The sequence below is a fragment of the Ambystoma mexicanum genome, chromosome 1p (assembly GCF_040938575.1).
Source record: "Ambystoma mexicanum isolate Mex_15411 chromosome 1p, UKY_AmexF1_1, whole genome shotgun sequence".
Taxonomy (NCBI): Eukaryota; Metazoa; Chordata; class Amphibia; order Caudata; family Ambystomatidae; genus Ambystoma; species Ambystoma mexicanum.
The window spans coordinates 1100668996-1100741084 of record NC_090921.1 but is presented as its reverse complement, the minus strand read 5'-3'; the positions used below and the strand labels follow the sequence as shown (position 1 = coordinate 1100741084).

The window sequence follows — 72089 nt, the reverse complement described above, 5'->3', positions numbered from 1 at the left end:
TGTTGCTGGACATGAGTTCAGGAAAGTCGTAGATAGTTATTACACATTAAATTATTATAAGTTAGAAATCATATGGGAAACAAAGGAGCCTTCTCTGGGAAGTATTACGTGGAATGTTTTAAATGCTCACCTCCATTGATATGACCTTGAAGTGCTGAAGATAGGGAGGTCTGAATTCTCCTTGAACATCAGGAGAAGCAGGCAGTTAGTCCAGGCACTAAGTCTTTTCATCTGAACGGATGGCGATTGCTAGACGTCCCGGATTGCCTAGTACAGTTCCAGTTTTGGGATTTCTGTCCCACATCTCAATACATTTGACTGATTTTAAGACATAGCCCTGATTTTATCGAGGGTCCGGTCAGCATACTGGTTTTGATAGCATCCACCCGCCTCATCTTTACCTTTGGGCTGGTCCAGTGTCTTAGCTATAAAAACAACCTCATGTTTCCCAGCATTTTGTGTTCTGTTCTCAATGACTCAGACTAGAAAGACATGGGACCTGGGGAATAGCAGGGAGGAAACAGCTGACTGTGTACATAGCTTCTGCAAAGGACTATCATGAGCAGACGCTATCAGAATCCTCATGTTCCAGATAGTACACAAAGGTCCGATCGGCGGCGGTGCGGGAATTCAGGCGCCGGATTTCGTAACTCCCCATAGGACTCTATGGGAGTGGGTAGACTGAAGCACGGGCGCCGTTGCTAACGGTGCCGGCGCTTCCGTGAAGAGTCTGCCTACCGTGGCTGCTGCGCCCGGCAGGGTCAGAGCTGTCAGGCTTATCAGTTCCGGCAGGCAAACTTGTAATTTGCCAGTCGGAAACAAGGGTGCCGATGTGCTTACCGGTACCCTTGTTTCCGGACCGGCAAGATCATAATGAAGCCCAATGTATTCACTTCAGAAGAATAATAATCTGAGTTTAATCACTCTGGGAATGTACCCTGTATGAAATGCGCAGATCCCTGCAGCCGGCATTCAACTGTGTGCACCTCCAGCACTTGTCTGTTGCTCCTAACCCTGTAGAAAGTAGTATGTGCCAAAATGACTGCGAGACAACTGTTGGCTCCCAGAGTGAGAAAACCAACTTCGCCAACACCTCAGGCTTATGCTAAGAAGAATTCATGGCACTCCCATATTTGAGCCATAGTTGCTATATTGCAAGTTGCTACTTCTACATTTTGGAAATATAGGAGTCACCTTAACACGTGATCATTACTCATACTTATGGCATGAGAAAGCATGAGAAAGATTCACTTATGTGATATTAATCATGCATCCAAATGCTCTGACCACAAATCAGTCTTCTTTAACCGGGACATCCGATCTAGCCCTTTAAGACGAGGTAGCAATTCTTTGAGATGAATGGGAATGCAGAAGTTACTCAAACATCAATAATCAAACGACTCAGGAGGTTGGCAAAAGTTAACTGTTTTAATATCAACTATCTAAAACAGTACAACGGACATCAATGGATGTCTCATAGCATGGTTTCTCTCAATTTGCTTCAGAAAAACATCATACTTATAGTAAAAACTCATCATTGATGACGTAAACCTACGCACTTACTAACGTCATCCTACATGGCAAACTACAGAAACCTAGTGGCAAATGTAATAGGTTTAGAAGGAACATCTAAGTATATGGTCCATACTAGTCTAAGAAAGTGATAGGCTCCTTAACGTCAGCCCTCCCCTCAAGCAGGTCACTATGAACATCACTAAATACACAACATCCTATTGGTTACACAAACTATACGGCTCTTCATCATGCGGCCCCCTACAATTGGTTGGCACTCTTACATCCGTCAGTACTTTTCCACTGACGTTAGCAGCACGCAGGCTGAACTTCCAGGTGCTGGTGAGCTGGTCATAACCATAGCTTCCCACCAATTAGCATATCATCTATCATCACCTCAGTGGTCTCCACGTCAATTAAGAACTTGGCCTTGGAAATGTTCCTTGCCCTGGAGAATACAGGGGCATAGAGGCACGCTCTGCCTCTCTGTGTAGGTGTGGTTCATCCTGTTTGTCCAGTTCCATCCATTCACGTGACTGAAGACCACAGATTTAAGCTCTAGTGCATTTATAATACTATTTTTTTATAGACCTCTGACTTCGTCCTTGTTTTCGTCCATGCCTTCTGAACAGGAGTTTCATTCTTTCACATGATTGTAATGAATGTATGCTCATTCCAGTCCGATAAGACCTTGGCTTCTTAGGGGCTCATCCAACCTCGCCTTTCTGAGAATCACTTCTGCAATTTTGTTGTTTTTCAACTGCGACACACTGGAAGAAAGGCCTTCCTTCTTTGGTCCAGCTCTGCTATAACACATTGTGGAAACATCCATTATTCATTATATTCCTATATATGTATACGTTGACGCATGCCACAATCTATTAACTACATGGCTAACCTCAGGAATACTGCTAATGTTTCTTTGCATCTGTACACGTGTAAAATGACTTGATATCTTCATTGTTTCTGTAGCATAAGTTTCCTCATCTTTAGCCCGAGGTGTCACTTATCTTGATACTGTCTTGATGCTTTAGAGACTTATTTAATTCTCTTGTCTCTGCATCTCTTCTATGTACATCAATCTGGCTTCGTGTGACATCACCAATCTGCTTTTTCACTTATTGGTCCTGCTTCTTCTGTAATTTCAGTCAAATGGCCATCATACTGTCTCATATACAGGTATGGCTTTCTCAATGGGAACCTTGCCTCCAGGATTCTCCTTGGTATCAGTATTTTCACTGGTACTGCACATGTCTCACACTCTGGCTCCCAACATGTAGGCAATATGGGCAAGATGGTTGAGGTGGGGGTACTTGGCTCCTTCTCTGCACTCCCCCCTCTGGGCGATTCATCAACCTCTCTCCCATCATTCTTCACATCTAGTCATCCTCATCTGAAGAAATGCTTCTTTGCGACCCATATCTTGATTACTTCTTTCAGGCACCCTGCTGATTTCACATGCTCATCCTTGTTCCAAGTCATGAGCATGCACTGGCCACTTGGACTACAATAGATCCATCTTCCCACATACTTCTTATGATTCTTTGGATACAGGAATTTCGTTCTCTCAGGTGCATGGATACTGGCCTTCACTAAATCTCTGATTTCTTCATCTGTTAACTCTTTGGTCATCCATCCTGATTCAACATCAATCATGATCTTCACCCCTATGACTTTCTTTGCTGTCTTCTTGCATTGTGAAATTATTATCCTAATCACACAGAATCCAATTAATACCATTACTATCAGGGCTGCAAGAAACTTGAAAATATCTGCCATCCATTGTGGAACCCAAGAAAAGAGCGCTCCAAACCAGCTATCATCAGCAATATCTTCCACTTCGTCCACCATTTGGACATGCAGCTTTGTTAGCATCTCTATAGCCTCTATCAGGGTGCCATTCACATCATCATAAGAAGGTATAAATGTGCAACATGATTGTCCAATTTTGCACAAACCTCCATCCATAGCTGTGATCATATCCAAGACATATCTATTCTGAAGAGTCATCAGTCGTATGGCTCTCAGCTCTTCCCTGATAGCATCGAACCACTTTATGGTAGTGTTGATTGTCTGCAACAGTTCCCATATGGTAATATGTAACCATTTAGTATTTAATCCAACCTGCATACTCGGCATAAAGATCAACGTGAAAATCGATGAAGTCTAGCTGAACAGTCTGTTTTCATATGGAATGGCATCAAAGGCTTCTATTGACTTGGCTAAGAAATAGTTATCTCTCTTCATTCTACTTATCAGCTCGACAGATCTCTTCCTCCTTAGGTGAGTATCTGCTTTTGGAAAGTTACCAATATTCAGGTCATTTTTAGGAATCATCGACGCTGGAACATGAACATTTACTATGGAACATCGTCCTCCCCAGTCCTTGGGCAGCTTCATATAAGCTCTGGATCCACACGTCCAGTACTGATCCAATATCACTGCTGTTCCAATGCTCATTCCTGGTACATCAAAGATTCGACCACAGTTCTAGTTCTCTCCAACTTTTCTTTTGCCATTATTTCTAAAGCACAGTTTTGCACTTTCCAAAGGCACTATCTGCAAGGGTCCACCTTTATATTCGACCCTTGTCAGCAATTTGGCAAGTCTCGGCCATAGAGGTTTACATCCATTCTGCACTATGTCAATGGTCTGCTGATAGAAACCAATGACCACCCAGGCTCTGCAAATTACCACTCCTTCTTCCCAGCCATCTGGTGAAAGCACCGATCCCCAGATATGCATCTGTCCTCTGTTCTTCCATCTTTGAATTTCTTCTCCAGATTTTCCTTGACCCTCCAGTCTTCTGTTTACTTTCCATCTGATTCCATCTCCCTTTCCTGCAGGCTTTTCATATCTGATCACGTGATTCTTGGTGTAAGCTCTTAACCTTGTCTTTGTATCTTGGACATAATCATCTTCTTCTGGGTCTGCCCATTCAGTTGCCCATTTGAGATAGGCTGTTCGGCTCATCGACTGACCCCTTGTACGGCAGAGTGCTATGTGTGATAGACAATGTGCTGTCTAGACATCTATTTCAATAGCTATGAAGTTACGTAACTCCTTGCCTAACAATTCTTCTGTCGTCTGGGCATCACTTCTAGTTCTAGACGGATGTGTGAGATTGTCCTCATCTGCCTCCCTGTCACTATTTCATGGGGCGTAAAATGGTGCTCAGAACCTGGTTGATTTCTCAACGCATACAATGCCAGTGGTAGGCAACACAACCATCCATTCTTCAAGGTAAGCTTCAATTTGGCTATTCTTTCTTTAAGCAAGCCATTGAGTCTCTGAGTCCGTTCACTTGCAGGTGATAAGCCGATGAAAACTTGTGCTTTATACTGAGCAACAAGCTTATCTGTTCAAAGACTTCATTGACAAAATGAGTGCCATTATCTGATCTTAAAACTTCACATATTCCCCATCTAGGAAATACTTCTTGTACTAAAGATTTCGCAGCACAGGTGGAATCTGGATGTGTACATGGACCAGCTTCAATCCACCTTGAAAAGGGACATACTAATACAACCATATATCTGTATCCATTACAGACTTGCAGCATATTGACATAGTTGATATGCAAATGCTGAAAGGGACCATTAGGACTTGGGATAACTCCTTTGACTGTATGCAGTATGTGCCCAGCAGTAAACATTTGACATACAATGCAGTTCACTATATAAAATGGAACGTGTTCTAATAAATTCAGAACAAACCATTTCTCTGCAATTGTTACAGCGAGGCTCTCTCTAGTGACATGCACAGGGTAGTGTAGCTGTTCCAACGTCACCCTTAATAAGGCTACAGGCATCACTGGTTTACCAGTGCTCTCCTGTCCCCACAATGATTTGGAAGGAGTTAAAGAACACCCCCTCAGCATCCACAGGTCTTTCTCATTCTGAGGCGCTTCCCTTGAATTTCCATTGACTGAATTGTAGACAAGTTGTTATAACCAGGCACACTCATCATCACCACCATACTTTCATTCACATCAGGTGTATCAAACTTCATGATACTGTCTGAGCATGCAATATGCTTTACTTCCTCGTCTGCAGCTGTATTTCCATGTGAGATAAAGTCTGCCATTTTAGTGTCAGCTGTATATTGAACAACGGCGATGGCTACTGGGAGTTGTAGTGCTTTAATGAGTCTGTCCAATAAGGCAGCATGCTGCACTGGAGTGTCGTCTGCTTGGAGGTAGCCCCTCCTTTTCCAACATGCTAGCCCTACGTTTACCATTGACATTACGTAGGTGTCATGATGCCTACCCCTGGGCATCCGGATTGAGTCCATCAGCCCTGGGAGCAGGCATCCAGATACTTGTTAAAACCCCAGCAGCCCCGGCTGGGGGCTGTTTGGGTTCAGTCCTGGCGCCTTAGGCGCCAGGCTGATTTTAGAAACCAGTCCTGGCGCCATAGGCGACAGGCTCATAGACATTACTTACCTCATGCAGACCATGCTGCAAATGAATCCAAGCCAATGTGAGGCCTGGATGGGACTATTTTATTATAGGGACTAATTTTTACTCGGGTGTGGATCTGGGGAATTTCTTACCTGGAACTACTTTGGAGGCTATTTAAACCACGCCCGAACAGCAGCACAGGCTTCGCGTTATTCAGCATCCTGCAGCGTAACGCTCACCATGCTTGCAAGTCAGCATCCAGTCTTCTGCCACGCCCGCCTCGAATCCGGAGCTCCTAGAAAAAGGGGAAAGAAGGAGAAAAGGTTAGATCACGGACATTATTTTAATTCCTTACCTGATTCCAGATCCAGCATGTCTCCAAGCCTGGAAAGGACATTATTCCAGCACATGTCGCATCGCCAGCAGCAGTGCTGCGCCATATTCACCAGTCCACAGCATCTTTCGACTTGGCGCTGCCTCCATCATTTTCTTCGTCGAACTCCAGCACCTGGGAGAAAACAAAAGAAATAACAAGGTGAGCCAAGAGAGCCGACAAATACAATCTCTTCCCACCATAGGCTTACCTGATTTACCACCGGAGGCATTACCCTTTAATACGCCTCCTCTTCATATGCCGCACCTATAAAGGGAGAGAAAAAAACAAGTTAAACTCATGCAACTTTTACTGGACAGTGTTGGGTAATACAGACTCTTACCTGAACGCCATCGGCTGCCTCCAGGCAATATTCTTTTGGACCAGCTGCAATTCAACAAGGGAATGGAACAAGAGTGAACATCGGACATATTGAACTCTTTGAACTTTATAAACCCCGGAGTCAATATTCCTCCGGAACTCCTCCAGTACCTTCAAACCAGTGATGTAACTGATATCTACGCGCCCCTGCATGCGACGCAGGATGGAGAGCTCATCATTTAAAAACATAAGGTGAGGTTACTAAAAGGGGATATCGAAGGTGACAAGTGGGGAGAACGAGAACAGTGGGAGGGGGCCATCACTAAAATTCACGGGTGGCTAAATCCCTTTCTCCACTTGCAGGAGAATACTTCTATGGGTCAAGCAGACGAGATTAGGCGGGCCAGTCCAGACAGTCATCTCGGCACTACGCATCACATTGGTAGAGACCGCAGCTGTCTGGGTCCGATCGACGCCCCTGTGGGAACCAGCTGAGCATAACAGAATGCGAAGCCTATCTACAAATCCCCACCCGGGCGTAATGGAAACCTCAGAAACCGACCAACTATGCACTCAGTGCGCCAGGAAACTAATGCCCTCAGGAGAGAACTGATTGTGTCAAAGGAGCGCACTGATGATCTTGCTAGACAACTGCTGCAAAACCAAGCTGGGCAAACACCACTACCTGGACTCGGGGGGAATCCAACTCCCGTTTCATCGAGCAATCCTATGCAAGTGGTTCTACCTGGGAGCATTCCTTTAGCTCCACCCCAATGTTTTGCTGGGGACCCGAAAAAGTTTGCCGTGGTCATGAACCAATGCCGCTTGCACTTTTTATGCAGACCTGGAGCTTTTCCAAACGACCAAGCCAAAGTAGCCTTTGTAGTATCATACCTTAGTGGCAGCGCAGCGGATTGGTCAATTCCACTAGTCAACCAGGATGACCCTCTTCTTCGGGATTTTCAGGGTTTTCAATTGAGCATGGAAAGACTATTCGCCAGATATTCACAGGGACAGGCCCTGGATGACGAACTTTTATCCTTACGACAAGGTAACCAGGATCTACTAACCTATATTGCAACCTTCAATAGGTTGGTGGTGGAAACCGGATGGCCAGAGGTAAAACGAATTACATTATTTCATTGTGGACTTCTGGGTGAACTCAAAGATGTTTTGGCCCAAGATGTGAACCCACCTCAGGATTGCGCAGAATATATAGACTTAGTGGTCCAGTTAGACCACCGACTTCAGAATAGAAAGGCTGATCGAACTAAGTTCGAGAATCGGGTATTGGTTAAACCCAATGTTACCCCCAAAGGAACAGATGCATCAGAACCTATGCAGATCGGTGGTGTTAAGGGACCCTTAACTCAAAAGGAAAGAGAAAGGAGACGTCAGATGCAATTGTGTCTGTACTGTGGGGCCTCAGGACATTTTCTACGGGATTGCCCTATAAAACCATCCAAGAAAGTAGTCGAAGTTGCTGATAGAAATCAAACAGAGCCTGATTCGGGAAATGACCATGCCCGACAAGCGTAGAGGTCCGCTTGCCGAGCTTGAAGAAGGACACTGAGACCTCGCACCTAATCATACCAATCGTCCTTATTGATCCAAGGCAGCCATCACGTATGCACGCAGTAAGGGCATACATTGATAGCTGGGCCGTAGGAAACTATATGGACCACGAATTGGCTTCCAGGATGACTCTACCTCTCTGCAAAAAGACCTCTTTCGGATGTCATCACCACAGTCGATGGAACTGAAATTGCCCCTGGGCCTGTAACTCATTCCACCACAGAGATGACACTGTTGGGTCAAGATGGGCATCGAGAGACTACTGTGTTTGAATAAATCAAAGCCCCGCAGTTCCAAATAATACTGGGGATACCTTGGTTGGAAACACATAATCCTTGTATTGATTGGCGAGAGAAGAGAATAACCTTCCCGGATTGTGCACACACCTGTTACCCAGAAAAAACCTTGAACAAAGGCCTGGCCACAGTCGCTAATCCAGTCGTGCAGTTACCTCAGGAATATCAAGAATTCCAGGATGTTTTCCAAAAAGAACAGGCAAACACCTTACCACCTCACAGATCATACGATTGTCAAATCGACCTCATACCCGGTGCACAACCTCCATATAGTAGGATCTACGCCCTTACGGAACCCGAAAACCTTCACCTACGACAATACAGACGTCATACCTTGCCAATGGCTTCATTCGTCCATCCAAGTCCCCTGCATCATCAGCTTTGTTCTTCGTGCCTAAAAAGGAAGGTGACCTCAGAACGTGCATATACTACCGCGCATTAAATCAGATCACAGTGAAGAACCGATACCCATTGCCTCTGATCCCCGAATTACTAGACTAAGTAAAGGACGCTTGCATCTACACTAAATTAGATCTCCGAGGGGCATATCATCTGATACGTGTAAAGAAAGGCGACAAATGGAAGACTGCCTTTCGCATCAAGTACGGATTATTCGAATATCAGGTGATGCCCTTCGGGTTGTGCAATGCACCAGCAGCCTTCCAGTATTTTATGAACGATGTCCTTCGTGAACTCTTTGACGTCTATGTTGTCGTATACATAGACGATATTCTAGTGTACTCCTCCTCAGAATCAGACCATGTTAAGCACGTTCGTGCAGTGCTCGAGAAACTACGTCAACACAAGTTATATGCAAAATTGGAAAAATGTGTTTTTCATGCTACAGAAGTTGAATTCCTTGGATTTATCCTGACTCCAAAAGGAGTCCGAATGGACTCTCGAAAGGTAAACGCAATTCTCAAGTGGCCCTCACCCAGTTCAGTTAAGGGGGTACAAAGCATGCTTGGATTTGCTAATTTCTACCGCAGATTTATCCCTGACTTCTCACATGTTGTACACCCCATCACAGCACTTTTGCGAAAAAACAAACGCTTCTTGTGGACCGAAGAGGCTGAAAAGGCCATCCAAGAGCTGAAATTGAAATTCACGTCGGCACCTGTCTTAAAGCATCCACGCCCCGAGTTCCCATACATAGTTGAAACCGATGCATCCAGTTTAGCCATGGGCGCTGTCCTGTCCCAAAAGGATCCTGAAACAGGTCAACTTCACCCAGTAGCTTTTTTGTCCAGAAAGTTCTCGGCCCCCGAGTTAAACTATGCGGTTACCGATAAAGAGTTGTTAGCCATCTAATCCGCCTTCAAGGCTTGGGTGCATTATCTTCTCGGTGCCAGGCACACCATTACTGTAATCACCGATCACAGGAACTTGCAGTATTTAAAAACAGCAAAGGCCCAATCATCGCGTCAACTTCGATGGGCATTATTCCTTGCCGAATTCGATTTCGTGATCACTTATCGACCAGGTTGTAAGAATGGTAAGGCAGATGCCTTATCCCGAATAGGGATGGGAGAAGCATATTCGAACCCAGAACCGGTGCCTATAATTCCAGAACAAAGAATTCTTGGCATAACTATTCTACAGACTTTAGAAGATATTCATTTAAAAATACAACAACTTTTCGATTCCGCATCCTTGCAGGACTGGATAAAAAAGGGCCAAGATTATTCAGTCATCAATGATTTACCTTACTATCAAGGGCGTCTATTTCTACCACACAAGGAACTACAAGAACTAGTCATATCCAATTACCATGATGCTCTGATGGAAGGGCACACAGGTATTGAAAAGACTGAAGCTAAAATTAAAAGACAATTCTGGTGGCCCACCTGGCGAAAAGACTTAAAGTCATTTGTACTGTCTTGTGGCATCTGCGCCCAAAACAAAAGTCAGAAGATAAAACCGGCTGGTCTTTTACAACCTTTAGATTTTCCACTCACACCATGGCACACTTTGTCTTTAGACTTTATTACAGATCTACCGCCATGTAATGGATTCAACACCATTCTAGTTATTGTGGATCTTTTTTCCAAGATGGCCCACTTTATTCCTTTGAAAGGATTACCTTCCGCTTCAATTTTGGCCAAGGAATTTCATGAAAACATTGTTCGAATACATGGATTTCCTTCCCTATTAATTTCAGACCGAGGTAGTCAGTTCATTTTGCAATTTTGGAAGAAATGTTGTCAATTGGCGCAAATTGACGTAAGGTTATCAACTAGTCACCATCCCCAAACTGATGGTCAGACGGAGAGGACCAACCAGACTCTTGAACAATACCTACGTTGTATGCTTCACCAAACCGAAGGTAATTGGAAAGATATTTTATGGATTTCTCAATACGCATACAATAACTCTGTACATTCAGGAACCGGACAAAGCCCCTTTTATACCATTTATGGACATCATCCTCGAACCTCAGAACTCGATTCACCCAGCACTTAGAAATGACAGAAGTGACCCATCTGCACTCTACTATTACACAAGCCTTTAAAGAGGCAACAGAACATTTGAAACTAGCAAAAGAAAAATACAAGAAAAATGTTGATCAACATAGAAGTGAGACTCCACCATATCAGATTGGAGACCAAGTTTGGCTGGCTACAAGACACATACCTCTGAAAGGAACTCAGACTTTTAATCCTAGATATTTGGGACCTTACACCATTAAGGTCATTATCAACCCGGTGGCCGTCAAATTAGAATTACCCTCTAATATGCGAATTCCTCCTGTCTTTCATGTTTCACTTCTAAAACCAGTTCAACCCGGGACAAGATTAACCAAACCACCTGACCCCATTCTGATAGATGGAGAACCTGAATTTGAAGTAAAAAACATCCTGGACTCTAAAATGGTTAAATCAAGACTTTTTTATTTAATCGACTGGAAGGGTTACGGACCACAAGAAAGGTCATGGGAACCTAGTGACCACGTTCATGCTCCTCGGTTGGTGAAAAAATTCCATCGGAACTTCCCAGAGAAGCAAGGACCAAGGGGAAGAACAACTTTAAGAGGGGCCTTGGGGGGGAGTGCTGTCATGATGCCTACCCCCGGCATCTGGATCGAGTCTATCAGCCCCGGGAGCAGGCATCCAGATACTTGTTAAAACCCCAGCAGCCACAGCTGGGGGCTGTTTGGGTTCAGTCCTGGCACCTTAGGCGCCAGGCTCATCTTAGAAACCAGTCCTGGTGCCATAGGCGCCAGGCTCATAGACATTACTTACCTCATGCAGACCATGCTGCAAATGAATCCAAGCCAACGTGAGGCCTGGATGGGACTATTTTATTACAGGGACTATTTTTTACTCGGGTGTGGTTCTGGGGAACTTCTTACCTGGAACTACTGTGGAGGCTATTCAAACCACGCCCGAAGAGCACCACACGCTTCGCGTTATTCTGCATCCTGCAGCGTAACGCTCACCATGCCTGCAAGTCAGCATCCAGTCTTCTGCCACGCCCGCCTCAAATCCGGAGCTCCTAGAAAAAGGGGAAGAAGGAGAAAAGGTTAGATCACGGACATTATTTTAATTCCTTACCTGATTCCAGATCCAGCACGTCTCCGAGCCTGGAAAGGACATTATTCCAGCACGCGTCGCATCGCCAGCAGCAGCGCCGCGCCATATTCACCAGTCCACAGCATCTTTCGACTCAGCGCTGCCTCCATCATTTTCTTTGTCGAACTGCAGCACCTGGGGGAAAACAAAAGAAATAACAAGGTGAGCCAAGAGAGCCGACAAATACAATCTCTTACCACCATAGGCTTACCTGATTTACCACCGGAGGCATTACCCTTTAAGACGCCTCATCTTCATATGCTGCATCTATAAAGGGAGAGAAAACAACAAGTTAAACTCATGCAACTTTTACCGGACAGTGTTGGGTAATACAGACTCTTACCTGAACTCCGTGGCTGCCTCCAGGCAATATTCTTTTGGACCAGCTGCAATTCAACAAGGGAATGGAACAAGAGTGAACATCAGACATATTGAACTCTTTGAACTTTATTAACCCCGGAGTCAATATTCCTCCGGAACTCCTCCAGTACCTTCAAACCAGTGAAGTAACTGATATCTACGCGCCCCTGCATGCGACACAGGATGGAGAGCTCATCATTTAAAAACATAAGGTGAGGTTACTAAAAGGGGATATCGGAGGTGACAAGTGGGGAGAATGAGAACAGTGGGAGGGGGCCATCACTAAAATCCATGGGTGGCTAAATCCCTTTCTCCACTTGCAGGAGAATACTTCTACGGGTCAAGCAGACGAGATTAGGGGGGCCAGTCCAGACAGTCATCTCGGCACTACGCATCACGTTGGTGGATACCGCAGCTGTCCGGGTCCGATCGACGCCCCTGTGGGAACCAGGTGAGCGTAACAGTAGGCGGAGTCACTGTACATGGTTACTTCCTGGTCTGCATGATTTTCGAGCGTGACAATCTGCGCCACTAATTCTGCAACCTGTGCCGAAAAGTGAGATGGTAGTCATGCACTTATCAATACTACAAACTCCCCATTTGCCTTGTGCTTTACCACAGCAGCACTTGTATATATCTGTCCATTATCTTGATCGATTCTGGAAGAACCGTCAATAAAGAGAATCTCTCCAGCTGCCAAAGCATTTTCCTTTACCCTCAGGATTTCATCACAGAATTCCTCCTAATTTGAGCAATTATGTGCATGCTCGCCTTCTGCCAATGGTTCTGCTATGAACATGGCAGGGTTCACTATTCTGCATCTGACTATTTTAATCGCTGGATTCGATATAACTACCTCGTAGGCAGAAGCCCTTTGAGAAGTTAACGTACCTTTTGATTTTTCCAAAATGGCAAACAAGGCATGTTCCAACAAATAACATCATGGAATATCCCATTACTATACTAGCAGCCTTCTCAATGGTGAACGTGGCGGCTGCCAAAGATTGTTCACAGGGGAAGTGAACCCTCATTATTGGGTCCAGAATCCCACTATAATATGCTAGAGGCTTGTACCCCAACATAGTTCTCTGCGTGAGTACTGCTGTCATAACTGTGCCATTTGTATGTGTAAATGAAAAGAATTGCACATCATAATTGGGTATCCCTAAAACTGGCGCTGTGCAAATTGCCTTTTTCAACTCATCAAACCCTTCTTCCATTTCCTCAGTCCAGACAGTTTTTTCCTAGGTTGCCCTTGCCTTTTTCAGAGCCTGCAAAAAGGCCCTAACTGTAATCAAAGACCCATGCTCTCACATAATTGCATAGTCCCAAAAATCTTTGCATGTGCTTTATCATGTGAGGCTTTTCTGTTTTCAAAATAGCCTCTGCTCTCTCAGGAGTAACTTTCTTTCCTTCATGTGAAATTAACTGACCTATGTTTAGCACTTCCTCTTGGCTATACTGCAATTTCTCCTTATCCACTTTTTATCCTTTAACTGCTAGAATAATCATCAGTTGAACTGAATCACGTCTGCACTCTTCCTCTGAGGTGCTACAGACCAATATGTCATCTATGTATCGCCAAACACTGAGGGGGTACTGATTTGAAGATAAACAGCTCCTCAAGAGAGATATGTAGACCTTCCTGTCACATACATTCACAGTATCACACAAAACAGGAGCAGGACTACATTTGTTGCGGTCATTTCTTTTAGTTGCCAATATTGCTATAGTGTTACCTATTTTGACCCTGGCCAGAAGAACACCCTGACCCTGTGGGGTGCTCTGTTCCTAGTTAGAGAGTGGTGCACTGCCTATCTAAGAGGGATAGACAAGAGGGAAGCTGACCCTGACTCTACAATGAGTAATGGATCTGCATAGCCAACAGTATTTTGGAAAGATGTCCCCAAGGGGGCATAACAAGTCGGTGTTGTAGGTAGAACAGTCCACGAGGGATTTTTTGTTTTTATTCCCTCTCCGTGGAGTGTGCTGTACCCACCCACCTGTAGTCTTGCCTATAGCAAGTTGTATTATCAAAAACTTTTTAAAAAAAGGAAAAACTGTAAAAGGAGAAGAAGAAACCTATGTGATGTATCGCATACTTATATCACTTTTCTTGCATGATATCATGTGCCAAGAGACATCTTACATACTGTCTACTATCAATTTTATTTAGATTTCAATCTGCCTGATTAAAAAGCCATTCGTTTATCAAATAGATGCTTGGCATTAAAAAGAAGTTATTCTTGACATGTGTCTCTTGTAGTTTAGAGGCATCCGTGGAGTATTATGTCGACCGGTTTCGATGATGCATTTGTTCTGATCATTTTCCTCAGGACCAATTTCTTTTTGTGTAGGCATCAGTCTTCCATCCGTCCGACATGACAGTGCCCCAAATCCCACCTAGGAAATTCCAAATGAGCCTATTTAGGGGCCCTTTTTTGGGGCTATCTGAAATGCTTTAGTGCCAAATCCATTAAATCCAAAACACCAGTTATATTGTGCATAAACGTTTGGGGGTTATTACCTTGTCCCAACATGCGAGGCACACACGAACTGTGGGGTGTCATAGAATATCATTCTTTGGTATTTATAGCCAATTACTGTGCAAACTCTCAATTAGAGGCACAATGTAGTACTAAGAAGAATAGGGTTGTTTTCTTTTTATTCTATTGAAAATCGATGGAGACTCACAGCACCTCTAAGGCAATCTTGTGCTTTTTAACTTAGTCTGACGAAACGTAAATGATGTCAGATCTTGAGAATCCTTGTGCAATGGGATTGAGAAAAACGTCAATCACTGTGAAATATCGTGCCTCAACAGGGATACTAAATAAGATTGTTGCAGGATTAGGAGCTAGAGGAAACTCGGCCTCTACAATCTGACAAAGGTCTTGCACTAAACGCCATGAACCCCCCTTTACTTTTTTTCACAGGATACACTGACGTATTACACAGTGACTCTGACATCACAAAAATACCTTGTTACATCATGGCGTATATCGCGTATATCGTCTTGAAAATACCTTTGTCTGTCTCTCGAGACATACGATACTGTCATGCTCGAGGTAAAATTGCACCTGGTTTCAATTTAAGCTCAACTTCTCCAGCCCCCTTCAATAGGCCTATGTCATAGGGGCCTGTTGTCCACAATTAAATTGGCACCTTTGCCATATCTTCATAAAATAACTCAGGACATCATTTTCTAGGAACCCAATAAGTAATACTCATTTCAAATACAACTTTGTCATCTGACGGATGGTCTTTGAACATATCCCCGTCAGTGACGTCAGTCAATACATAACCGTCCCCAATGGCAATTACTGTACACCATTGTCTTCCTTCATAATATGTTCCATCAAGCAAAACCATTTCTCCCTGCACTATGGCTGCTTGGAATTCTAAGGGAAAGACTCATCCTCCCTCTTCATCCATAGGTATGCTTGGCCTGAATAAAAATGTATCAGGTATTCTCACAGTTTTACCCACTAAACCTGGCAGCCATGTTAACAAAATGCGTATCCCATAATGAAAAACCTCTGGCTCTAAAGGTGCTCCTCGTATGGCCATTTGTCCCATAAATGCCATAATAAATTCACTCACATTTAAATAATGCATTCCTGGAGTTGAACATTCTGTGCCTTCATCAGTAAATGAAATCGTCATGTTAAATTTTGTCATTAAACCTCGACCTAATATATTGGCATGCGTCCGTCTCGAATATAATACCGGTACAGACATATCACATTCTCCTATAGAGACTGTCAATTTTTCAGTTAAAGGAACACTACTTGTAGCTCCTGTGAATCCTTGAGCATTCATGGCATTCCCAGATAATGTGAATTTCCCCTCTTGTATACATGAGCCTGTTACCCCCGTGCCTACTAAAAAAGAAAAAGATTTGCCTCCTATATTGATGTCAACCCTCGGTTCCTCTTGAGGATTGGGTGTCACTGATAGTATTGAACACATCAAGTCTCCCAGTGAGCTGTCCTATTGTGGGTACATGCTTATTCCCATATTTGTGAAAGGATTTCCTCCTTCAACAGTGACACCCCCTATCCTAGGAGTCATTAACTGTCCTGCACTTGTGCCCTGTTGAATCTGCATGGGTGAATGCTGTGACTGCCCTTGGGGCAGATTCATTACTTTCTGCTGTGTTTGCAAACCTGTTTGCATTCTCAGCACTTGTGTTTGCTGTACTGTCTGATTTTGGGTGAAACCCTCTCCATTCTGTTGTGTGTATGCAGGTGGGTATGTGGCTCCCCTCTTGAGAATTGTCAGTTTTGCACAAACCCTTGACTTCTACACATGCGTGTAAGGTGTCCTGACATACCACATGTCCAACATACATGAGGTCTCTTAATTTGCCCTTCTTGCATGCTTTGAAACCCACCCTGGTTATTCTGGAAATGTCCTTGATTATTCTGGAAGCCTCCTTGATTATTCTGGAAATCTCTGCCCGGAAACCTTCCCTACTTCCTGGTACAAATCAATTATTACTTTGATCATACTGCCTTTGGTTATTCACCTGTGGCATACCTGCTGTTTGCTGTGAACTCCAACCTTCTCCGCCAGTCAACATCACCCCTTCTATGGCGTATTTTGACCATGTTTTCTGCACCAATTTAGCTTCTTTGCCATTCCTAGCATCATCTTTCTTTCGATTCTTCTCCTGCAACAGTCAGCAGTAAAGTGCAATGGTCAACTGAATTTCTGACCATGGCATTGCTTCAATGCCCACTAACTTCTTGAGCTGCTTTTGTACTGGCTCTGGCAGCCCATGGCATAGTATATGATAAAATACAGGTATAGATTTCCCCTCAGGCTCGCGAGTCTCCAAGCTCCATACTTCCTGAAAATTCTGAATGTAAAAAAGAGGGTCATTCCCTTCATGTATTTTTTTCGTCATGATAGCTTCCATATCTGATGTGTCTGGATACAGCACTCGAGGGCTTTCCAGACTGCCGCTCTCCAGTTATTAAATGGTACTCCATCGTGAGCCATGTTCCGCATAGTGATACTCGACTATCCTCCTCTCAACCAAACATTGTCTGCTCTCTCCCCAAGAATAGAGGCTAGAAGACCTTCAATGTCTCCTATAGCTAATGTGTTTCCTCCTGTCATTTTTTCTAACTCATGCATCAATTTTCCAGCGCCAGAAGTTAAACTCAGGAGTTTACACCTTAAATTATCCTTATCCATCTGTGACCACCATGGTATATATTGTGGTCTGGCTCCTCCTTTTTCTAACAAAGGAAACTGCGATATACCAAATTCACGCTCATCCCCCATCGTCTGTCTGTCCATAGCAGGCACAATGGTTCCACACGCTTCCTTCCTGGCAGCGCTCTTAATCTGCTCACTTAAGGTGGTGAGTCTCCCCTCTCACGATGGGATCTCCCTCTAGGTTGATCTAGTCGCGCCAGAGATTCTGACACCCTCGATTTGGGTAGCTCTATATCTGACCATCTCACTTCCCTGTCCATCAGAGAACATCCCTCGGGACCACTTGCGTTACCTCCATCCTCCCCATGGAAGGTTTCCCTGTCTTCATCTGACATATCCTGTCCCCAACTTGTATGGCTTCCCTCCTCTTCGTCTCTATTCAGAGTTAGTCTGTCTAAAGACAACTCTTTAGGCTCAAAACTACACAAGCTTCCCTCTCTGTCGTACAACTGCATACTTTCGAGTCAATAATTTTTACCCCTTCCTTTCAGTGCCTTCTTAGTCCTCATATCATGATAGACTTTATTGATTGCGTCCATGATGCTTCTAGAGTCAAACTCATCCTCTAGATTTGCTCTAGACAGACCTGGCATCAGTTCATATGCGGGGAAGAATTCTTCTATGCCCTACCATGCAACTACTGGATGAGGATCCATTAATTCCTTTTCTACACGCTCAATATCGCATGCTTTCATCATCAAGCTCTCTTCGCTTCCTTGTTTCTTTTGTCACTCTTTCTTCTTCCTTTCTTTTCATATCTCTTCTCTCATTTGCCCTTTGTATTTCTTCATCGCTACATCTTTGTATCCTTTTATCCCTTAACTTTTGTTCTTCCTGTTTCACTCTCTTTCGTTCTAGCCTTTCTTGTTCTTCAATTGCCCTTTGTCTGTTGTCATATTTCCTCTTTTCTTCTGCCCTTTCTTGCTTTTTCAGTTGTTCATCCTGATACAACTGTTCTCATCTTTGTCAATCCTTCCTTTTTTTCCCATCTTCTTTCACCCGTTCCTCTCTAGCTTATCTTTTCTGTCTTGTTCGTCTCCATCTTCTCTTTGCCTTACTTCCTCAATGCTCTTATCATCAAGTTTTAGAAAAATCTGACCACTCATCAATTTGTTCTGTATGAGTGCTACTTCATCAGCCTTATCCTTGTCTCCCTTCCATCTCTTTATTTCTATTCCTATATCTAAGGATGCACTTGGTCGGTCACTTCCCTCCTTGTCCTTTCTCGCTTTGTCCCTTTAGACTTTAGCGATCACCTCTCTTTTGCTCTTTTGGGAATCTTCTCTGTCCCCTCGTCGCTGTTATGCCCAGGCAACTCATATGCTGATTGCTGTATCCTGCCACTGCTTTAAGTTCTCTTAATGGGTACACTCCTTCATCTTTTATACTGTCTCCTTTTACTTCAGGCACAACGGGGGAGCAGAAGGCTCCTCAGTCCCCTCTTTGCATAGGTTAATTATCCAGTCTTCAGGAGGCGGCTCTTCTCTTACCTCCTGGTACATTTTGCAGAGCTCTAAGCTTGCTAGCCTTTTATCTAACTTCTTTCCTGTGTATGCTGCATGCAAATATGTCAAAAACTGCCTTTGAATGTGATCCCCCTTGTGGCCATGGCATGGACATCTTGTCTGCTGTGTCTTTGACCCATTCTGCACTGTACTGTTTAAGCTTTAGGTGCGTGTTTTGGCAACTGCTGGCATAGATGTGTAAGTGTAGTAATATCCTACACTTTGACTGGTCACACTTGACTGTCAATACTCACCTTTACATTTTGCATTTTTTCAAAAATACGTTTTTTCAGAAAAAATAATACAATATGAGCATGCACCAATCGGCGCAGCTCTAACCCCCTTATATCACGTTATACTCCAATCTACTTATTTACTAAACACCATCAAATTCATTTCAACAAATAAATAATTAATTCTTAAATCTTGTGTTTTCCTTTTTTCATCTCTTAATTCGTCTAATATTTCTTAACCACATATATATCAATATAACACATAAAACAATAAAACAAACTGACATACTTAATCGACCACATATATCACAGTCTGCGATCCTCGAGACTTAAACTTGCCCCTAAAAAACACCCCGATTTGGATGCCAGTTGTTCTCTTTAGACAAGTCTTTAAACAAGTCAATAGTCTACGTCATCCGCTAGTGGAACTCTAGATACAACTCCTTCTGTTATGTGCTATGACGTAGGACACTGGGCTTACTCTACTGTGACGATCCTCGTCTCACAGTTTCATAATTGTTTGGCTCCTCTCCTCAAGTCAATTACTTAACAACTCAACGCTCACTGTCTCGAGTTGTCTTTACCCCAACCTCCCTACGTTACTTGTTTCCCCTTATCACTTTCTCCACTCACTGCCCATTCACAATTTAGCCACCTCCCTCAGTTTTAATCACCATTCGCTTTTTTCAGCTTCCGACTCTCGGGATCGCCTCCTCCTTATCAGCCTCTTCAACCTTCTGTCCATTCTGCTTGCTGTAAAAGTAAGGAGGGGATTTTGCACAAACTGAGGGACCCGTCTCACATACGCTTGCAACGCTTAACTTTAAAATCTATTTCCGCTATCTACAGGGAGCTTCACATCCTTTCAGCCGAATGGCAGAGGACATGCGATATTGCCGGGAACCCTAAGCTTACTTAGGTCGATGGCTCTTTAACCATCCTCACTGCTACCACGTGAACTGGGACATCTGACCCAGCCCTTTAAGATGAGGTAGCAATACTTTGAGATGAATGGGGATGCTGAAGTTACTCAAATATCAATAATCAAACGACTCAGGAAGTTGGCAAAAGTTAACTGTTTTAATATCAATTATCTAAAACAGCCAGTACAACGGACATCAACGAACGTCTCGTAGCATGGTTTCTCTCAATTTGCTTCAGAAAAAACATCTTACTTATAGTAAAAACTCATCATTGATGACGTTACCCTACGCACTTACTAACGTCATCCTGCGTGGCACACTACAAAAACCTAGGGGCAAATGTGATAGGTTTGTGGCAGTGGTCTTCAAACTTTGGGGCGTGCCCCCCCAGGGGGGTGCAGCCACATCGCGGGGGGGGGGGGTGCGAGAGCCCAGCATGAAATGTAAAAAATAAAAATAAAAAATACAAATTTTTTTTTGTTTTTTTTTTGTTTGAAGGAAATGGGCAGGGGTGGCTCGGACTGGACCATAAAACTGCCGCAGGCACCAATGAAAAAGTGGCCCACAGTTTCAAATTGATATTCATTCCTTTAGTCACAGAATGTTTGAATAGTACCCAAAGTTTTTTTTTTGGTAAAATGTAAGCAAATTGTGATATTTCAAGAATAATTATTCACCAACAATGGTCAAAACTACCAGCTGCATAGCGAAGTAACTCATCAAACTGGCCCACATTGGCCAAAAAAGTGACCCATTTTGACTGGCCTACACTAGAATTTTGCATTTTTGGTACGGGCATTGCCCTATAGGCCAGTCCGAGCATGGCAGCTCAACCATAATGGGTGAGGGGGCGTCCATCCAGTGGCCCCCTCACCCATAATGGAGGAGCCGAAGAGCCAGCCCAGTGAAACACTGAGCACTCCCTCAGCCGCTTTTTCCAGCTGAGGGAGTGCTCCTGGGCTGGCTGAACTGTCAAAGGGAAACAATGTTTCCCTTTGACAGTTCAGTTCCCCAGCCGCACATGCTCACTGAGCAATGCAAGGCTGGGGTGTTTTGCTTCGCCAGCCTTGCAAGCTCATTGGAAATGGTAGCTGGGGCACTGCATGTCTGTATGTGCGAGGGGGAGCTCCAGCGCCTCCTCGCACATATGGACAGAGCAAACTGGAGTGGGGTATTTCAGCACCCACGTACAGGCCCCTGCAGAAGGTACGTTTATGTTCAATTATATTTTATTTAAATATGTGTATGGATGCGTGTATGCTTGTGTTATGTATGAGTGTATGGTTATGGGTGCTCATATGAATGATAGAGTGAATGATGTGTGAATGTGTGTGTGTGTGTGTGTGTGAGTTTGTTTTGGTCCATTGAGCTGATTTTGGCAAGTGGGAGGTGAGGGGGGAAGGAGGGTTGTTCAACAAAGTCATTTTAAACATGCCCTTGTTGCACAAACCCCCTACCCACCTGCCAAATCAGCTCTCCTTCTGAGGCGCTGTGGACAGGGATGGTATTTTTTATACTAGATATCTATCATAGATGTCCAGTCAAAAATCCCCCTTGGCCCCCAGCACTAATTGCAAACTGTTTGGCTTTTTACTCATTTTTTTTAAAAAGTATACTGTAAAATGGAATATTTGAACACATTATTTAAAAAAAATTCAAGGGGGGAAAACCCCCCCGAACCCTCCTTGTTTGGTTCTGGCTCCCTCACTACGCTCAGTCGTTATGGCATTTCTGTGGGGAATATTTATGCCCCTCCACTTAAAAAATTTGCCTGCTCCCACTGGCCCTCGGACTGTGTTGGGAACGGGGTGGGGGGAGCCCAGCGACTGTGCTGGGAGCAGGATGGGCGGAAACACTGGGATAGTGGTGGGAGCAGGGTGGGGAGAGTCCAGGGTCTGTGATGGGGTGGGGAGAGCCCATGTACTGGGTAGGAGTGGGATGAGAGAGCCCAGCGACTGTGATGGGAGCAGATGGGGGAGCCCAGGGACTATACTAGGAGTAGGGTGCAGTGACTGCGCGCAATAGTTCATAGCCATTTGAACATACTGTCATTTTGGCATTTCTTGGGGGGGGGGGGAGTAGGCTGCCCAAAAGTGTTTTCTTGCCTAGAGAATATGGGGGAGTAGAGGCACGTTCTGCCTCTCTGCCTAGGTGTGGTTCGTCATGTTTGTCCAGTTCCATCCATTCACGTGATTGAAGACCACAAATCTGAGCTCTAGTGCATTTATAATACTATATTTTAATAAACCTCTGACGTCTTCCTTGTTTTTGTCCATGCCTTCTGAACAGGAGATTCATTCTTTCACACGTTTGTAACTAATGTCTGCTCATCCCAGTCCGATAAGACCTTGACTTCTTGGGGCTCACCCAGCCTCGCCTTTCTGAGATTCACTTCTGCAATTTTGTTGTTTTTCAACTGCGACACACTGGAAAAAATGCCTTCCTTCTTTGGTCCAGCTCTGTGTCAAATATGCTGGAGAGCAGGCAGGGACAAAATGGGTTAGAGCCTGGCAGACTAAACACGCCTTGCAGGCATCCAACACCCCTTTTCCACACACTCGCAATCAGGTACATTTCACAGTTGGCCCTGCCCCACTTGGGGGAATCTGATTGGCTGAGTCACACTTCCTATACATTCAATATGGCGCCTGGGAGTCTTCCTGTGAATCCTGTGAATACTGGGGCATGTTCTAGCCTCTGGGCTTGGTTGGCTATATAAGCTATGGCCAAAGGCAGACCCATGCTTTGTGTTGCAACTGTGGCTTCGAGCAACACGCTCACCGCGATCCTCGACCTGTGCTCTTCATCCGCGTGCACGCCCTGGAACTCAGCACCTGGAAGAGAAAGAAAACACAAGAAAGTTAGTACCTGTAAAAGCTCACGCTGCAATCCAACTTCTTCTTGCAAGCGTGCAGGCAATAGCAGCATCGCCTACCCGGATCTTCTTGGAGACCTCAGGACAGTTCTTGCGCACAACTTTTTTGGCGCACTCTTCTGAAAATGACCTGTGAAGAAAAGAACAGGATTAGAATCTGCAACCACAATTTCCTACCGCACGCAGAACTCGCCGCATAGCAAAAGTACACAGCAGACTCACAGAACAACCAGAACTTACCTGCAAATATAACCAAACCAGTGAAGCAACTGGAACTAGAACTTACCTGCAAATATACCCGAACCAGTGAAGCAACTGGAGCTAGAACTCATCACTGGGTGAAGGAACACAGTGAGTGGCAGAATAGAGACTTGCCCAGGTCCTAACGAAGTACTGTGGGTCTCAGAGACACGCCCAGGATGGAGAGTTTGCCTAATCTTTCCTAAACGTGAGCCATACTCCTACACTTCACCATAACAGTACACGCAGGGGAAGGAGGGAGAAAGAAGGACCAGGGTCCAAATCCAGGTAGACTAAGTATTTCACCTCTCTCTCAACAGATATTTGTGGTGCCACTCTACTAATCCGGGAAGGGGTCCGGAAGGTTTCATAATTCCTGCAGAGACCCAGGTGAGTGTGACACTCTACTATAACACATTGTGGAAACATCCAATCTTCATGGTCTTCCTATATATGTATACGTTGGTGCATGCCGCAATCTATTCACTACATAGCTAGCCTCAAGAATGCTCAAAATCTTGCCTTTTTTCCCCCTTCTTGGAAAGTCGAATCTGGGTATTTTCGCATTCCGGTAACTGTGGCATTGTTGCTGGTTTTCTCTAGGCTACCACCTAGATCCCCCACGCCCAGACAGTGCGCCGTTCATTGTTGTGAGTTACTTGTTCACCTCCTGTGTTTTCCTTTGTTGTGACCCCAGCCCCCCTTCTATTCTCCCTGCACATTCTGAGATGTGTGCCACAGGGCTGTGCATCTCTCTCTATTCTCTTATCCCTTCTCCACCTACCACCTTCGCACACCGTATGGTGCTCTCTGTCTCTCCCATCTTCTCTAACTGCTACTCTATCTCTTACTGTATCCCTCTCACTAAGCCTGGAAGGAAGAAGTTCAAGAGGGACATCCTGGTCTCCAACACAGGGCTCCCTATCGCCGATACCCACACCCTGCTTCCTCCAGACAGACTCTCACTGACATCCTCTTTGTCATCCCCTCTCCAGACCTTTGGACCCTTCATATGGTCTCTGTTCTCTCTCCTTTCTCGTCCTTTTACATTAACAGTGGCACTAGGTAGGAGGTCCTCTTGGCCCCCTTCCACTCCTCCAAGACAATCATTAATGTCTATCTGAACGGCATCATCTTTGTTTAGAGCCCTCAGCCCAATCGCCTACTTTTTTATAGGCGTTTCCTGCATCTTATCAACGTCCTCCCTTCTCCTGCTACTCCTTCTGCTACCTCTCTGGCATCCTCTTCTTCCACCTTTGCCCGCCCTCTGGCCCCTCTACCATCTCTGCAGGGTGTACCTCAAGCCTGTACCCCTCCACGGAAGTCTTTCAAATGTGGCAACGCGCTCCACGTCGCTACCCTCAACTCTCGTTCTGCTGTGAAGCACTCCTCTGACATCTGTCACCACCTCGAAGAACTCAACCTAGATGTCGTTGCTTTCACTGAGACATGGTTTACGGCCAGTTCTGTCACAAGTTTTGAATCTCTCCTGAGCTACAAGATCCTCTCCAAACCCATAACCAACCGTCCTGGAGGTGGAGTAGCCCTGATATTTCTGGAGTCGGTCACGGCCTCTGTCATCACTACGCAGGCCTACTCCTCCTTTAAATGCCTGGTCTGCAGGCTCTCTATCTCTCCTGTCCTCTATCTAACTGTGGCCACCATCTCCAGGCCACCTGGTCAGGTCACCCTCTTCCTCTCTGAAAGGGCCAACCTCTCTGATTCTCTCCTTGCTTCTACTTCTCAACTTATCCTTCTTGGAGATCTCAATACCCACCTGGATGCTTCTCATCCCTCCTCTGGGCTTTTCCACAACCTCTGTGACACTATCTCTCTTTCCACTCTGCCAGACATACTTTCATTGTTCCCATCACCTCAGACATCCCCCCTGTCCAACCCTCTTACAACTCCTCTCTCTTGAACTGACCACTTTCTAATCTCCTCTGAAACTCTATCCCTCAGGCAAAGCCCCTTCCTGCAGCACTGCTACCTACCTTCTCGATCATTTGGCCCATGAAGCGGGTGTCAGTAGATGCCTTTGCATCTACTTTCTCTGCTCCTCCTACTCCTGTGACTGACTCACACCATGACACATCCCTTTTTTAATCTGTATCTTTCTATTTTCCACACCATGGACATCCTTGCCCCTGGCATGAGAATTCAGCTGAAGCCTACCTCTAAGTGCAACTGCAGGGTGGCTGAGAGGAAGTGGAGGGATTCGGGCGCATTCCTCTGACAAACTGGCCTGCCGCCTGCTCCAAAGGCAATACAGACTCTCTGTCCTGTCCAAGAAGAGAGCACACGTTCAAGCCTGCATCTCTGCTGCCTCTAATAACACGGCCGAACTCTTTAAAATCTGCAAGGAACTAGCCAATGCTGTTGCAGTCTCTACCTCTCCTGTTCCCTCCCAGGCCCTCTGTATGGATCTGGCCTATCGCTTCTCTGACAAAACTCAGGACATACTGTCCTCCATCTCCTCTTCCTCTACCTCTTCCTCTCTCTGCCCCCCTTTGGCCATCTCTCCCTCTCCTCCTTTCTCCTCTTTCTCTCTGACAACACCTGACAAGGTTTCTAGACAAGTCCGATCTATGAAAGTGTCATCCAAACACATGCTTCCCTGCTCATTCAGAACCATCAAAGACCATATTGACACCCTTGCTCCAGCCGGGGCCGATTTCTGTAATGACTCTTTTGCCACTGGAACTTTCCCCTCTCCCCTTAAGCACTCCCTTGTGCACCCCTCCTCAAGAAACTGTCTGCCGATCCTACCTGCCTGGCAAAAACCCCAATCTCCATAACACCTTTCCTGGGCAAACTCTTGGAAAAGCTGGCCATCTCCCAGCATACTCTCCAAACTGAATCAGTTAGTTGTCTCCATGACCACCAGTCTGGCTTCAGAGCTGCCAGAGGCATGGAAACTGCTCTCCTGAACACTCATGAAGATGTGCGCTCTAACCTTGATTCCAGCATTCCTTCTTACCTCATCCTTTTTGATTTTTCCTCTGTTTTCGACAAGGTCAACCACGCCATCCTGATCAATCCACTCTGGGAGAACCTGCCCATCACGGATCAGGCCCTGGAGTGGCTGACCTCCTTCCCCTTTGACCGCCCCTCCCAGGTCCAACTTGGTCCCTTTCTCTCTGCCACCTCTCGCTCTACCTGTGATGTTGCCCAAGGCTGTATCCTCTCACCCTGGTTTTTCAACCTCTACTTTTCCCCTTTGGCCCACGTGATCTCTACCTTCTCCTCTAACTTTCAGTATTATGAGGATGCCAGCTTTCCTTCAAGCTCCCCGCACCCTCCTATCCTCTCTTGCTCATTCCTGACTGTCTATCCGCGAGTCAGGATTGGTGCGCCTCCAACATTCTCTGCCTTAATGCCAGTGAGACGGAGATCCTTCTCATTGGGACCCCTGCCCATGCTCTCACTCTCTCACTCCGGCTGCCAGCCTTGGGACCTCTTCCTTTGCCTACCTGCAAGGCAAAAATCCTTGCTGTCATCTTCGACTCCAATCTCTCTTTCTCTCGTCACATCTCGGATGTTGGCAAGAGGTCGCACTATCAGCTGCACCTCCTCAATGGGACTCTTCCCTTTCTCACTTTCCCCCAGAAGCTCACTGTCTCCAGAGCCCTGATTCTCTCTAGGCTGGACTACTGCAACAGCCTCTTTCTGAATATGCCTTCCTCTACTCTCCGCCCTCTGCAACTAACCCAGAAAAGGACTGTGAGACGTATCCTTGGCCTCAAGCCCAGGGATCGTATTTCTGAACTCCTGAAATTTCTTCACTGGGTCCCGGTGGATGCAAGGATCAAGTTCAAGACCCTTTGCATTGTCCACAAGGCTTTCTGTGGCTGGGCTGCACTACATCCAACGCTCGCTTCCAAAATACCTTCCATCTCGAGCCCTTCGCTCAGCTACCTCCAACTCTCTAAGGGTTAGACACAGTAAGTGCAGGGTAGATCTCTCTCCTCTGCAGGTGCCTCTTTCTGGAATGACCTCCCTGACTCTCTCAAACTTGAGCTGGACCACCTGAAGTTCCGGAAGCAGTTCAAAACTTTCCTCTTCTCTGCTTTCTCACTCTCCCTTCCCTGCTGACCTACCTGTCTACTGTACCGACTGGTTGCTTAGCTACCCTCAGAGTCTCATTGCTTACCAGGCTCTTTCTTGATCAGTCACCCTTGCACTGCCTCCAGGCCTACCACGCACCCTACAGTCCCTTGTTCTCCTTGCACTACCCAGAGCCGCACTGCCCTGGCTGTACTTACTCAGGGCATTGCTGCCCTGTTTTCCTCACCCCTCTCCCTTGCACTCCCCCCCCCCTTCCTTTCCCCTTGCACTTCTCGTTCTCGGACTTCCACGATCTGAATGACACAAGACTTAGCAAGATCGTTTGTCTTGTCCTGCCTCTGTCTTCCCTCCCTTGTCTTGTCGCGCCTAGAAACACTTGTGTAAAGGCGCGTTATACATGAATTATCATATCATGTCATATATCATTGTGCCCCAAATAAGATGCAGGCCATGCCATTCATGATCAATGTAACTCTGCTTTGAAATAGTGCACCATAGCAGTCTGGTAGCATCAAATTAGTTGCCCTTTGATTAAGTCAGCCACTAAGCTTATTTAATATCACAGGGTCTTGTAAAAGAAATGTGCATGCAACAAGTAGCCATAAGGCGTTCTTTGTCATCAAAATCACCTTTTCTTGCATGTGCTCTGTACAGTGTGCATGCACTGCTCTGCTCTGCGCTGCCTTCTGTAAAGCTTGGAGAAGCATGTTTTGCTCAGGCAGGATGAATATAATGAAAGGTGGCTTTGTTATGGTAAGAGAGGCGAGAGGGAGATAAAGAGCAGGAAAGCTCTGCTCTCAGTGTGTAGCACAAAGAAAGGAAGAAAGCATTGACAAATGGGCATTACTGGAAAAAGGAAGGGATGGAGAGGGACAGTAAATGGGGGTCAGGGGAGAGTCAAACGTGGCCAGTTACAGTTCAAGGGTGTCTGATTAGCAAGGTTAAATGATCAAGACAATCAATGAGGACCCTTTAAGGGAAAACATTGATTGGGTTGTTAAAATAAATATGGTGTCTGTATGGTGGGAAAATAGTTGGTCAGACCAACATGAATGACATGATGTTCTACTGTTTTGATCTCTCTGATTTAGTGCACGTCACAAATAAGACAGTAGAGTGCATTCAGCTAGCGAAGCGTTTGCTAAAAGTCTAAGTGCAACTAAGCTCTGCAGCTCTGTACATTTAGGAGCTAATTTTCCATGGGGCGTAACGTGAATGAAAGGCATAAAAGCCTTGACTAAGGATTGAGCAGCTTTCCTTCACGTCACGATCCATTTTCAACACAACTTGTGTTTCCTCCACCTCCCTACTTCTCTGCCTTCAAATTCTCCAGCATTTGTGCCAACATGCATTTTTATACTGGCGCAAATGCTTGGTATCCCTTTGTGTTCCGCCGGCTTTCTGCACCAGTGAATAGCAAGTGGACGCCCTAGGGATCCATTGTGAACTCTGACTGCCATGCTCGGGTGGCAGTCAGCATAAACAATTGAAATTGAATGCTGTCTGATATGCTAGCATGTCGGACAGCATTTAATTTCAATTGTGAAGACTGCTTACCATGCATGCATGGCAAGCAGTCTTCACAATGCAAATTGAATACTGTCCGACATGCGAGTATGTTGGACAGCATTTAATTATAATTGTGAGCACTTCCTGTCATGCAAGCATGGCAAGTAGCACTCACAATTAAAAGTAAATGCAAGCATGGCAGCCAGCGTTTACTCACTTTGCAATGCAGAGTGCATAAATGCAGGGCAAAAGGGGGCAAACACACAAGGCTGCCATTTTATGCCGTGTACGTTTGCACCCCGTAGTGCAAATTGCAAAAATGTGGCAGCGGGGAGCCGTCTACCTTACAGTGCCAAATTACGTGAAGGAGCAAAATGAGCTCCTTAGAGTGATCTCCCTAATGTGACCATATGCCGGACAGAAAAATAAATAATTAATGCATCAAATCTTCCGAAGCAGCATTACAAAGCTGGCAAGACAATTCTCCCCATGAACCATCACTTTCCTGTGACCACCCTAAGAGGTAATAAGTTAAATCTTGCTCTCGTTATGAAAATGCTTTCATATTTAAATTTGGTCCAAATCATATAATCTGCAATTCTATCAGTAGTAAAGATAATGTGTGTACGATTTGCAGGTTTGGCCACTTGCTTGTGATCATGTTCCGCAAGCAGCTGTAGGGCTAAATTCTGGACAAATACCTTGCTGTATGACAGAGAGATAAGAGATGGGTCAGTAAAGCATGAGGTGGCATTTGCAAGGGCAATATGTTTTTTTCACAAATGCAAACCAAGGGATCAGTAAACAGTTTGTCTCTGGGGAAAGAATGTGAGACTGAAGAAGGTGCGTAAGTGTCGCCTTCGCATTAGTCCAAGCCCTTAGCCAAGGTTTCTCATGTTACTGCTTTAACTCCTCTGCAAGGTATGCCATACCCAACTCTCTATGAGGTGCAGAGGAAAGGGGCGAACAAGGGGGACCTAGTAACCATTTCATTCATCTATGTTCTTCCGTTTGAAGGCTAGTTGTGTCCTCTATTGCAGGGAGACCAGATCCATAAGTTGCTATTGCTTTTTTCCTTAGCCGAATACATTCTTAGCAGCGGATCAATAGGCAATATTGTGAATGCCTTTGCAAAGCGAAACACAGCTCAGAAAGCTTGAATCATTTTAACTTTCTGTTATTCAATGTGTTTTATGACTCTCAATGTTGGTGTATAATGGTACCCAAGTATTCATAATTCACGTCTACTCGAAGGTTAGTTCCACTGTAGAGCACTGTACTGTATCGACAGTACCGGCATGCCACAAAAGTCCCAAAAATGCCCCTTAGCGGCATCATGGAAAGCGCAGACAGCACTACCGCCGCCGTCCACCCCTAAATAACGTGGCCGTCATCAATGGACACGGCATTAGCGGGCACCGCTATTAGCGGTGACCACTAATAGCATGCCCCCTAATAAGCGGAAATGGAAGTAGCGTCATCGCGCCGGAACGGGAAAGGGCACGGTGGCCATCTTGAAAAACACAATCCATTGCCATCCTTACTACACAGGACCTGGAGTCTCATTGCGACAGCAGTAATACATTATCATCACCACAAGCATCATGCCAAAGGCAGTTAAAAAAGGCGCAGCCCGGCAACGTAAAGAGCGCTTCACAGAGGACGAGCTCACAATGCTCGCAGAGACACTGGCAGAAAATGCTGAGGTTGTCTTTGCCAACAACCTCAAGAGAGAAGCTCAGATCCCAAAAAAAAGAGATCTGGCAACTTGTTGCCCAAAAAGTGAGTGTTGTCGGGAACACCCCCTGCACTGTGAAGGACGTGCGCTAGAGATATGATGACCTGCGCCTCAGAGTCCGAAACATAATGTCGGCCAACCGGAGCCAGGGCCTGGCTACTGGTGGTGGCCCTAGCTCCCCTATCAAACTAAGCCGGTGGGAGGAAATATGCGCATTGAGGCGATTGAAGGTGTGAGGGAAATGGAACGTGGCGCCACCTCATCGACAGATGGAGGTGAGTGCCCTAAGAAAACACTGTAATGCAAAGTATGATGATAGTCCACCAATTTGACCATGCTATGAGGCAATGCATGGGCCATTACAGACACATGGACACATCCCTGCCTAGATGCCGTCCTCAGCACTGACACATCCACATGCATGCAGCATGTCAATGCCATAACTGGCACACACCCCACAAACATGGAAACGGCATTAGTCACACTGCACGCAGTCCACAACAGAAATGCATGTCACACAACATACACCACCTCAAACATGTGTTACCCTGATGGATGCCTGAATGCTCCACCCATATAGCAAGCCACCTGATTGTGAAAACTCCAATACCTATTCCCCCCTAATGTGTAGAACAGCAATAATACCAATGTATGCATGATGCTTGTAGAACCATCACTGATGCCGTCCCTCTCTCGGTCCTCCACATGCTCAGATCCTGACAGCGAGGCCCGGGACTCAGCGGCACAGGCAACAGCTCCCCCTGAACCGGGCCAGGGGCAGGGAGGAAGGCAACAGGCCTTCAACATCGAAAGGGCCAGGCAAGCCACGACTAGCACAGAAGGGGAAGGTACCAGAGGATGCCACGTCACTGGTGCGGTTAAGGGCCACTACTACAGCTATAGTCCCCACAACATCTGTGTCGCCTGCACAGGAAACATTGGCTGATGGGGCCCTTTCAGCTGCGAACAGCTCTGTTGGGGAGGCTACAGCCACGGCACCCCATTCGGACGAGCATGTGCAGAGCCAAGGCCAGGTGTGTGTCCCTGTGGAGGATGACTCAGACATACCTGCCACACCCAGTTCCCCACCATCACCCCAGGTCACACCATTGTACTCCACCAATGACAGCACACAGGAGCAGTCTGGAGGGGAGCCAGGTCAAGGGAGCATGAGTCCCACAGAGGAGCCACACGAATTTGCAAATTTTACACATGCAGCATCCACCTCCACCGGTGTCCGGGATGGGGTGCAGCAAATGGAACATACGGTGCAGTGCCAGGAGGAGCTCACAGCCCTAGTCAGGCAGTTTGTTTCCGACTGTGCCCAGGCAAGGCAGGAGGGGCGGGACAACACTGCGTCCCTGGGACAGGCAATTGAGGCCAGTACCACGCATATCTGCTAGGAGGTGTCTGCACTGAGGCAGGTCCTTTGCCGCATAGCAGATGCCATGGAGGCAGCGCGTCCTGCCCCGAGACAGGAACAAGCGGGCAAGGCATCATCATCTAGCTCAACTCAGACCAGCCCCCTTCCCAGGTCTGCACGCACCTTGCGGCGATCGGACATGCCGCCACCAGATGCGGGAAGTGCACAAAAGTAGATGGGGAAACCTGATAAAGGCAATTGACGCAGTAACTTGCAGCATTTGCTTGGACACCATGTGTGGGGTAGTTGTGGGGGGAGTGGGAGAGGGGAGAGGGTGTGTGGGGGAGTTGTGGGGGGAGGCGGGGGGGAGATGGTGTGTGGGGGAGTTGTGGGGGGATGCATAGGGGGAGAGTGTGTGTTGGGGAGTTGTGGGGAAAGGAGGAGGGGGGAGAAGGAGTGTGGGGGAGTTGTGGGGGGAAGGGGAGAGGGTGTGTTTGAGGTGGAGGGTATGAGCACTTTGTACTATTTAACAGTTTAATACACCCGTTGTGTAGCAGAAAAAATACTTGAGTGGACATTCCTCATTGCATATGTGTCATTTATTGGTCTACAGTGCATAGTGTACATGTACTCCCACACCCAGTGCCCTCTGTCCCACTTTCATGGCACCCTCTGCACCCATGTGTATTAGAAATATTGTCCAATCACAGAGTGGTGCACAGCACGTCCCTCCTGTGCATCGGCAGCACAATGATGTGCGCCCACATCTTCTTCATCCCCTTCTTCATCACCGGGTGGTTGCAGTTCAATGTCAGGGGGTAGGGGCACGCACCGTTGGATACACATGTTGTGCAGCATGACACATGCCATGATGACCTTGGCCACCTTCTCATGCCTGTAGAGGAGTGCCCCACCCGACCAGCTAAGGCAGCGAAAACGTGCCTTCAACAGGCCAAAGGTCTGCTCGATGACCACACAGGTACGGGTATGGGAACGATTGTAGTCCTCCTCATGCCTGTTCTGTGGGTTTTGGATAGGGGTGAGGAGCCACGGCTTCAAGGGATAGCCCCTATCACCTGCATGGGAGCAAAATAAGGTATGTGTTAGTCGATTCATGATGGACAGTTGTACTTATCACACATGCCTGCAGATATTTGTTGGTCACATGCACATGTCCCAGGTTGTATGCACACATTTTTCCTTGCCTCAATGTGTGCTGTCCCATGGTCTTATGGTGTGGATTGCATCTTCAAGATGATACACGGTGCACACTGCCTTGATGTTGCTAACGCGTTGTGGACGCATACCGCTGTGTTTGTGATATGCATATGATATGTAGTGTTCTGTATGATTTTCTTACTGGCAGTGTTGGCAGTAGTCTGCATAATTTGGCATTTGGCGCTGATTATTCCCATGGTGATATGCTGCACTACTGTGGTGGTGGTCCTGTGGCAAGCAGTGGATTCCCTTGGTGGTTTGTTTTGTGCACTTTCATGGATGCTTGTCCTGTGTGGTGATTTGCTGCAGACATTTACATTGTGAATACTCACAGCATGTTGCTGGATTGTGTTACAGAGGGTGAGCTCTGATGATGGGTGGTGCATGTGTTGTGGGATGTGGGGTGGTTTAAAGTTTGCCATGTTGTGATAGGTGTGCAGCGTACTTCATTGCTATGGGAATTGGTGGTCATGTTCAGTTTGGGATGCTTTGGTGCACAGTGTTTTGGGATGTGGACATTGTGGTGTCACCAAAACAATGACATCATGGTGGCGTGTGCATCTCTCCCCCCATTTCACTGCCATGTTCCTGTCATGCAACTTACCAAGCAGCCAGGCACGTCGTCCTGCATGTCGCTCCATGTAGCGTGGTCATGTGGAGTTCCGCAGGACCATTGAATCATGAGTTGATCCGGGAAATCGGGCACAACAATGTGTTATGATCTTGCTGGAGTCACATACCATCTGTACATTGATTGAGTGATATAGCTTAGGATTGCGGTACACCACCTCTGTTGCATGTGGGACCACCAATTCCACATGGGTGCAGTCAAGTGCACCAATACAATTTGGCATGCCTGACAGTGCATGGAAGCCAAATTTAGTGTCAAAGATCTCCTGGGCAGTCCGTGGTAGGGATATGTAGTCCTTTGTGTGCTTCAGGAGGTCATCCAGCACTTGGTTCAGCCTGCGAGAAAATAAGGGTTGTGATATGCCATGCATGTGCCCCACTGTGTGCTGGTAGGTGCCTGTGGCCAGGAAGTGGAGCACAGACACTACCTTCAGTAGAGGTGGGATGGCGGTGCGTATTTCAATCAGACTGACAATGTCGTCGTGTATCATTTCCACAATGGTGGTGATGGTGTCCCGGTCCAGGCGGTACAGGGTGTGGATCGGCTCAGGGGTTACATTGAATGGACTGGCTCTGATGCGAGGGATTGGGGGCTGCCTGCGTGGTACCACTGGCTGCACTGGTGGGGCTTGCTGGACCTGTCTCACCCTCCTTCTCCTCCTGCGTCTCCTCTGGGATGCCTGTTGTTGTTGCTGGTGTCCTCAAGCCCGAATATTGCTACTACAAGTGGAATCATTTTGGTGTGGTGAGGGTTGTGGTGTGTGGGTGTGCTCCTTTTGTGCTGGGCCAGACTTCATTGCCACCACCTGTGCTGATTGTGTGCACCTGTGGCAGTTGGGAAAACTGCACATTGCTGTTTGCGGGTGGTTCGCCATGCCGGTATTGCCTTCTTCCCAGTATGCCTCATTACCGCCCTCATGATGCCGGTTTTTGCATGTCCGCCTGACTTGTGATGTCCTCCTGTTTGCACCATCCCGCTACTGCCGAGCCCAAGGTCTGCGTGCCCGTGCGCATGCCGGTATGGGGGAGCACACTATCAGCAGTGGCGCTAAAACCGGCTTGTTGAGTCGGAATAGCCCAGAGCGGTATGCGGTGCCGGTAATCCCTTACCGGCATCATTTTTCCATTACCTCCAACCTCGTAATGACCCCCAATGTGTTTGTGTGTGCCAGTGAACTCAGGAAACTCAGTTTGACTCGACCCATCCTTTTTCTGTGCTTCTTTATCCAGAGTGTGGAAGGGCGGCAGTGATGAGTTTGAATGTTTCCTAACTTTTCTGTCTTGACCGCCCTAAGCCCCACCTAATGGCCCCCAATAATAGATAGGTAAATAATCATAAAATAGTCCATAGCCGCCGCTTTGCGAGAATGAACACGGCTAACTGACCTGTTCTTTGGGAAGGTACCCACTTGAGAGTCCGCAGCCACACTTTAGCTCACTGTACTTTTCACAGAAGGGAAACATCCATTTGCATATCAGTCTTTGTCCCACCCATACGGGCAGTCCTGCACAGAAATGCTATGGCAATTTTCTTCTGAACAAGAGTACCAACAGTAACAGCATACACGTCTTTCAGCCTTGTTGGGCCTCATCAGTGTGGTGGAGCTGTGCCTCACAGAAGTTAAGGAAGAACAATCTAAGGCATATCAACTTACCAACTGAGGGATAGGTATGATAGAATGATACCAAAGAAAGATCATAGATAGGTCAGGATGGAAGGGCAAGGATGATATATCAATAACACCTTGGCCTACAAACTATACACAGACAACAATTGATCACAGACAGAAAATAGATAGCAAGAGAGTGGGTGATTGCTAATAACAGCACCACTACCAGAGTGGGTACAAGACATTCCCCTACCTATTACACTAAGTTAAAAACAACACAGCTGGGAACGTGACACACCATCACTCATAACAATTAGATGGACAGGAAAGAAAAAGTGAAAATATGCCTACCTATAGGACAACCAGATACATAGAACACAAAGGACTAAGAGACATATAACCCACTAACCCTATGCTCAAATCTCTGCATACCTAACTCACACAAAAATCCACACAACCATTTTCTCGCTTAGCAAACCGCACTCACTTCACCACACTGCAACAACAAACAAACAACACATAAACCACACCAACAGCACACAAGTTCTCGCATCGGTCCAATATTCACACCAAAGCTCAGCGCACAGTGAAAACCGAACTGAAGCTGTCAATAGCACACCACTTTCTCACTTTCCTATCCCTTCTTCGCCCGACCAACCCATTCCCGCCTTCATTTTTGCAGATCCGCCTGAGCGCCTGGGGACCAATTCCGTTGGTGATGGTGTGCAGTACAAATACCTTTAACATTAACATTTATATTTCCTTGCTATCTATGTGTAAAAATAAGTAGTGTGTAAATATCGTTTTGTGTTAGTCTCATACATCTTATTCCAACAACAATCTGAGAGTATGTGTTCTCTGTGGTTGTCTTTATTGCCCCCTTCACTGCTTTATTTCTCATATCATTCATATAAGGATCACACATTGGGGTCACCATTCTGAACAAGTGATTGACCACTCGGTCCCTCTCTGAGGTGGACCTGGAGCTTGGCCGCAGATAGATGAACATATTAGGCCCTAACATACAATGACCATTGAAAGGTGGGGAAACAGCGGAGATGACGCTATACTATAAGAAACCTGAGGGTATTCTACCAAATAGACCCCAAGAATCCCTTATTCAGGTAGCCAGGGAAGGGCTGGCACTCTCAAATCTCAACCCTGGGGGTGGATGAGCGAGGGAGGATCATCTGGGTAGGGTATCTAGAAAATCAACCGCCTCCTTTTCAGACAAAGACACTTTATCACAGACAACTCACTGTGAACAATAATAGGTTAACACCTTCTTACCCGACATTCCCTCTGTTACATACCACATTTCAGAACCCATACTGTTACCACCCCCCCAATTCCAATAGACACCAAACCGGAAGTGAAACATAGGAGAACCGGGAGAAGGAAAGTACATATGTCACGCCGTGATCTACAACAACCCATTTGTACACAACACTACAGTTACCCCCTTCACCCTGATGAAAACCTGCATGGTTTTTCCAGTATTCTTCAGAAAAACTACAACTCCCCTAATCCCTCCACACTGTTTTTCCTTAAAACCACTGGAACGAGGAGGAGAGAGATAGGGAGGATGAAGATTACTGACAGAGAACCATGGACACCGAAGATGGACTCTCCCTTTTCTGGATCAGACTGTCCCACTAATGAGGCCAGGCAAAGTCAGGCTTCCCCTCACAACCATGCACACCTGAATCCAATCACTACTCCCAGGAAGTATAAAAGGCAGAGCAGGGGAGCATACTCTACGTGAGTTAGGGATGCTGCAAGGTGCAGGAAGCCAGAGGAAGACCAGAAGAGCTGTAGCGACCTAGAGGAAGAGAACACCGCCCTGACACTGGCCATGTGGTTCCAGAGATGGACAAATTCTTGCAACCTTATTCTGATTTTTTTTGTGAGGTACATAGACAACATTGTGACCCACAGTAAGCCCTGGGAGGATCATGCCTATCACCTTTCCACCGTTATAAGTGTCCTGAGGGCAGCGGGTTTAAAAGCAAACCCCAAGAATTTCAGATTGGCCAAGTCTGCAGTAAAATACTTAGGAGTTTTCATGCGGAATGGCACTGTACAGCCATAACAAGACAAAGTTAAAGCAGTCCTAGACACCCCTACATCAAAAACAAGAAAAAGATCTGAGTGCTTTCTTAGGACTACCGTAGATTAATCCCCAACCTTTCAAGTAAAACCACGAGACTTGCTGACAAACTGAAAAATACAGAACCCCAGAAGACTAGGTGGAATGAAGAAGATCAGAAATGTTACACAATCTTGAAAGAGATCCTCCATCAGAGCCCTATCCTAAAAGTGGCTGATTTTTCAAAATATTTCATCCTTCAAACAGATGCCTCTCTAGTGGGATTAGCTGTCCTTTCTAAAGACCACGGCGGCCTAGCACACCCAATACTCTACATAAGCAGCAAGCTATTCCACACAGAGAATAATTGTTCTGTCATTGAGCTTGAAGCCCTTGCCATTAAATGGGCTATCATCCATTTGAAGTACTACCTGTTGGGAAGGATGTTTAGATTGATCACTGACAATTCACCCCTGATGTGAATTAGCCAAAGAATCTAAAAAACAATCCATGAGTTATGCAGTGGTTTCTGGATCTTCAACCCTACTGTTTCACAGTGGAACACCAGAAGGGTCGAGGCCAAGGAAATGTCGCCTTCTTGTCTTGATTCCCCTGTGAAATATCCAGATCAACCCGCATAGTGGACGGGTATGTGAGTAATCTAAGTGCGTCATCACTACTTTCCCCAATATAGCCGCCTCCCAGGTTCCCAGGGAATGGCAGTCACTTTCGGATCCTGACCCTGGGAGTGGATACGCGAGGGAGGATTATCTGGGTGGAGGAGACTTGCGGAGTGGGAATGAGGCACCATTGGGTGGGACGCAGTATCTCCCATTTCCCTTTTGTAAGGAGTCAAATGTTACCCACGCTGCTATAGGGTATTAACAATCTCTTCCCTATTTTGCTAAAAAACACTCTCCCAATGCATATCACTCTAGTACTGAGACGAGGAAGAAACAACCCAGAGTCACACAAGCTTTCTTTATTAACACAGACATACACTAACACCACTCTGGTACTGGGACGAGTTAGAGGGATGATATGATATGATGATATGATATGGGATTTATAACGTGCCTATACACAAGTTTTTCAAAGCTGAGTTCCAATACCGTTACTCAGTAAAAGAACATTGCCTGCACCTTTGATTTAGGAGGCGGTGTAAATGGTCTGCTTCCATGAGGCTGACAAGATTGCTGGGGAGATTTCTGTGGAGATTGCCTGGGAGTTTGCCTCGGAGTTGGCCTGGGAGATATCGCTAGAGAGACTGCCTGTGGACCGCTTGCAGGAGAATCTGGAGGTGCGACCAGTGAAACGAATGCCCGAGGTGCTCAGACGCTGCAGAGTCGGAGTGGAAGCGTTGTGTGGTGGAGCCGTCAGAAGGTCTCTGACAGCAGAACTGGTCTGCAGACTTCTTAGAGTCGGATGGACTCCTTCTCTGTACAACCAAGATGCAGAGATCCTGGAACCAAGGCACGCTGAGCCGGGAGCAGAGACACACACAGAGAGCCTGCGGACCCGGAGTGCAACATCCAGAGACAGTGTACCCAGTGACTCAAAGGAGCCTGAATGACTCCAGGAGGCTGTGGGGTAAACCGCTTGGTTTTCTGCAGGTCAGACCGCTCGCGAGTGAGCAAAGGACTGTTGAGGCAGTGTGAATGCTGGTCCAGTATTGAATTAAAGACTTTGGACAGTACAATAAGCAAAAGGCTGAGAAAACCGAAGGATAGGGTTTTTGTTGTGAATACCGAATTGTGAATAGGATGAAATTGAAAAGGCCAAGAGAGGGCCAAGGAAAAGTGAAGTTTGGAACTTGTGAAAATGCCCGTGAGCAGGGTGAGAATTCCCAGCAGAAGAGAGAACTGGGAATTTGATGATAATGGATTTAAAGTGTCTGAAATGAATGAGATGAAACCTTGTGTTTTGAATACCGAACCGAAAGAAAACAAGAGTGATTGAATACCAAACGTATGGCAAGCAGTTGGTGATATTCCCTAATACAAAGGAACTGTGAAATGTGTAAACTGAAGAAAATAAGCATTGGCAAGTGCCATAAAGAATATAAAGAACTGTGTGTAATGAAAGAATAAGCAGTGGCAAAAGCTTTGAGAACATTTGAAAGTATAACTAGTGAATGATGGCAAAACAATTATTAAGAAAGTTATAAGAAGATAAATCCAATACCAGTGTGAAGCTGAAACAGTGGCAGTGTAACTGTGAAGAACAAGCAAGTAAGGTGTTTCGGTTGCATGACCTGTAATGGGTGGACCGTGTGGTCCAACAACTGCGCCTAGACCGAACGCACCCATCTAAAGGAAACCCACTTGAAAGCTTGTGCTTGACGATCAAGGAAAACTAGGGTGAGCTGAAATTTAGAAGGAAACTTTGTGATATTGGTGAAATTGATCAAAGGCAACTCTGCCAGAAAGCTGGGAAGTGTCCCAAGGAATTGTGTTGTTTTTGAACATAGAAAGACTTGAAAGCTTGGGGAAGGGACCCCCCTTTTTGAGAAAGTGAACTATCCTGAATCTTTGGGAAGGGAACCCCCTTTTTCCAACCAAGAGCTGGAAGAAGCTCTAAACCTTTATTTGCACACTTCTCATTTTGATGCTGGAATCCCTACACATTATATTCAAGTAGTCGTGAGGACAAGTATAGGTTTTGGAAACAGACAGACATTTGCTTTGGACTTCCTGACACAGACTATCATTGGCTTCAGTTAGGTCAGGAAATCGCACCTTCGCATGGTGTATGTTAGGCCTTTTTCCACCTTTCTTTTTATTTTTTAATAAAAGTTTGTGACACCACATTTACTCAGTTGTCTGTGTCTACTTCCTGATGCCTTCACAGACTCTACGCTTTTCAGAGAGGGGAGGTGTATTAATTCACTTTGCTCTCACGACTGAGACAGGAGAGATGTAAAAATGTAGTGCGTGCCTTCACACTCGCAAGCCAGGGGAGAAGTAGAATTCTGCGAGACTGGAGCGGCATAACATTTAATGTGGTCCTGCAGCCTTTCAAGACAAAAGAGATGCACAAATTCTGTCTTTGCCCATGCTCCTGCAAGGCAGGAGAGACATAAACATTGAGTGCATACCCTACTCAGGTAAAACAGGAGAGATGTACAAATTCTGTGTGTGCCCAAATTCATGCGAAAGAGGGGAGAAATCAAAATTGAGTCATTGCCCCGACCCCTACAAGACATCAGAGTGGCAAAAATCCAGTCAGTGCCCCCAATTTTCCTACACAGGAAGACGATGTAAAAATTGAAGAAGTTCCCTAATGCCTGTGAGGCAGGGGGAAGCAAACATTCAGTCTGTGACCCCGCTCCTAAGACACAGGTGAGATTTAAAAAGTGGATGTGCTCCCTCCATTTGTGTAAAACAGGGAGACTTACACATTGAGTGTGTGAACCCACTCCAGCGAAAGAGGTGAGATGTAAGAATGCAGTGTGTGCCCTCACCACCGTGAGACAGGAAAGATGCAAGCAATGAGCCTGTGCTCTCACCTTGTTAGTCAGGAGAGATCTAACAATTTATTTTGCACCCGCATTGCTTTGAAGAGGAGATGCATACAAAATGAGTGTTTGCCCTGTGGGAAAGGAAACACCTAAATATTGAATGTGGGCACCAATTCTTGCGAGGGGGAGAGCTAAACATTGAGTGTGTGTCCCAGTGATGTCATTTGGGGGTTACCAGGGGTTGCTCTTGCGACCCGTGAGGTCTCCATTGCTACCCCTTTTGTCTCCCTTGCAACCCCTACAAATAAATGAAAAACAAATCTTTTTTTAAACATTTTATTTTTTATTTTATATGTAAACTCCTGAACTGTGGCCAGTGTCATGGCATTCTTTGTTTCTGGAGTGGCTGGCTTTCTTGTTCAGGCCCCTTAAATAAACAGTGGGTTCCACAAGTGTAACATTTTCAGCAGTGGCCCTAAATAAGGAGGAATAGTAATAACAAATAATTTGTCTTTCTGGAATTCTATACATTCCCAGTAATCTGGTATTATGGGCCTATACACACTGATAGTAACGATACATATGGTTATACATTGTTGTATCAAATGTATATCACATTATAGTGACATCGTAACCATTTTTATTGTAGTATACTTAGGAACAATGTTAAGTGATGCCACTTCCTGTTTTGTCAAGGGGTGAAATGTTGTATTTCATCATGTCCTGTGATGTCACTTCAGGATGGGGTCAAATTACATTACTTCCTGTGATGTCATCAGAGGTCAAGGGTCACGTGATGTCACTTCCGCTTGGTGAAATGACATCCCTGGTGTGCCCCCACTCCTATGAGACAAGTGAGACATAAACGTTGAGTGTGTACCCTCACCTATGCTAGACATAAGAGATGTAAACATTAAATTTGGGCCCTCACCACTGCCAGACAAAAGAGATTAAAAAAATCAGTCTGTATTCTCACCCCGGTGAGAATTATCAGTGAAAACCACAGGTGCCACAACCCCCATTCACTGCCCAGGTTGACCAGTCCACTGGGACACAGGTCATCCTCTGACTCAACTATGACTTTGAGGAACCTGTCGCTGTGTGTGCAAAAGCAACAATATCATGTCATAGTCGATTGGCGCTCATTCATTTGAATGAATATCTGTTTTTCTACATGGACTGAAGGGTTGCTTCTTCTGTGGTCTGAAACAATAACACCAGCAGCACTAAAATTCTTCTCTGGGTGGGCACTAGCTCATTGGCAGCTTAGGATGTCAATGGCTTCCTGATCAAGTGATGCTGGCCACATAGACTGCTTGGGGAACCAATACTGCAAATGGTCACCAACCTTGCCAAGCTTCCATTGGTCAAAAACGCATCTGCCCCAGTGTAGGCCTGCTGCCACTACATATTTTCTACCCAGTCCAAGGCACATTGAAGAATGCAGACTCTGGAAGTGAGTCGCATAGGCAAGAATATTTGAGAGCTGCACACCCTAGGTGGGGTGCCCATGCACCCGCCCCATTATCAGTCGAGAGGGTGCTTCAAGATGAAGTTAGGCTTCTTACTTGCTGCTGGGGATGCTCAGTAGTTGTTGTTGCCTGCCTCTGCTCTGCAAGTAAGTGATATTACAAATACCCCTCAGTGCAGTCTTTCACATTCCTACTATGGCCCTCATTACGACCCTGGCGGAAATCGAAAAACGATGGCGGAAATGCAATACCGCCATCGAATAGCGCTCGGTGCGACTATGACCCGTCACCGCAAAGTACGAAGCCATTAGCGACACCGTAGTGAACGCCAACGCTAACTGCACCAAGCACGCGCGCGCGCGCCATGCCAAACCGCAAACACCACCATGGTGCAACGGTACGCCAATTCCGACCCTAGCGGACATGCACCTAACGCCATCAGGCATGGCGTAATGTACCATTCCGCCATGGCGAGAAGTACGGCATCGCGAATCAACCGTAAACGGCCCCACTGAGTGCCTGTACACCGCTCCCTGCCCACAAAGTACAACTCCCCGTAGGTGCAATGAAGCCACAATGCAACCATTGAAATGTACAAGTCACCCATGCATGCCAACGAACAAAAGAAACACAACAGGGGCCAATGGGAACTGCAGGGCACAGATGGCACGAATACAGAAGCCATCCCAATGGACATGACCACAGTCCCCCACCAAGAAACGCACGCAAACACAGGCACCTGTGACCAGCAATATTCCGAAAATCACATCATTCCACCAGTCCACCTGGCTGACCGGCATCTGTTACACAAAACCCAATCCCCCGCCCCTGAGCATGACAACATTCAAACTGTCATATTGGCAGCCCCCATCCCTGACCTCACTGGGCTTCGTAGGCAAACGCGGCCAGTACAGTACCACGCAACTAAACCCCGAAGCCGGAACCCGATGCAGATCTCCTCACAATACATCGCCCCCCAAATTGGCATATGCCACATCACTTGCAAAGAAAAACGCTACACGGGCCAAATCCGAATAGAAATTTAATGCACATCAAAATCACCAAGCCCATACAGCCATCAGGCCATGAACTCCAAAACACCAATCACCATTGTGGGCTGCTTCCGCAAGAAATGACCAGCCACTACCTGTGTGTCGCCCTGTTCCCCCATGGTACACAGAGCCACAATCACGTACGAAAAGGCAACATGGAAGCGCACAGAACCGCAGGCCCGTCCCAATGGGGAGGCACTAGTCCAGCTGAAAGGCCGAAATGTTGCTCCGAGCCACCAGTACTGCGTAAGGGCATGTGGCCCATTGGCGATCGTCCCATAAGATCATAATGCTGCTCCACTGATTAACACGAAGCAGCAGGTGTCGGGAGTAAAATCCATCTGCAGGAGTGGCATACAGATGGCAGTGGCAAAAGGGGAGGAGATACCTGTCAACCAAAAGAAAAGAAAAAGAACAGAATGGCCATCAGAACTACATTCCAACTACTCACTTCAATGATCACACGAAATCCACAGCCATATGCATGCTAGCCCAACCAAAAGGATCATCACCACCCCAAAACCACTTGCGACTCATAACCATCTATATCGAGGTGCAAACACCATCACAAACGAGTGTACCTGTGCATGCGTCTGTCAAAACAGATTCCATCAGATGGGAATGTTAACGTGCATGGACACAAGTGTCTGAGGGCGCCTCGAGACAGGGAGGGCTCAACAAGGCCAGATGGACGATGGTCCCACAATGGCAGCCCTGCATCACATAGCGTAGGGGAGGCGGATAGATCCCAAGAAGCCCTGTACATGGCAAACTCTGTATCAAATCACCTGCCCATGCATCCATCCATCATTCCCTCATCCCGGGATCAAAATGCCTGAATAATTACTCACATAACATTAGAAACATCCATTGAGTCCGTGCGTTATGCAGCCTGCTAAATCCACAGTGCCCCAGCCCGTAATTCCAGTGTTGTGAAGTAACATGTTTTTGGGAACGGACGGCCTCATCGCCCACGTAGCTATTGCGCATCCCAAACTATTCATATCAATCATTGCTCCCTCGCCATGGGCCCTGTCTCAAGGACAAAGAACAATAGAACGTTACATTTGCAGTCAGACCTGTGGGCATCTCCTCGCCGCTAGCTGGAAACCGAAAGCGCCGCCCCTCGAATTCCTCATTTGCAACATCACGTCGAAAAGGCATCTGTGGCCGTTTGAAATCACTAATTATTCCATCGAGTGCGGCTGTGTGTGAAAATGGCAACTGCCTTCACCCACGAATGGGACGCCCCGCCCGTCGTTGAACCTCAGTGCAGTGATGCATGAGGGTCCACCGTTACTCGAGTACTACGTTCCACTGACCCCTCACAAGTCAGTTCGCGACTGGCCAGATAGTATGTGAAACAATGGGACCACAGCAGAATGAACATATCAACCAATCTTACACGGCCATCGGGTACAAATACATGATTGCAATAGCAAGATACAAATCCCCGAATTGCAGCGTTGTGCGCGGGACGTGCTCGGCCAAAGGGGAGAGCAGTTTGCACAGGTGGAATCAATCACCACAGGTGGAGGCCATACAGCCTGAAAACACATAAATTGCACAGCCAGTCTCCTCCCACAACCACACCGAAATGCTACCGGCAGGACTCGCGATGTTGGCCCTGGGGGACCTGATAGCACTGCAAGCGCTCCGACTCCAAGAAGAAGACGAACACCAACTACAACCAGCCGCACGGAGGAGACGCAGGAGGAGGAGGAGGCCAAGGCAGGGCCAGCAAGGGCTGCCAGCACAGCCACTACCACCACGCAGGCAGCCCGCAATCCCACGCCTCCGAGCACATCCGTTCAACCTCACTGATGAGCAGATCCACACCCTCTACCGTCTGGACCGGGACACCATAACCGCCATTGTGGACATGACACAGGCTGACCTTGTCAGCATGATAGATAGCCCAACCGCCATCCCACCCCTACTGAAGGTGGTGTCTGTACTCCACTTCCTGGCCACAGGCACCTACCAGCACACAGTCGGACAGTTGCATGGCATTTCTCAGCCACTGTTCTCACGGACACTATTGCAAGTGCTCGATGCCCTCCTGAAGCACGCAGACGACTACATCTCTCTACCACGCTCGGAGCAGGAAATAACCAACACAAAAGTGGGATTCCATGCACTTGCCGGCATACCGGGTTGCATTGGTGCCATCGACTGCACCCATGTTGAATTGGTCGTCCCACATGCCATGGAGGCCCAGTACCGCAACCGAAAACAATTTCATTCCCTGAATGTACAGATGGTGTGTGACTCCAACAGGATCATTACACATTGTTGTGCCCGATTCCCTGGATCAACCCATGATTCGATGGTCTTGAGGAACTCTACAATACCACGCTACATGGAGCGACACGCAGGGAACAGATCCTGGCTACTCGGTGAGTCTCATTACATGCATGATGATGTGGGGTATGTGAATTGGCATTGACCTGCCAGGAAGGGGGGGGGGTGTGCGTACGTATCAATGGCATTCCACATCATACGTTTCTCGTCCACATACAGGTGATGCTGGATATCCACTGAAGAGATGGCTCCTCACACCAGTCCGGAACCCACGGGACCAGCATGAGGAGGACTACAACCATGCCCACTCACGTACCCGTGTAGTCATTGAACAGGCATTCGGCCTACTGAAGACCCGTTTCCGCTGCCTCAGCAGGTCTGGCGGGGCACTCCTGTACCGCCATGAGAAGGTTGCAAAGATGGTCATGGCATGTGTCATGCTCCACAACATGTGCGTACGTAGAAATGTGCCCATGCCCCCTGACGCAGAACTGCAAGCACCTGATGATGGTCATGATGAGGGTGGGGATGTGGCAGCACCTCATGGAGTCTGCGAGGCACCGGAGGCCCGTGACATTCGTCAGCATCTCATTGATGTATGCTTCTAGCACTCACGCCTGGTGGCTGATACATGGACACGGGACTCGTGGCACTGCGTGTGTCTGGGACATGCACAATATGGACTGTACGCCTATGATGGCCTAGTACACAAAGATCAATGTCCACACTTCTCATTGGTTGATCGTGCACTTTTTATGGCATATGTGATATCATGTTGAACACCCTATCGACCCGCCACCCAAGTGAGCCCAACACACCCCCTCCACCCTCCTACCTCCCCCCCGAACACCAGTGTCCAAAGATGCTCATTGTAAGTGGGCTGTCGCTATTGCATGCCCCCTCTGCGGGTATCAGGGGCACCCCTGCCTGTGGAGCGCAGGTTCCTCCCAGATCTACGTTGGGGGCTGCCCTGGACGGAACTTGCAACTGATGATGTGTCTGCCTGCTCACGTCCATGCATGTCCCTAAGGGTTTGCGAGAGCTCAGTGAGCACACGGCGCACTGCGGCAGGTTCGGCACATACGTCTTTGGACGTCGCATGCAGTTCCCCCCTCAGGCTCTCGGTGCTTCTCTCAATTTGTGCCCTTAGCGTCTCTGTACCTCTCTCCATTTCTGCCCTAAGTGTCTCAGTTGATGTTTCTATGTCTGCCTTAGTGCCCCCACATTCATCGGCATGGTCCTTGAGGAGTGTGGCCAGTTGCTGCTGTTGTTCGATCAACTGGTCGAGGGACTGTTGCCTCTGCTGGGCCATGGCCATTTGCGGGGGTGTCACAGAGGGGCTGTTGTCCTCATGTTGACTTGCCACAGGGCTTGTGGGGGATGGCCAGTCGTCGTCTGGTGGGTGCCCCTGCGTGGTATCCTCATGTTGTACGGGATGGAACAGACAGGGGGATTGGGACAGGTCATGGATGGATCTGACTTCGGCATCCCCGTTTTCTGTGTCCGAGCATGCTGCCATCAATGGGGTGTCACCTATGGTGCTGCTGCCACCAGAGGCAGTGCCTTCTGTGGCATCCATTGGGGGGACCTGTGGTGGTGGTGTTGTGGGCATGCTGGCTGCTGGGGTGCCTGTTGATGTTCCCTCCTCTGTGCTGCCACCTGATTTGTGCTGCTGCCGTGTCTTGATGCGTGCAGCTGAGGTGGAGGGTCTCTGGCCGTTGGTCTTGGCCCTCTTTGCAGGTGTGCTGGTAGGGGTGTCCTGTAGCTCGTCGTTTGGATCGGACCCTGTGGTGGAGTAAAGGAGGGCGAGGGTTATTGATGGGTCTGTGGGAATTGGAATGGCATTGTATCACATGCATTGGGGTGGTACCTGAGGGTGATTTGGGTCGGGGCCTTGGAGGTGCTTTGATTTGTGTGTGGAGTGAGGGTGCAGTTGTCTGGCAGCCTGCAGTTAGGGTGTGCCTGCTGCACGTGTAGTGCGTGTATTAGGGGTTTTTAATTATTTATGTATTTATTGTGGGTTTTAACGTGCGCTTGCAGGCCGATGTGTGTGGACGTTCTCCTGGACATGTGTTTCTGTTGCACTATGTGGACGCATGGTACTTCACATGGATGGACTGTGTGGATTTGGCATTGTTTTATCTGGCCCACCTACCTGAATCTTCGGATGTCTGCACTCCTTTCTCCATCCCTCCGACTCCCTCTATGCTCCCCATTCCGATGGTGGAGGCACAGATTTCTTCCCAGGGGGTCAACTTGATGGGTGATTCAGGACCTCCCCCGGTGGCTGTGGCAATGTTGCGGTTGGCAGAGAGTATGCTGCGGACGCGTATCCGCAGGTCGTCCCATCGCTTGCGGCATTGCTGTGGGGTGCGGGGTGCGGTCCCCACCGCACTTACCCGCTGTGCCACCAGAGCCCATATGGCCTTCTTGTTTGCAAGTGCCGTTCTGGTCATTTGCGTGGAGAAGACGACGGCAGCATTCTCCTGGAGGGTCTCTGTTAGCACGGTGAGTTCCTCACGGGAGAAGTGGACCTGCCGCTTGCGGTCGCACGCTTTCTTCGCTACTTTTCCCATTTTTCTTGGTTTCGCTAGGGTGGTTGACGGGTTGGGGTGTGTTTCAGGGTAGTGATTTTAGTGGTTGTGTGGTTTTAGTGTATTTATAGGTGTACGCCGGGATGTTTCCCGTTCCGGGCCCATGTTTTAACTTCCGTTTCCGTATATTTCCGGCCACCGTACTTTCCGGTAGGCGCACACTGCGGTGACCGCTAAGAGGGGTGGCGGTATTGCACCTAGGGCGCCGTACGGCGGCGGTGTGGGCCGTTTTGGGGTCATTTCCGCCATCGCGGACTTTGCACTTCCGCCATGCCGTGGTGCTCGTGCACGATGGGTCGGAATGGGCCGCACTTTGCTCCTTCGTGCAATGGCGGAAACGCTATTTACGCTGTGGCGCTCCGGTCAGTCGCTTTCCGCCAGGGTCGTAATGAGGGCCAATGTCTTTTGTATCTGTCGTCCTACTGCCCTCAGTCTGAAATGCAGGCATTTTAAGCTTACAATGGAGATCAACAAATGACACCAAAAATAATCAATGTATTCTTTCATATGCTTATACATGGGTTATTCTGATAGTGTGCCTGATGTTCTCTCACCAGCTGCACACTGTCTCCAAGCCCCATTTTATCATGTTCTTTGCTCTAGTGGAAAGGTTTATTTTGGGCATGGAGATCAATAGTAGCACCTCACTCACTGTAACAGAGCTTTGGCTCAAACACTCTGTGGCCTCTTCAAAGGGCCACAGCTAACAGCAGACATTTCTCATGTGTTGGCACTGAATTGGGTTGAAGAAGGCTACATCCAATGATTGCTTGTGACTGTAATTGTAGTCCCTTACAGTATTGCTTTGCTTACATAGCCGGTCAAGCATATCGTATGCTTTTCTGTTTTCAGTGAAATCTGATAAACACCGGAAAATTGCCACCAGAAGAAAAAGTGTCTCAAAAGTTTAAACTGAAAAACTCTGTTTGCCCTATCCCAGTGGTGACTTAGAGTGAGCATGGATGAGAGGAAAATTGGGGCGGGTGAAGGGATGGATGAAGAGAGGGCTTGGAAGACAATAGGAAAAGAGCCCTACTCCCCCCATGTATGCCTCTGTACTTTCTCCCATTGATTCCACTCCTGTCCCCTGACCTTATTAAAAAAACACTGCACATTCGATGTTACATGGTTTTCTTTGCAAAACGGATGTGGCAAGAGAGATTGCAATCCTGGATTGTGGCTGCTTTTCAGGGCAGAAGTAAAGGATATATGTGTTGGACAGCGTAACCTTTTTTTCAGAGTGCGGACGCAACATCTTGGGCTTTTTTGACGTTCACAAGCTTGCCCAAGCATTTGGCTACCTGGATCTTACCCAGGTTGTCATGTTCACATTGCAGACGCTTACCTTTAAGACCACAATCACTTGTCTCGTATTGTGATTTTGTTTTCTAGAGAATATTTCACTACAGATTGCTGGGTTTAAAATGTGAGCACCTATTATACTTTGCCAGCATATTTATTGGCACATTTCCTCTCTCAGGTTATTTTTCTTGTATTCATAACTTTTTTTTAAAAAGTCCAATGCTCTTTTGTCTTGCACACTTTCTTCTGAGGCGAAGGTCAATTGAACTACATTTGTTTATTTCACTTTAAGATGTGTTCACTTACTGTGCCTATATTCATGGGTGCCGGCTTTTGATTTTCACTATGGGGGCAAATTGTTCCCACAAAGAGTGAAGCGAAAGAGCCTCCCCAGTCAAAACAACACATTTTATAGCACATGTTGCAGCAGGAATAGGAAAACAGCCATATGATTTACAGGAAGGTATTTAGATATAACATCTCAGCACCAATCACCTAACCTGCTGAGTTGCCTTTGCAACACTCTTCTATAGGATCCCTGATTTTCCCACACCCAGCAAACAGTTTAGCCTGCTCAGCCCCACCAATCAAGGCTCAGGGGGTACATTAATGAGGCTTCCTTCTGATTTTGTAGTGAGCAGCACTAGATAAACCTAGTTATTATCTGCTTGGAGTTTATTTCTTTTGACAGTCAAAATAATCCTTATCTCCACAAAGTGAGTGCTCTCGGGCAAATCCTTTTACCACACAATGCCTTATCTGCTAAAATTAGAAGTCTCTAAAATGTGGAAAGGTTTTCTTCACAAATCAAAGTCTTAATGGGAAGGGCAAGGATGGGTAAAGAGTCCCTGAAAAAGTATTGCATGATTTAGTACAATAATTTTGATTTGTAGAAATGGTAGATATTACTGGATTGACACATTCATCTTTATTCTCCCGAAAGTGTTCATGACTATTTGTGTGTTTACTCCTGGGAAAATTGTTATGGTGATTTTTCAAAGAGGGCAAACGGGAAAACACTGATAAACACAGATTCTTGAAACACTCGAAAAACACCACTGGAAGTCAAATAAAAACATGAAACAATGAAAACAGGAATGCCTAAGCAGGAATCCCTAAGCATATGCAATGTTGAGACATTGTTAGCTGGTGGCATGGGGGTTTGTGCTGCACCTGCAGCGCGCTAAAAGCATTTCTGGTACTGTATGAGAGCAGATAGTTTTTACCACAGCAAGCATACCATGCACAGGAGAGTAGTCATTGGCAAAACATATCACCACAAGGTGGAGGACATGTGGAAAGAATGTAGCATGCATTCTGTTCCTCAACTTTAGTTTAGCAAAGACATTGGTGTTATGGGTTTCATTACGAGTTCGGCATAGTGGGAAAAATCAGCAGTAATGTGCTGGTAACTCCTTTACCACTGCATTACTGCATCATTATCACACCGACGAATTACAGGTTTGGCAGTGAGGTGGAGAAAAAAACCTCCAGAAAAATGCTGGTGGTAATTCCGCCACCTTACCCCCAAAATGCACCCATTTCAGAGGGATTACCACCATTGGTAATAACACCCATGGTAATACCGCCAATATCCCCATGCGCTCCATCAATGGGGACTAACATCAACAAATCACCACTTGTAATCTGGCTGTAATACCGCCAGACCAAGTGGCGGTAATGGTCATTACAATTGTTGGTGTCTCACGGATGTATTGCCAAGATACCACCAAATTTGAGGCTCATTGTACAGTGCTATTTGCTGGGGCCTTATGCACTCTAACACCACCTGCTCCACTTTGTCCCAGGTGTCTGCTTCTGTGTAGATCCTACCATCAAATTATTATATACACAAAGATGAAGTTAGTGGACAGCATGCAGCTCCCAATATAACTGTTCTTGATCGCCATTAGAGGGGAATGTGACCCAATCGAATGGTACAGCCGTGTAATCAGTACTTTGCCTACTTGTCCATGTACCCAAAGTGAAATGGACGCTCCCACCTACTGACCTGTCTAGTCCTTTCTCAATACAAGAACTACTGCATTATTCAATGTACATACAGCCTTAGATGAAAAGTAAGTCGGTTGAGAGTTTGCCAGAGGGCACCAGGACTTGAAATCAGCTCTCTCAAACCTTTGTTTGAAACAAAGGTGTATGGCAAAAGGTCTCCTGACAACATTATCATCAATTTAGAACTGAGCAGCTATACTCATGGATGGTTATGATCATATTTCTAACTGCATTAGAATGAGTGGATGAGGTTGGGCCGACGTATATACATTGTTGCCCTACTTGTATTTTGGGGGTGTAGTCAATGTACTCGACAATATCATCATCATCATCATCATCATCATCAGCACCCCCATCATCATCACTACTATCATATCATTGAAATAAGAGGCGATAGGAGTGGAAGGGGTTAGAGATGCTGTGGGTGAACTAAGCTAAGAATCATTCTGCACCTCTAACATGGGCAATTGAGCACAGCTCTGTTGCCATGGGCCCTGACCTACTGCTGACAGCAGTCTCTTCAGCTGTCCCCTCAATAGGCCCCTGCAGAACGTGGATGTATATACTGGTCTATGTCAACCAGGAGCTTGAGATACATACCCACTTCCAGATTCTGGCCTTCTGGAAGTTTGGGTTCGGGCTGGTTCTATTCAAGTGGCGGTAACAACTAAGCCAGAGACTACTTTGGAAGGGCTAGTAGCAGTCCCACAAGTTAGGTTTGAATGGTTGCCGTACTGTTTGTAGCAGTTATGGATATGCAACTTGTGGATAATGACTGATGTTGTACCATGTTACTATCGAAGAATTGAGCATCCCCAGCAATTTCAGCAACTACTGTTTCTGCAGAGAACTAAACAACACTCCCATAGCCCCTTCATTTCCCCCTTTTATGTTTGGCCACTGACTCTGAGGAAATCTTAATTGGTGGATGTTGAATAAACTTCCTTTTCACCCCTACAAAATTCAAGCAGTTAATGTGTTGCATAACACACTCAGTTAACCTGCCACAATTGCCCGCCACCTGTGGTCACACCACCTCCAACAATTTTTCAAGAACCCCAATATATTTACTGTTCCCCAAAACAATTCAGCTGCTTGTTGTGTGAGTATGCCAGTCCAAACAAGCTGGCCCAGCGCAGTTCCTCATATTTCCTACTGCTCAGAGCTCAAGCAGGCTGTGTGCTGAACCACACTGCCAATCAACCTGCCCTTAATGCCCATTATCTGTGAAAATGACCTCCAACATTTTTTTCAACACCCCGTTTTTATATCTGTTCCCACAATACAATTCAACTGCTTGTTTAGTGTTTGACTTTGCCCTTTCAAACAAGCTGACCCAGTGCAGATTCCTCCTCCACCCTACTGATCAGTGTGCTCAAACAGGTGGGAAGCTGTGACACACAGCCAATGAACATGCCACAAATGCCGAGCCAAACTGTGATTGACATCAGCTCCAACATTTTGTACAGCTCACCCCATTTTTTCTCTTCCCCAAAACATTTCAACTGCTTGTCCTGTTTGTGAGGGCTCTGGTTCAAATCAGCTGGCACAGAACAAATTCCTCCACTGGCCTACTGCTCACTGCTAAATCATGTGGTGCCCTGCGTCACGCAGCCAATCAATCTGCCACAAATGCCTACCACCTGTGATTGCCACCTTCAACTGTTTTTTCAAGCACCCCTGCATTTTTTTTTGTTTCCCCAAAGTTGTTGCAAATAAAATCTATTCAAATCTATTCAAATGCTTGTTTATGAGTGTGTGTTCGATCAAGCAACTCCAGTGCATATAAACAAAGTAAATTGATAAGGTGCGTGCAGGGTTGGATTAGGGCATACAATTGTCTTGGGCACCAATGAAAAAGTGGCCCAAAGTTGCAAATCAAAATTCATTACTTTTGTGACAGACTGTTTGAGATAAAATATGATGCAAATTGTGCATTTTAAAGAATATTTATTCAGTAACACTGGTCAAAACTACTAGCCGCATGGACTTCCACCCTGACGATGAGCACCCCTTATTACTTTGGTTAGGCACAGAAAACCCCACAGTAAAAGGAGAGGTAGACCTTTTCTTCATTGGTTAAATAAACAAACAAACGTATTTTATAATGCCACCTCTGTGTCAGACTCCTTACTCCAGTACATCACAGCTCCCAAACGATAGTAACTGAATGTCCTCTCTCCCTCTGATCAGATGATGGAAGGGGACTTTGAACTAGCCACAGCTCCAACAAGAAAGTGGATTGGTGGCTTCCAAGCTTCCTGCTAGAATCCAAGTGGGACGACATAGCAGGGGAGATCCTCCCCTCTTTCTCTCCACTTGGTGGCAAAGATCACTCATGTCCACTCATGTCCTGACTCCTTAAGAGCAAAGAGCCTTTGCTAGTTTTTATATTACTTGGCACAATCCCTCTCTTCTAGGCAGGCTGCAACTAGTTATTTATAGGATCAGCGTGTTACAAAGCTTCCACTCACATGTCGGTGAAGTGTGAAAGCATTGGGATTACAAAGTGCCTCCTGGGTGTATCTGGAACTATTTGGCATTAGTCTTGAAGATAGCAATACTTCCCACACAATGTTCAGTTCATCTGGTTAGTCAAGGAGTGTGATGCACATTTAATAACTTTATTTCAAAAGAAAAAGATTTGGCAATAAACCTATTTCTCATCACACAACAATTTTCTGCTTTGGCAGAATATGGCTTTGGTTTATGTTTAAATTTATATATGCACTTTTGAATTGCAATGTAACATTTGTATCTGAAAAGAGACCAATGCATTTTCCAGCTTCCGGTTTGTCATTGAACTGTGCATTGCAAAAGTATACATGTCTCCACTTCATGGATTGCAGTGATTGTGTTATTGTGTTACAAACTCACTGAAATTGCAGTCAGCTCAGGTGTAATACTGATACCACTTTTTTTTTATCAATAGAGAACATTTAGAAAGTGTGCTTGATTAGGAGAGAACACTTTCCTAATAGCTGTCTTCACATTGTGTCACAAAATAAAAAAATAATATCAGGAGAATTCAACCTTGAAGATGGCATTCTTTCACAGTCATGTTGACAAACTGACATTCAGGAACATGAGCAAGCACTACATTGTGTAAGACCATTGTAAGACATCTAGCCATAGCTAACACACTCAGCTCATTTGATGACAATGTTTTGTCTTAGTCAAGTCAAATACAACAAATTAGAGCAAGGCTGGTTAGTTGTGCTAATCTTAATGAAACCTGCAGCACCAGTGGCTGATTGCTGATGATTTTAATATTAAGAGATTCTGTTACCTTTTGTGATAGTATTATTTTTGAGCCATACTCCCTTGAGAAGGTTTTGCTTCTCTGTGTTGGAAGACAGCCAAACACAAGACCAATGTTTTGATTCTTTCTCTTATCAGGACAGCTCCAGTGGTGTCTGCCGGTGTCTGCCGTGGTAGAATGAGGCCTGCAGCTGTCAACCTGCAACTTTCCAGGTAAGTTGAATCTGGGTGTTTTGCATTGTGTTGGTTTTAGAAAACTGAGCCTTGTTCCCCCTCCTAGGAAAGTTGAATCTGGTGTTTTGCATTCTGGTAACTGTGGCACTGCAAAAGGGTCTCTTTAGACTCCCTCCCTTCCTAGATCCCCCTTCAGGCGTGCCGTTCTCTGTTGTGTGTTACTTGTTCTCCCCCTGTGTCTTCCTTTGTTGTGACCCCGGCTTGCCCCCCACAGCGCATCCCAAGATGTGTGCCACAGGTCTGGGCATCTCTCTCTCTTCCCTCATTCCTGTCTCCTCCCTCCTATAGCTTTCGCACCCTCTATGATGCTCGCTGTTTCTCCCATCTTCTCTAACTGCTACTCCTATCCTAGCTCTCTTTCACTAAGTCTGGTAGGAAGAAGTTAAAAAGGGACATCCTGATCTCCAAACCCAGGCCTCCCTATCACTGATACCTGCACCAGCGCTTCCTCCAGACAGACCCTTACCGACATCCTCTTTGTAGTTCCCTCTCCAGGCCTGTGGACTCCCATATGATCTCTTCTCTCTCCCCTTTTTCCTCCTCTCCCATTCATGGTGGCACTCAGTGGGAGGTCTTCATGGCCCCTTTCCACCGCCCCAAGACCATCATTAATGTCTATCTGAATGGCACCGTCTTGGTCCAGGGCCCTCTGCCCAATCTCCTCCTTTTTGATAGTCGTTTCCCGCATCTTATCAACTTACTTCCTTCTCCTGCTACTCCTACCGGCTACTCTGTCACAAGTTTTGACACTCTCCTCCCTGATCGTTACAAGATCCTCTCCGAACCCAAAACCAACCGTCCACGAGGTGGGGTAGCTCTGATCTTTCCACAGTGGATCCCTGCTTGCGTCATTCCTATGCAGACCTACTCCTGCTTTGAATGCCTGGTCTGCAGGCTCTCTATCTCTCCTGGCCTCTCTCTTACTGTGGCCACCATTTACAGGCCACCTGGCCAGGTTGCCCTCTTCCTCTCTGAGTGGGCCGACCTCTCCGCCTCTCTCCTTGCCACTACCTGTCAACTTCTCCTCCTTGGAGACCTCAACATCCATCTGAATGCCTCTAATCCCTCCTCTGGGCTCTTTCGCAATCTCTGCGACTCACTCTATCTTTCTATTGTACCCTCTGGCCCCACACACTCGGCCGGACACACCCTGTATGTTCTCATCTCCTATGAAATCCTACTCTCAAACCCTCTCAACACTACTCGCTCTTGGAACGACTAGTTTCTTCTCTCTTGCCATCTGATGCTCTCTGTACCCCAGGTGAAGCAGACCCCAGCACTGCCACCCACCTTCTCGGCCATCCGGCCCATGATGCGTGTGTCAGTGGAGGCTTTCACCGCTACCTTCTCGCCTCCTCCTATGCCTGCGGTTGGCTTACACTCTGACACAGTCCTCTCTAACCTGCATCTCTCTATCACTAACATTCTTGATGTCCTTGGCCCTGTCATAAGGATCCGTTTGAAGCCCCCCTACAAGTGCAACTCTTGGTATGCCTCCGACCTCGCCACACTTAAATGAAGGTGTAGGGTGGCCGAGAGGAAGTAGAGGACATCAGGAGCATACTCTGACAAACTGGCATGTCACCTGCTTCAAAGGCAATACAGACTCTCTGTCCTGTCCAAGAAGAAAGCCTATATCCAAGCCTGCGTCTCTGCGGCGTTTAAGAACACAGCCAAACTCTTAAAAATCTGCAAGGAGCTGGCCAATCTGACTGCAGTCTCCACCTCTCCTGTTCCCTCGCAGGCCCTATGCACGCCATTGGCTTCTCACTTGACCACAAAAACATAGGACATCCTGTCCTCTCTCTCCTCTTCCTCTCCCTTTACCTCTCTCTGCCCCTCTCCGGCTGCCTCTCCCTCTCCCCCTCCGTTCTGTTCTTTCCCCATGTTCACTCCTGACAATGTTTCTAGACAAGTCCGATCTATGAAAGTATCGTCCAAGCAGGTGCTCCCTTGCTCCCTCAGAACCATCATCGACCACATCGACACCCTCGCTCCAGACTTGGACAATTTCTGCAATCACTCTTTTTCCACAGGAACCTTTCCCTACCCACAAAGCACTCCCTTGTGCACCCCTTCCTGAAGAAGCCATCTGCCGATCCTTCCTTTCAGGCAAACTACTGCCCAATCTCTATCACTCCTTACCTGGGCAAACTCCTGGAAAGGCTAGCCGTCTCCCAGCTTACTCTCCACAACAAATCTGTTGGTTGGCTCGATGACCATCAGTTTGGCTTTAGAGCAGCCAGAAGCACGGAAATTGCTCTCCTGAACACCTGTGAAGACCTGCTCTCAAATCTCAACTCTAGCCTTCTTTCTGTCCTCATTCCTTGATCTTTCCTCTGCTTTCGACGTGGTCAACCACACCATTCTGATCAATCATCTCTGTGACAAGCTGGGCATCACGGATCAGACCCTAGGCTGGTTGGCCTCCTTCCTCTCTGATTGACCCTCCCAGGTCCAACTAGGGTCCTTTCTCTCCACCACATCTCTCCCCACATGTTGTGTTCCCCAGGGCTCCAACCTCTTACCCTGGCTCTTCAACCTTTACTTGGCACCTATGGCCCATCTCATCTCCACCTTCTCTCCTAAATTTCAGTGTTACACGGATGACACTCAGCTCTCCTTCAGGCTACCCTCAGCCCCCATCTCTGCTCTCACTTGCTCATTCCTGACTGTCTATCCATGATCCAGGAATGGTGTGCCTCTATCTAAGCCTGAATGCCAGTAAGACTGAGATCCCTCTCATTGAGGCACCTGCTCCCGCTTTCCCTCTTTCACTCGGCCGCCCTCCTTGAGCCCTCAACCTGCACCTTCCTGTGAGGCAAAAAACCTTGGTGTCACCTACTACTCCACCTTGTCCTTCTCTCCTCACATCACGGACGTCTCTAAGAAGTCCCACTACCAGCTGCACATCCTAAAAGATATTCTTCCTTTTTTCGCTTTCCCCCAGAAGCTCACTGTCTCCAGAGCCCTGGTTCTCTCTAGGCTGGACTACTTCAACAGCCTCTTTCTAAATCTGCCTGCTTCTACTCTTCGACCCTCTGCAACTAATCCAGAACAGGACTTCAAGACTTGTCCTTGGCCTCAAGTCCATGGATCATATCTCTCCAGCCCTGAAATCTCTCCACTGGCTCCCAGTGTCTGCAAGGACCAAGTTCAAGACTGTCTGCATTGTCCACAAGCCTTTCCAGGGCCAGAGACCACACTACATCCAACTCTCTCTTCCTAAGCACTTTCCTTCTCAAGCCTTCCACTCATCCACCTCCAACTCTCTGAGGGTCAGACGCTTCTCCAGGCTGAGAGTGGGGGGTAGATCAGTCTCCTTGGCTGGTAACTCGCTCTGGAACAGCCTCCCTGCCTCTGAAACCTGAGCAGGACCACCTCAACTCAAGACCTTCCTTTTCGCTTCTGCTTTCTCGCTCTCTCTCCTCTGCTGACGTTCCTGTTTGCCCTAACTGGTTACCTGGCCTCCCTCTGAACCTTATGGGGTCCAGGCTCCTTCACGACCAGTAGCCCCATGCACTGCCTCCGGGCCTACTGCACACTAGGGACTGTATCTGCAACCCTACATTTCCCTGCATCCTTGCGGCGGCACTTTTTTGAGCTTTGCTATTACACTCTGCCTTTCCCTCCCCCTGGCACTTCTCCTCTCTCTTCCCCTTGGACTTGCACTATCTGAATGGCACAAGGCCTAGTAAGATCATTTGTTTTGTTCCCCTTTGTCTTCCCCTTCCTTGTCTTGTGGCGCCTAGAAACACTTATGTGCATGCACGTTACATATGACTCATCATATCATATCATATCTGAGTGCTGGAAAATGTATCATTTTACGAGTTGTTCTTTCAATGCAAGAACCACAGATTTTAAATATTTCTGTGGGCCTCTCTGCCATGACCAAGATGGAACTGCAGATATTTCTCTCCATTTCTCTGCTACATGCAAGCACCAGACATTCCATATTTCTCTCAGACTCCTGCCTAAGAAATAGTTGCACCCACACACATTCTCAAGGTCTCTCTGCTTCAACCACAAATATTTCCCTGCATCTCTCTGCTGTATGATAGCTGCAGACCTACAATTTATTTGATAATAGCCACCACTAAATGTTTACAGGCTGTGCCTACTTGCTAAATGTATTGAGGTATGGGATTAGGCTCCTCAACCCCTGATAACTGACCACCACCATGCAAGGCAAGCAAAGTGTGCCTTCATGCTGGAACAAGTGATTACACGGTTTGCTGCTGTCGCAGCCACACTTTCCACCAATGAACAAGACAACACTGAACGCTGTGCCAGATGTCACTGGGTGCGGTAGAGTCCCCCAGCTGGGAATTATGTTGGAAAATGGCCAGTATCTCTAGACATGCAAGCTGTTTTCACTGTATCACTTGGGGAAAGTGTTGAGTGTTTTAAAGGTTGATTTGTGTCACCAATGAATATGCTTACACAATGCAGTCATGTCCAGTGCACAATGCTCTCTTCTCTGGCCCCATTAAACACACATTTTCCAGAGTTTGCAAACAATTCTACACCCCTCTGCCTGCATCTTCCTTTGGTCAAGTGGAAGTACTGCCCCAACCCATGGGGAACACAGTGCAGTCATTGAAAGCAGTTTCCTGACCTTTATCGCATCTTGCCTCTTTGACAGGTAGGCCGGCACAATAACATCATTTCAGTCAGGCTTTTCCTCTGTCTCCTCTGGCAGCCATTTCCACTCATCCTGCCCCTCTCTTTTCATTCCCATATCTGAATCCAACCCTTCTCCTGGGTTGCATCTACATTCTAATGTACCCCCTGTTGCCCCACCTTCGCCTCAGGCCATTCTATCACCTCCTCTTTATCTGCCTGCTGTCCCTCCATCTCAGTCTCCTTGTTGTCTACCTTATGCCCCTCAATTGCCTCCTTTTTAGGTTCCAAATCAGCCTCATTGACTACCTTCTGTTTGTTCTCCTCACCATCAGCCTATCTCTGCAACTGCTACTCAATTGCTGACTCCACCACAGCCACTATATCCTCGAAAAGGACATCCAGCTGTTGTCACCACCTTGTCACCAGTTGAGTGAGCTCCCCAATGACTCCCCAGTGAGCCTGCACCCATTGCACATTCTGTGACAAATTGGATTGTGCTCCAGAGAAGCACAAGGATAAGCAGGAGTACAATTACCCACTCAACCCTCACACTTCTTCAATCCAAAACACAATACAATCATAAATGAAAAACAGGGACTGTGTAGAGATATACCTCCTTTGCCTTTTGTGGTAACGTGGGCCGAGAGAAGGCTATGTTCTTAAGAGGGGTGTAAGGGAAAACCAGTGGTGACATAAACAACACAGTATCACAGACTAAACTAAAGGGAATTTCCAATCAAGGTGCTATAAAAATATATATATACTTCAATCAAGACCACCATCTGCATGTAGAACGAGTAGCAAATACTGTATAAAAAACCACCCCAAAGGAAGAACGGAGAGGGTGCAACAGACTGGTGAAAGTAGCACTTTGAGGGGTTTTAGGCAAATCACTTGCCACAAAAAAGATATGTCTTGAATGAAAGCAGGAGAGATCATGACCTAACCAGTCTCTAGCGTCCAAATGGACCAAGGGGACAGTTCATAGTCAACAGCACAGGGATTGAGCTCTTGGTGGGCTGATGAAGTCAGACCTGCCGTCAAACATAGGTGTGAGAAGATCAAGATCAGTTTGGGCACGTTGGAGTGTGTTGGCCCTCGCAGCAAGCCGGTGTTGAGTAGGGGCGAATACAGTCACTCAGTGCGGTTGAAGGGTGTCTCTCAAGGATACACATCAGGGGTGGTCCCAGGAACGCTTCGCAGTTGGCCAGGCTGAGTTGGACTTTACCAGCTGGGACTAGTCAATGAGTGATGCTCCAGCGGTTCAAGTCGGTGGGCTTTGGACATTGAAGTGATGATCTTGAATGCATAAATGTGAGATTCATGAGGCAACAGTTCAAGAGCTAACTTGTTCGAGCCATGGCTGTAACCCCTGGTTAGAGTTGTCATGTGACTCTCCAGTGAATCAGTTTGGGTTCCCGCGTCAAGCAGTCACTTCGGGCATGGCAGGTGACAAGTTTTAGCTAGGACATGATGCAGAGCTGGTTCAATGTGCAAAAAAGTTCGATGTGGTGAAGGACTGTAGCAACCAGAACCAGGTTACATGTGGTGAACGCAGATTTGCCAGTTCAGTGCGGTTGAACAGGGAGCTTCGGCTGGTCTGGTCCCTGTTAGGCAGAATCGACTGCAGTACCCTTTGGGAACACTACAGGCAATTAGGACTACAAGTGTAAGCACAATTTCATCTTTGGTACAAGCCTGTACTACACAGTAAAGTGGTAGGAATGGCTGAGCAGCCAGACTTATCTCAAGAGTTTAAGTGAGCAGTAGAACAAGTTACACAAAGGACCAACACATGCAGTGATTCAAATATACACTTACTCAAGGTTTCTTGGTAAAATAATATACATTTATTTACTCAGTCAGTTAGAAAACATTACACTAGCATAAGCAGCTCAATATCACACACTAATAAACCACAAAAATACAACCGGTAAGTAAATGAACAAGTTTAGCTCCAATGAAGTGGGAACAAAATGGCACTGCAGATACTCATTAAAGGAGTAAAAAGGCAAGGTTATAAGAATAGACAGCCCAAATACATTCATAGGCAAAGCAAAGGGTTTCAGTTAAATACAACCAGCAATTCTTCTCAATAGGCCTGGGCCAAAGTCAATGGTTCAGAGTCTTTTGTATAGGATAGCACAGTTCTGGTAAATAACAGATAAGTCTTTGCCACAGAGTTTAGAAGAATTTGGCTAGGCAAAAATGTTGACGAATGTTTAGGGAAGGACAAACCTTCGTAGTTGAGGAAAGTTTCACGCACTTTCTCGATGGCCGAAAATATTTCCGGACCGCGTCTGCATAGTACCTTGTCAGTGAAGAAAGCTGTAGCTGAGGCAGTTGTTCCTGGCAGTTCGAGCACATCTCGCTGTTCCTGAGCTTTAGTTGTGGGGACAAGAAGGAGGATGCCGGGAGGTTCCTGCACTGCCCAGGGATGAGGCCAAAAGCTGTAGCAAGACGTCGGTTTAAGGTGTGAGTGCCTTAAAGTCCACAAGCTGATTTCCTTCCCTCTGGCTATCCGGTTTTCAACAGCACACTGATGAAAATTCAACCAGATAGGGATGATGTCCAGGTGGCTTGCGAGTTGGTTGTTCTCACCAAACTCAAGGGAAGAGGTTAATCTTGAAGGGCTTCTCTGTTGATGGAGTTTCAGGCAATTCAGACTTGCAGCAGGGCTTCACCGGTCGTCCAGGAGTTGCAGCGGTCCTCTTCCTTCAGCACGTCTTCGGTTCTTTCGTTCCATTGGTCGACTCTGCTTTCCAAGTCCCAGAGACCTGCTTTTAAAGGTTTTCCTCCATTCATTCCAGCCTCGCTGTCATTCACACAGCCAGCTGGCCAATCATGCCAAAGTGCATTCAAGTCTCCAAGGAGACTAAGCACAGGGAGTTTCAGGCCCCTCCCTCACATCCTGTCCAACCCAGACACTCAGGCGCCAGAGGAGGGCTTCAGCACTGAAGCCCGCCAAAGGCCAACGAACAAAGTGGCCAAACATGGCTTGGCGCGCAGAGACAAACATAAGAAGGACCTTTCCTAAAAGAAATGGAGAAAAAAGATGACCGGAGTCTGTTTTTACAGATAGGTCTTGGGCGCCATATTGAAAAACATGGCTGACCCGATTTTCGGGATAAATCATGGTAGTTTGATCTAATCCACTGCCACCAGCCATGTAAAGTAGGAAATGGTAACATTTTACTGTCACATGAGTGTTTTGACTCAGGGGAAGCTAGGCAACCCCTCCAGCACTCTATAGGAAGATAGTGTGTGCTGGGTCAGTAAATTTAAAGAGACTAGTAAAGTCAATTTAACTTCACATGCTCTGGGAGACGGTAGTCAGTCCCAGAGAAGGTATTTAAACCTTGGGAAATCTGAAAGACATCCCTGTGTCCCTGCACTGAAGGTGCTGTGTGACACATAGAAAAATATGATTCCTATGGAGTTGTGTTAAAACTCCATAACCAAAGAACACAAAAGTAAAACACACTGAAAATGAAAAGTTCAAAGCCCCAAAATATAGAAAAAGAGCTGGAGGGCTCTAAGGTAGAGCAAATTTAGCACATGGGTGAGAAATCTCCCTAACAGTCCCCTGGTTGCTATGAGACCCACTCAGGCAGACTCGAGAATGGGATGGTTCTGTGCAGGGTCTGCTCTCCCAGCTTAGGAGATTCCGGTGCAGAGAGGTAGGTCCTGATCCACAGCAGAGGTCACTCCAGATGTGCCCTGGGAGTGGGTAGGGAACAGATCTTCCTTCTGTCTTGGATGATTTCTTCTTCACCTAAGGCTGATGACTTTGGAAAGTACAATTTTCTGAACGGAAGTCCAGTGAGTTCTTCACAGTAAATCTGCAGCCTTAAATGATCCAAGTGGAAGCGAGAGAATGGGTAGAAAGAGAGGGGAACCCCTTCTTTTAAAGGCAAAAGTCCTCAGGTGATTGGACTAAAGTTAGCCTGCTTTAGTGGTCCAATCCCTGCTCTTGAACAAAGTGGACCTTGCCTTTTCGATGTCACACCCAAAGTGCTTTGCGCCAGAGGAAATGGAGAGGGGGCCAGTAAAGAGAGAGTGAGAGACAGCGAGAAACAAAATGGTGAAAGTCTCTTTCCAGTGACCAGAGACCTCCTGCCAATCATAACCGTACCCCTTCCCTTCTCACTAGGAGCAGAGGCCTTAAAAGATGCAGCACTTTCGTGTTAGGCTACTCATTTTGAACGGGTGTGCTCCTTTGGTTCCCGGGCAATGGACAGCTGCCTGTGGTGCAGCTGTCTCTGGCAGAGGGTTTTACCTGCCCTCACAAAGTGGTCAAAGAGGAGGCCCAGCCCTCCAGGTTCCTGTCCTACCATTTGGTAGGCTACACCTCGCATACCAGAATACACACAACCTTCCACAGCAGAGATGATTCACGGGAGCGGACACGTGCAATATCAATTGGGATTTGGCAGTCATGATAATAAGCAGCACCATGCACTATGCCTAAACTCAGGCATAGCTTAATTTTAGAGATGATCATGCCGCCATCAATGGCTACTTATGATCATTGTAGTTTTGGTACATGAGTGTATATCCTAAATGCCACCCATGTGTGGCTGAGACTTGTCTGTCACTGTCGCTGTCAAATGGGCATTTCTAACCTCTGAACCTGCACGGTGCCATGAGTAGAGAAGGCACGTGAATCAGGATACTGATGCAGCAGGACACACATACATACTATGTTTTCGGGATGGAGGTTATGAAAGGGAAATCTGATCAGCAGATTACCCTTTCAGAGATGGAATTACCTCATCATTTTATTATTTAAAACACATGTAAAAAACCAGGGCTTTGCACCCTGGCCTGATCGAAAGTCCTCCCACATTCTCCTCATGCAACTGCTGTTTATTTATCAGTTGTTCCCCATCTATATCCCGTCTACTTCCTCATAAAAAGTTCCAGCCTCAATCTTAATGGTTTATTCATACTCTCTAGCCCTATATATCGCCACAACATTGTCCTCATTTCAAAATGATATTCTCCCAAAGAAACCCAGTGGGACCTATTGATCCAGAGTAATTATGGGGAGGGGGGTGACTAAGTGAAAGAATGTCAGAAAGGTTTTCTTTGTTTACATTTTATTCATTTATTCAGCAGCATGAGGAAGTGCAAGCAAAGGGTTTGAAAACTCACAGCATGCCCCAAATGTTTTTACAAACGGTTTGTTTATTTTTTTTTTGGATGGGTTTAGAAAGGTTAAGGGTAGAGCTTAGTCGAAGAAATGGCAACGTTTTTCAAAAGAGTTTCTTTTTTGTCTTTTGGGTGGAAGGAAGAAATGTAATGGAAAGACAATTTAAAAAAAGCAACACAAAGGACATCACACATTCGTTCATAAGGGTTTCTTAAAGGGTGAGAAGGAATTTAAGGAACTACACAAAACTGGAACAATCTAAAATAAAATGTCACAAAAAGGGAATCAATGTAAAAAAAAGAAATTAATTTTGTGAATTGCTTTAGATTTTCTAGGGCTCTGATTTGCCTACAGAATCTCTCCCATAGGTTTGGTGGTTCTGATTGGCACAGCAAACTCTCACAGGTGAATTCAGGGACCATTAGAGGTTTTGGCTAAATAGCTCGAGAATTTGCTACATGGGATTCGGTTTGCCTTGTGAGTTCAGTGAGACAGAACTTTACCCTGCACAAGCCATTGGTCAGGCCTGTGGTTAGTGTGCATAGATCAAAAGACCCAGAAAGTTGGAAAATAATCATGCAATGTATTGTGGTCTTTTTATGCGTACTTCACTACCGTTTTCTGTTAATGATTGAATTCTTTGAAACATGTCTCCTGTTTTCTCAGCATCACCTGCCACTTGGTAACTGTGTTGCTGATCTGCCCTTAAGCTTCGAGTCTGCAGGATGTCTCCCCTTCCCAGTCTTATTCTATGAATCTGAATGCACTTCAGTTCATTTGGATATTCACTTTTTGGAAAACAGTTCGGCAATCTTATGTTCAGTTCTACGGTTTGCAAAGCTGAGCCAAGAGCTCTGCGGTCAAGCTGGCAATGCAGTGAAAACCCTTGCTTGATGTATTCACCTTTCAATCTGTGCAGTGAAGAATGTTTCTCATAGGCAACATGTTTCAATTCCCCCTCCTTATTATATGTGTTATGTGTGTAAGTTGATGACATATTTGTATTTGTATTTGTTCATATTTTGACTCAGTGTCTTAAATCTTTTCATCATGGCTCAGGATTGTAGTTGGATATCGGCCGCAGGTAGACAGTTGAAATAGTCCCATAGAATATGCTGACTACTAGGAGGTGGGAGGAGCAAGTGGAGAACACCCTAGACTTCCCCTTAGAGGAATGGATCTTCATTTTGGTGGAGATGATGTGAATGTAGGAGAAGAGGGTGTAGAGGAAAGAGCAGAGTACAATGATAGTGGGTGAGACAAATATTCACATTTCCTGGGTGTGTGTGTGTCAGCACAGGACAACCTGAGCAAGGGCTGGATTTCACAGAAGAAATGTTCAATTTCTTTATACTTGCAAAATGACCACAAGAATGCAAATGCTGTGTGGAACGAGGAATTCACAAGGCTGCAGGTCCAGCAGAGAGCAGCTAGCAAGAAGCAGGTCCTTGTGCTCATTATGACATTGTAACGCAGAGGCTGACAGATAGCCACGTGGCGATCATACACCATCACAGCAAGGAGAAGGCATTCCGTACATCCCAAAGCCGTTGAGAAGAACATCTGCATAGGACAGCCCAGGTATGAGATGGATTTATCTCCAGTCAAATAATTGTACACCATTTTAGGCACAATAGTTGTGGTGAAGCAGATGTCTATGAAGGAGAGGTGGCTGAGGAAGAAGTACATAGGGGTTTGGAGACCAGGATCAATTGTTCGAAGTAGAAGCAGGAGGAGGTTCCCGACAATGGTTACAAGGTAGATGGTCAGGAGCAGCACAGGGAGCACGACCTTCATCCAGGGGAGGTCAGAGAACACCATGAGCAGCAAATATGGTTCTGCTGTTAGGTTATTTGTAGCCATTCTGTTCCATCAGATTAATCTGTAGAAGAAAGCATAAAGAATATTGTGATATATTCTTCATAAATGGGAGGGTAACCTCATACTTATTTTAAATCGGGGTTGTCCAACTCCAGGCCTCGAGCCCTGGAATCATGAATGATTTTCAGGATATCCCTCATTAATATTCATGAGAAAAAATCTGCATACATTTAGAATAATTTATCTCATACATATTAATGAGCGGTATCCTGAAAATGTTTCCAGCCCTTGAGGCCTGGAGTTGGACAACCCTAGTATAAATGCAGATTTTAATTGCTCTGGTTTTATAAGAGGATCTTTCAGCCCACTGATACACATATAAATGTAATGGAAATATTGTGATAAGACTTCAATCTTGCCACTCAGCAAGAATGGACCATCATTAATGGCTATTTTGACCCTAAACCAAAGGTTGCATGACGTTGATTATTCCTGGCAGATGGTTTGAATTTGACTTTTGCCACTCAAAAAGCCAATCCTCTCTTTGAACTACTGCCGCCACCAGTTTTTTAACTTCTTAGGAATGCCCTGTTGAACGGCATAAAACAACATCAAGTGGTTAATTCTCAAAACACATACAACCACCACAGTCTTCATTTTTTTGGCTTCGGATATTAGGAGATATTCAATGTCAAAGGTTACATTTGAACATTGCCAGAGAAAGCTTTGACAATGACTGCTATGCTCATGTGGAATGAGCAGGTACTTGACCAAATATTCGACCTAAACCCCCCCCCCCTTTTAGGGGGAGACAAAATACTCATCCAAATAAAGTGAAAGGTGAGAAGCCACTCCAGTTTATGCCCCACAGCTTTGACAAATATCACACTTCAATCACAACACCATTCCAGAATATGCTTCCCCAATCAAACCAAGCCCTTTAAGGCTCAGTTTAGAGCAAACATTCCACTTTTAAACTGGGATTGTGCACAGATGGTGCTATTTTGGGTCGTCCAAAAGGACTATGGGCCTCATTTCGTGTTTTACAGTGCAGGAAAAAGTGTTGGTAATCGTCAGTAATTCCATTACTGCCAACTTCCCGCCGACTATATCCACCTCTAAATGACATGTTTGCAAGTAAATTGGAGGCGGCATCTAAGGCACCTGGCTGGAGATACATCCTCCACTTTTCCTCTAAAAGGAGGATTAGCCGTGTGTGCAATCACCACCCGCAGTAATTCCTACCAATCCCCCTTAGAGACATACGGACTCCAAGAATGGGCATCAACATTGCCGTATTGGCACTTGTAATCTGATGGATTTTGCTTGATTACAAGTGTGATAGCAGTGACAGGATCTGGCTTCTGGCTTTGTGTTGTGGCAGCATTTCTTGTATGGCCACTGGTCTACTCTATATAGTTGGCACAAGTCTTGGCATTCATGGCAGTAAAAGACTACATTTCCTATTATAAGTGTCCTTTTCTCTATTGTGCGAGCTCTCATCAACAACTCTGTTGAAAGTACTGCTATTGTGCTATTGCTATTGTGCTTTTGTTCTTCCATCCATTGAGTCTTCTGGTCGACCTGCTTTTTCATCCACCTTTTTGCCAGTGCTGATAGATCAATTTCTGCTTTCATTTTGGGTTGCCTGTTTTACCCACAGATTCACCATTCTATGTCAAGATGGAGGCGAGCATTAAGCTTCATCTTCTTTATTCTCTACTCTCCAGCAGTTTCAACAAATATAACTTTGTAAACTTTCAATTTAAATTTTTTATTTTTTTTATTTTTTAAAACAAACTTCAAATCCCATCAATCCTGTAGTCCCCTAGTCTCTGGCCATGTGACCTAGTCCTTCCTGTTCCTCTGTCCTTCCTCTTCTTTTCCTGCTCTCCACAAGATAAGTACCTCTTTATCTTAGCGCCGTAATATTCGCTTGACAAAACGTGTTTTTTGCCATTAACATAATTGGAATTGTACACCACGGACTATAATAGAATAAACATATATAGTAGAGCGCGCAAGCGTTAGTGTTTTAGTTTTGAAAGGGATTCGGAGGCCCCGTGTCGTAATACACGACACCTCAGGAGCCTACCGTACCCCTAGTAGAGCGCGAGTTCGCAGCCCCAACCCTTGGAAGGGCGGAGCCCTACGCAGGCGGGAAACTTCCCGCGAGCCGAACAGAAATGGCCATGCGCAGCAAATGCGCCAATAGCGAACGCCTCCTACGCGGGGGCGTGGCTTTAGACAGCGAAGCCGCTCGATTATAGAGTATTACCAGGCAAATAAGAAAGATATATCCTACAATCATACATACTGTATAAGGAAGGTGCAGCCTCGAGCAAAGTGAATCTGTGGATGTGCCACTACACCTAGACAGGTATTGATTCAGGCACCGGCCAGCACAATGTCGAACTTCGAGTGGAGCGAAGAGGAGCAAGAGGCAGTCTACCAAGAAGACCTAGCCCATAGCTTCAAAGAAGTGCTGGGAGATTCACTGACAGAGGCAGTAGCCCAGGGAGTACGGCCTTTACAAGAAAGGCTAGATACCATAGAACTATTCCTGAGCCAGAAGGAAGAACGCACCAAGCAGGAAGAAAGCGCGTCCACAAGGGCAACGTTTGACGACCCTAAGGGGTGTAGCAGGGCCCGGAAGAGCAAGGACTCTTCTGACCCCCCTGGCCAACCGACAGGGGCGAGTACAGGAGGCCCAGAGGCTACAGACGCGTTCCTCAGACTAAAGGAAGCGTTCATGAAAGATTCCTAGGTGCCGAGCCTCCGGACCCCCTACCCAGGGGATGACAATATGGGTTGTACAGAGGAGGAACCCCCGGAAGGCTTCCCAGACGAGGAACCGCTGATATCCCCCACATCCACTCAAGCGGATGCAGATAACGAAGGGGATGAGGGGAGCCAACCTCCGCCAAAGAAAAGGCAACGAAAACTCCACCACCTAGAGGAGGACGAAACGGCGGACATGTTCCAACCGTAAGACATCAGAAATCCGAGATCCTCGGAGTGGGTGCCATCACCGAGGGTGGCGAAATACATGACGCAGAGATTGAGGAAAGCTCTCGAAAAAGAGGTCAGACAAAGACAGGGCTGAATGTCCACGACCAGACCTGCCGGGAAAAGTCACGGAAGCCCCGGAATTGGACCCTAAAATGTTGTTGTTCGTCTCCAAATCGAACAGAGACCCGAGGAACGGCATAGACCGTTCCTGGAGAAGCTGCCAGGAAAAACTCTTCGACCTGGCAGGTCCGCCAGCTAAAATAATGGACCTAGCCGAACGAGCCAGAGATACAGGCGAGGAGGTAGACCCAGGAGTGATAGCGAACTGGGCCCAACGGGCCGTATGCATACTAGGAAACGCGAACTGCGCGATTTCATCGGAGCGCAGGAGAGGCCTCCTTTTGGAAATCGACCGGAAACTATGAGATCTGTCGTCATACGAAGCAGGCGAGGCAGCGCAGGGCCTATTGTTCGGAGAGACTTTTGGTAAGTAGATGGGGAGGTTCGTAGGGACCTACACCTCCCTGGAGAAAGCACAGGCTTCGATGAAGAACATTTTCCCAGGGAGAGTTTCTGGCGGGACCGGTCGCTACAGAGGTCACTCGACCGGTCGATACCAAACATCCAGAAGGCCTCAGTACAACAGAAACCAATACTGGGAATCCAGGCAACCTGATACCTTCTTTCCCCCAAGAGGCCGCTTCCCTAGAGGAAGACAAAGCAGAGGACAGGGAAGAGGACAAAACTTCCCCACAGGTGAGAAACTTTACATATCCACCAGTAGGGGGGAGGACATCTATATTCTGGGAAAACTGGCGCTCGCTTTCCAGCGACGCTTGGGTCCTTCAAACAGTGAAAGGCATGTGTATAGAATTCACAGAAACCCCTGTTCAGGACCAAGTGCCACGCCCCGTAGTCATGACGCAGACAGAGAAAGAGCTGCTAGACTCGGAATTGCGAAGCTTAGCAGAAAAACTGGCGATAGAACCATGCATTACGTCGCCAAGGTTTGTGAGCAACATGTTCCTGGTTCACCGAAAAGACAAAGTGAGACCAGTGATAAATCTAAAGCACATGAACAGCTGGATGGCCTACAACCACTTCAAAATGGAAGAAATCCACCAGCTCAGGGATACGCTCAGACAGAACGACTGGCTGGCGAGTATAGACTTGAAAGACGCCTACCTTATGATTCCTGTACAGAGGGATTTCCGTCCATTCCTAGCATTCGACTGGGACGGGCAATTATGGCAGTTCGCAACGATGCCTTTCGGGCTCTCCTCAGCGCCGTGGGCATTCACGAAAGTGATGAAGCCGGTAGCTGCAGCAATCAGAGGGAAAGGAATTTGCATGATCTTTATCTAGGCGACATCCTACTGATGGCCGACAGCAGAGAGACTCTAGTCTACCAGACCGACTGGGTAGTACACCTCTTAACTTCGCTAGGTTTCCTAGTGAACTGGGAGAAGTCGGAGATGGCTCCGGCGAGGAGGATAGAATTCCTAGGGTTTATTATAAATAAACACTGGAACTCCCAAACAAAAACATCAGAGACATAAAGAGAGAAATAAGAGCATGTCTCAGCAAAACAAGCATATCACTCCGCACTATAGTGAGAGTAGTAGGATTACTAGCGGCATCAATACAAGCAATCTTCCCAGGGCCATTACACTACCGAGCCCTTCAGGGGCTGAAGATACGACATCTTCAGCAAGGCTTACACTACCACCAACTCAAGAGTCCAGGACAGAGTTGGAATGGTGGTTAGAGAACATGGAGGCCTGGAACTGCAGAGCCATCTTCGGCGACCGCCCAGACCTGATAATAGAATCAGATGCCAGCAGAGCAGGCTGGGGAGCCTGGTGCAGGGATCTCCAGACAGGAGGGAGATGGAGCGCATCGGAACTCCAATTACACATAAACTGTCTAGAGTTACTAGCCGGATCCTTTGCGATCAAGGCATTTACAAAAGGGAAAGTGAACTCCTGTATCCTGCTAAAAATGGACAACATTTCAGCAGTCAAATACATCAACCATTTAGGAGGGACAAGGTCCAAATTGCTGGCGGAAATAGCCAAGGATTTCTGGCATTCCTGACTAGAATCAGGGATCTCGGTGGTAGCCGAATACTTACCAGGT

At 46.6% G+C, this 72089-nt stretch overlaps 1 protein-coding gene across 1 annotated transcript; it reads right to left on the bottom strand.

The window, feature by feature from the left end:
• Positions 1–16903: 16903 nt before the first annotated feature.
• LOC138526274 (olfactory receptor 2J3-like) lies at positions 16904–66980 on the bottom strand. The gene is given in 5 exon segments (XM_069636852.1): positions 16904–17086; positions 23083–23135; positions 36375–36560; positions 66213–66408; positions 66411–66980. Coding segments are annotated over 5 exon segments (1188 nt in total).
• Positions 66981–72089: the final 5109 nt, after the last annotated feature.